Below are 72089 nucleotides of genomic sequence, written 5' to 3' on the forward strand. Positions count from 1 at the left end.
AGCCTTACCACCCCTCACTGAACCATAACGTGTCACCTGATATATCTAGATCACCTTTAACTAATCCACTGGCGAATCAGGTGTGTCTGCAGAGCTTCAGTGTTTATGATGTTTCTTTTTCAGGTAGCTAACTGTGTTCAGTAGTGATTTCTGACCACCAAGGGTGGTCACTGGAGGGGTGACCACCATCTCTGTAGGGGTCATACTACCATCTGCTACTGTCATACTTACAGTGGATGGAAGTCTCTCAGCTGAGTTTCACTCTTCCTCATGACGAAGAGAAGCTAAATATACCATGTTCTGCCACAACAGGAGGCGGCAGTGATTTAGGCTGTGAGGTGTTATAGATCCAGCACCCCAGTGAACATGAATAATCCCTCAACCAGCTGGCACTGCCCACCATGCCTGTTTCCTTCATGACCAGCCTTTTAGCTGTACACACAGGAAAATAAAGGCCCCAATAGGAACCTTTTACACATGGATGCTGTGGAAGAACTCTTTTCTTCCACAGCCTGTTCAGGAAAGTCCTGTATGAACCAAACTAGTTCAATAAAGACTCCTGTAAAAACAGTCTGTTCTCACTCTCGACGGTTAACATACCGACGATTTGTCATGTCCCGAGGTGTTCCATGGGAACACGAAAGGTGACCTTCCACGTTCCTATGCTACACACCAGATTGTGGATGAAATCGAATAGACGCTCCTGCAGTAACACACGTTCCAGCCGTATATTCCAGCCCTAACCATAGCCTTATCCCTACTCTTAACCACCACGTTAATCGGGTTAGATAGTGTTTTCCAAAACAATTTCAGTAAAATAAACGTACATGTGTAGATTCATTCCAAACTCGTAATATAGGGACGTGTTGGGTGGCCGAAAGCGTTATTTTATATTTGTCACCTAGCGTAAAATGTTACGCTTTCAGAATGAGAACGTGTTGGTAAAAATGTTTCTTTAGGACTTTTAGAATAAATAGTTCTATATCTATCAAATAAGGTCATCAGGGGTATCTTGAGGTTCTATCCAGAACCAAATGTGGTTCTTTTAACTGTTTCAATAACAAAACCATTTTTCCCACATAAAACCTTGTTTGCACAGCTCTTTTAAAGAACCAATTTAAAGAACTGTTTCCTTAAAGAAGCTCCTAAGGTAGCCTAAACTATTTTTTTTAGAATAAACTATTGTTCAAGTATTTCAAATAACATTAAAATCACTAAAAAGGCATATTTAAAGAACAAATATCTAGACAGGTTCTATGTGAAACTGACTGGTTCTGTAAAAAAATATTTAAATAGGTTCTTTAGGAATTTTTCCTTCAAATGTTTTTACAGAAAACCTTTAGACCAATGCCATAAAAGAAAGAAACACAATGTTTACAGCCCGAGTTTGCAAACCAATGGCAAGTTCTTTGTCCATCATTTATATACAGTGTATGCATCACCTTCCACTCGTACTAATGTGACCATAATAGACTAAGAAAAACACAGAAAGTCCAAAAAATAACGTGACTGTTATTAATTTATTATTATTTATTATTATGCACAACTTCAGAGTTGTACATTTGAACAGACAGCATCTCTGTTTCCCCACAAATCTCCACCTAATAATCAATAACAACACAAACAAACTGTGTTTACTGCTATGATGGATTGTCATCTTTAGGAAAGGCAGTGACAGGCGAACAGCTGTATTTATCCTGCAGAGATTTAATGAAGGAATCCCCACATTTGAAGCAGCGTTGTCCACAGAGCTGCCTCTACATTAAGTCTCTTTATTGATTTCCTCTGTGGAATTTTTTTCCTGCAAGATCATCAACACTGTGACTTTGGGCTGCTCTAAGGGATGGAGGGGAAGTGAGAAAAGAGACGAAGAAAAAGGGGACGAGGAAGCAGAAACTGAAGGTAAAAGATTAAGAGACAAAGGAGAAATGGCGAGGAAGAGTCACGGGATGACAGATGATGCAAGCGGGAGGGATTTGTGGGTAATGAGGGCGAGGAGCAGAGGAGGAGCTGATCGATAGACAGAGGGATCAATCTGTTGCCCAGAGAGGAAGACCGATCAGGATAAAGGGCGCGTTCATCATCAGTACAGGTACAGACACACGCGTGACTTCAGAGGCTTGTTTTAACACAACCCTCAAGCTTCATCAGCAGCTGCAGGTTTCCTCCTGTAAACTCCTGTTTTCACGACCTGGCCGTGACCTCACAAACAATTAACCTGCCAAATATACGAGATAAACCCCTAATCACAACAGGCCTGCTTGTGTGACCTGACTGAACACACACACACACACACACACAGTGATATGGTGTCGCGTCGCTGTGCTCTGTCACAACACTGGATGCTCCTGAGATAACAGGGCAGCTCCTCCTTCTCCTCAGCAGCTGTTCTTCACCCAGCTGGGTGGTCACTCACGCAGGCTCGTGGACTTTTAATCTTTTGAGTCGATGTTTGTTTTTAAAATTAGACGATGAATCTTTTATTTTCTGCAGTTCCTGTAAGGTCCACTAGAGGCTCCAGCAGTGAGTCAGTCCCCATAGACTCCAATGTTAAACTAGCCATCCCTGCCTTAACAGCTGCGTGGGGGAGAACGTTTGAATAACTCACCTTTTTGAATTGTGTTAAAGCTTACAGTTTGCATTATTAGGGGCGTGGCCTCTTTGAGTGACTACAGGAAGAAGCTTGTTTACTGAAAAATTCCCAATCATTATTTATTTGAGTTTCATATCATAAAAGTGTGATTTTAATTTGTCTTCGTGGGTCTTATTTTTATTCTTGAAATTTGCTTTAGCTGTTTTTCACTTTTTTTCTATATTTTTCCTGTAAATATGAGGCTTTTTTGTCTATAAATTGTATTCGGCTTTCTTTCTTGTAAATTTTTAAATTAAAAACACATTTAAAATGGACTCTAAGGATATTTCACTAAGGAGTCCACTCTTTCTGCCAGCTTTCCTCTCTAAAGCATTTTTATTTCACTGTAGGTTAAAATGAGCCTCTGCAAATTCCTGACAGTGATTCCAGAGGACGACGCCTCTGGCTGTGCTTGGCAGCTTCTCCGTATTCATGTTTATTACCGTCTGACATCATTTCCTCCCAGTGGTCCCAGCCGACGGCTAATTATAGCAGCAGTATCCGATCTCACCTTTGATTATGAACACTTAAAAAAGCTCTGCAGCCTCTGCAGCTTTTTTTTTGTTTGTCTAGAGTTCATTATTTGAATTTCAACAACTTTATCCAGATGTTGCTACTGCGCTGTGAAATGAAGCCGTTAAAAAATATTTTCTGCTGATTCTTTCTTTTAAATATCGGATGTGAAACATAAAGCATTGACACTGAGAGTATTTAAAGATGTTGTTTGAAGAGTAAAAGCCTGTTTAAGGACCAGTTTTAAATGCTTGACATTAGTGGTGCAATGGATCAAAAACCCAGTAGCTTTTGTAATAGCTTTAGCCCGGTCGGACTGGGCAGCAAAGGGCTGCTTAAATACCGCAAACTCCTCTGCTCCTCATTTGGACCGCTAGCGCTGGCCATAACTATCACTTGACAGACCCACCACGCGCACCACACACATAATTTTTTTTCTTCTTTTTCGAATCTTCGGATCACGTGCATGCCGAAGCGAGGAGTGGGATCGGTTCGGATTACGGCTCAACCGTGATCCGTTGCACCACTACTTGATATTGTATAAAAATAAATATATTCTGCAGCAGATTTAGCTGATACCTCTAGTTGCATTTTACTAACACTTCTTTAATATTTTTTAATTTTCTCAAGTCATTAACATAAAGAAACTCCGGGTAAATTGAATGTGATGTCTTAATATAGTAGCAGATGTTTTGGGGGTTCTTTTGTGCAATTTTTCCTAAAATATATAATAAAAACTATCAAGTAAAGATCAAACATGTCGAAATTTTATAATACAAATAATTCATGAATCATCTTGTTGCACTGAAGTTAACTTATTTTAAAGGTGGTGGCTCAGGGGGGCCCCAACAACAACTCTTTGCCCCTGGGGCCTCTCAGAAATTGAATCCTGCCCTGTCTGGAAGAGCAGTTAATCAGCACATTACTGTAAACTCAGTAGGGAGGCACAGTGACTCACATTGAGCTGTGCTGAGCACCTGAAACTTTCTCAAGGTGTAAAGGTGGGGAAAAGTCTGAGCCCTGCTGACACTGGAGGTCACGATGCTGCTGAACAGTTGGCACATTTTTTCGCCTTTATCTTCATGTTGTCACTCCAGCTCCGCAGGGTTCCTCACCTTTGGAAGGAGTCCATCATTATACCTCTGCCAAGAAAACCAAACTCCAAAGGCACTTAAAGACTACAGGCCTGTGTGAGTCAGTTGTTAGGGATGGGAACTTTGGGTGTGGACCCACTGTTACAACAGAAGTGTGCAAAGATTTTAGTATGACTAGTTTGTGTTGGGTTCTTCCCATTTACATGAGCCTCTCAACTTTCACAACACTGCTGGTGACTTACTGACTTATCTGCACTGAGGTAACCAGTGTTACCTACACACTCACCTTCACGCTTTAAACCCAGACAAAAACTGCAGTTCCTCTAATGTCCACTTGAGGAGTGTAGGAAAATAAAAGCGCTTACTGGAACTTTCTTCAAAAGGATTTCATGCAAATTTTAGTTCCACAAAGAAATGTTCTCCTTCAAATAACCTTAAGGAAACACCTCAAATAGGTTCTTTGAGACACCGTAAATAGTGTGAAACTCACACCGAGCACTTTCACTTTGGAACACTGGACGCTGATACTTTGAAATGAAATGCCGGCTTTTGTGTGGCCTCTCATTTAAGAATGGCAGCATGTACTGACATCTTCATAAAAGCACGCACGTGCAGCCTCCTGCATGCATCTTTCCCAGCCATTGTTGTGTTTATGGCTGTATTCAGATGCTCCTGCGGTGGGAATCTCACAGTCAAGAAAACAAAAGACACAGAAAGAAAGTCGCCGCTGTCATCCTTCGAGCTCTGTGGTCACCCTCTGGTCAACGTGTTATTTTCATTACTGGACGGTGGCCAGCTGGCCGCCAACAGACAATAACACGCACAGACAGTGGACACACGAGGAGAGACAAGTTGGAGCTCCGTCTCCAAAACAATAGACATAAATATAGCAGCCTCTGGGAAAAAGAATACAAACGCTGTGTCCATCCCTGCATCAAGGAGCGACGCCCAGTCCTGCGTTTCCTGTTCCCCAGCCCCCCATGCAGAGAGGTGAATGCTGGGAGAGCCTTCCTCCTCCAGCACCAGCCCCTCCAAACCTGAGAAAACTACTTCAGATTCACAGGCCACACTCTCTTTACTTAGATCACTTCAACTTATTGTTTTGTTGCAAAGATATTCCCAGGCACAGAGAGCCAGTGGACGACCCTAATTAGTGTTTCCTTAGTTATTTGTTTGGGTCCACAACCAATAAGAAGTCCTTCCAACCTCCAAAGAGGCTCCACATCTTCCTGCAATAGCTGCACTGTGAGTCAGTACAACAGTGATTACTGTGGCTGAACTTCGTTACTTCAAAACTGTTGTTTATGACTTCAAAGACTTTGTTAGGGTGCCAAGTTAAAGGCTGTGATTGGGGATGAAAGTTTTCCTGTGATGTCAAAGTTACCACCTTTGTGGAAAACTGAAATTTTAATGTATCAGGTTCAATTTTACTAAATGACACGTTAAATGGTGTTCTTTACCATATTCAAGATGCCCAAATTAGCATCTTTGTTTTTTTTGGGATATGCTAAAAAACAACCAACTATGTGCGTTTAAAATGCTTCCTGCACCCCCTGAAAAAACTCAAAATACAAAACAAAACCCCAATTTCTTGAGGTCTGTTCGGACCCATTCATGAGGAGGTGATGAGTCGCTCTGTGATGTAGTGGTTAACACATTCACGGATCCTCAGTTGGTGTTCCAAGTTTAGGTAAATGGGAACGTTGCATGAGTAATGGCGTCTGGCGTTAAATCAGTCTGCTGCGGTGACCTCTGAACAGCTGAAAAGGCCATTTAGAACAAATTTGATTAAAAAAGGATGGATAATTTCATTAAAAAAGAAAAAATCTAAATGAGCAGGTAGCAAAAACAATGACAGATGTTTAATCAGTTATCTAAGCGTTGGGTAAAACCAACCAGCTTAAAAAAAATAAACAGCTAACATAACAAATAGCTAAAACTAGGCTAGCTAAGGGATTTAGTCACATCTTCACGATAAAAGTGAACTAGCTAAAATTTTACCATAAAAATTTAATAATTCAGTTTTAATTCGGATACTTGTGTTAAACACTTTTACCAACTTGTGTAGTATGTGATATTTGATAGCTTATTTTTCGCTCAGATAAAATGTGATGTGTTGCTCACACATCATGTGAAAAATAAAGTTTTGAGTCAGGTGACTAAAGACTAAAACACCACATGATTCAGGAGCAGGTAGAACCTCTTTTAGCAGTAATGACTTGCAGTAGTGGTTTTCTGTATGAGTCACTCACATAACAGTGGAGGAATTTTTTCCCACATTTCTTTAAAATGTTCCTTAAGTTTTTTGAAGGTTGCAAGACCTTGTCTATGCAAAGCTCCCTAAAGGTCCCCTGCAGCATTTCAGTCATGGGGAGCACTGGAATCTACCCATGAGAAACTCAGAGGATGATGGGAAAGCTGGTTAACTCATCTTCTGGTGGCGGGGTAACATCAGCTGTGCTTCATGAAGGATAAACTTGCTGTTTTACATCAGAATAGTCACAATGTTACACACCAAGTCCCATTAACCTGAAATGTTCCACCCGGCACTGTGTCATGCACTAAAACCTTCCAAGATCCATCTTTTTGAGCACTCATCAAGTGGGCGAGAGGGTCTGGTTTGCCCGGGACGGGTCGCATCCAATTAAAACATCATCAGTGAACCAGTTAACCACCATTTGGACTGAGAGAGCCGTAATGGCTTGCAGTAGTGGTTTTCTGTATTAGTCTCTCACATAACAGTGGAGAAATTTTGTCCCGCACTTCTTTAAAACGTTCCTTAAGTTCTTTGAAGTTTGAAGGAATTTGTCTGTGCAAAGTTCCCTAAAGGTCCCCCTGCAGCGTTTCAGTAATGTGGATCTCTGGAATTTGAACGGGCCGTTTCAACACGTTGATTATTTTCTGTTTCAGTCATTCTGTTGTAGATTTGCTGCTGTGCTTGGCATCACACAACATCACACTGGAACGTCCACTCCGGGGAAGATTGTAGCACTGTGATAATACATATGAATGCTCCAGACTGGCAAACTGTCAGAACTTCTGCTTTTATAGATAATCAGTGAGTGTATTTGACTGATTGACCTGAAAACTACTTACCATTAATCCTCTGCAAGCAGAAACAGCCGACTTTCTTCCAGTGAAGAACTTTTTTTCACACGACTCAATTTGTTATATGTTCATTGCATTTATTTTTAGCTGCTGCAGTAAAATAATCTCTGAGCTTTGGGACACATAAAGACCATCTTATGTTGGGTAATGGATTTGGTCATGCGGCTAGCTAAATTAAAACTGGTAAAGCAATCGATGTCGTTGCACCTGGCAGTGAGTACAAGCATGGAAAAATGTGATTTGAGACATAAAGCATTTGACTTGAATAAAAAATATTATGACAACACTGAATTTTATGTAACTATTGGTGCTGGTTTGCAGTTTCAAATCCAATCAGATGAGCACATAATAATAAGCATGTGTGAATAAAAAAGGCTGCGAAATACGACCAGGGAAACATTGGGAACGGTCGATTCCAAAGATTTTATTATGTAAACAGAGACTTAAAGTGTCAGCTTTCTGGAAAAGTTCGTTTTGGTTTGAATCCCTGCGAAGTCGAGCTCGGGACTGAACCCTAGCGCTGATGTTTTTCTCATTGTGCAGCACTCAGAGGCTATTTTGCTGTTTTTCCAGAAGCTGTTTGATCGCCAGCGTGGTGAGGTCAGGAGCTGGCGAAGCTGTTTTAATTCCCATGGTTAGATCATTGGATCACAGCAGTGACTCTGTGGGCCGCTGCTTTCCCCAAACACACTCACACACAATGCAATAACACACCCCGAGCTGTGTGCACATCACTGCAAGGGGAAACACAGTCAACACGGCCTCTGGAAATCAGAAGAAACTGAAAGTCCGGCAGCAGGAGGAGGAGGGGGTGGGTGACGGCGGATCTCCAGAGGCCGTTTGCTGTGGCCTTTGCATCTCTGGGTCACAGGTTCAAGGCCCAGGTGAGGCTAAAAGAAGCAAAAAGCCACAAGACGGACACATCCGACATCCAGAGTACCATCAGCAGACGGCTCAGATTTGTTTGGAAGTCGTTCTGTTTATGGTACAAACTGAGGCACATCCCCAAACAACAATCTTGGCTTCCTGTCACATTGTTGTGTCTCATTTTAAACCGCTCGGCCAAACTCATCTGACTGCAGAGGCATGTTCTGAGCTTTGACACATCGACAAATGGCTTTAATACATCGATATGTGCCTTAACAGGATTACCACCAGATCTAGCACTTGTTTACATCCTTTCACACACACTTTTGCATATTGTTATTTATCTTTAAATTAGGATCACATAAAAACAGCACCTTTCAGCAGGTAACAAAAGTATGAAGCTACTTTAATCACTCATCGATCGCTCACGTAGTAGAGGTGGGCAGATCAATACTTTTTTCCTCCATCTCCAAGTTTAGTATGAAGATCACTATTTTTTTTATTTATTTAATGAAACAGTATAACTCAAACTATGAGAAACATCTGAACCTTTTTTTGTTTGACTGTCACGCATTTTATTTCCAGTCTATTAAACATTTAAACAATAGAAGTTGACCCAAAGTGTTTACGAGACAGGCACATCAAAACACACTGATCTCCCCTATACAAGCCGCCTTTATAGGTTAAAAGTAGGGGTGGGTTTCGATAATGGATTTTCCGATTAAAATCGAATTTAGCTTGAATAAAGCGATATCAATTCATTAAATCCTGAATTGATTTTTAAATATAAATGTATTTTGCCAGAAACGCAAGAATCTCACGTTAAACCTCTTAAAACTATTTCAACAACCACCAAACAGCTAAAACAGTAAATGAGAGCAGGTAAACTTCCACACAAAGACATAAACACAAAGCACAGACCCGCCGAGGTATCAGAATCAGTGAGTTGTTGGCTTTCTCACCAGACGGCACGGACACGATCACGCCGTTGGGACTGAAAGCAGAACCTCACAGATTCTGAAGCCGCAGGTTTTGTCTCTCTCCAACCAAAATTGACTGAACCAGCAGCAAAAGAAGATCAAAACTACGGTTTGATGAACTTCATCATGAATTCCCTCTTAGCTGTGCTGTTTTGCTGCAACCACAATAAAATCACACTTCCTGCACAGCTCTCTCTTTCTCTCAGTGTACTTCAATAACAGTTTCCCATCTCAAATCTCTGTTTTCTGCATTATTCGCTTGCTTATTGCTACCATTGTTTACAGCGCTGTCAGACGCTATTTTTTTAAATGACTTAGCCTAATTTCTGCTGCTCAATATCGAAGAAATATCAACCTTTTAAAATTATGCATAATTGCAAAACGCTGTGTCTCTAATCAAACCTCTGCAACTTTGCTCTGCTTCACTGCAGCAGCATCAGGTAATGTTTATATGTTGTTTCATGGTTTTCTTCTGTTTTTGTTCTACTGCAGAATATTTTTAAGGTTACTTTGACACAAAGGCATCTGTTGTGATGCTTACACCTCTGATGAAGTCTCACAAGTGTCATTACTGATAAATGATCAGAATTACAATATTTCTGACTGTCTGTGTCAAAATTGAATTGAATCAATTCGAATCGTGGATCGAATCAAATCGATTCTAGAAATCAATGACGATGCCCCGCCCTAGTTAAAAGTATCGGTAATACCTAAATTTGCAGTATTGCACAGCCTATCGTGGAGTCTCTGCATAGCATCAGGCTCTATGATGACTTCTCCACATTAGTTTCTAACATCTTTGGTAAATGAGGGATTTCAGTTTGCTGCTTTGATCAGCTGAGTGTAAAAATACAGATGTGAACCTTTTAAAATTAAACCTGCAGCAGGGTGAAGTCTGCATGATGTGAATGGCTCTGACTACTTCCTGAATCTGTGTATTTACACAGTATGTGCTCTGCTGATTTGCTGTTTTTAGTGACGGATAAAGCTGCTGCTGATATTGGTGCAGCGCTTCCTGCATGTGTTTCATAATTAATGTGATTTAATGTGAAGGCAGTGTCTCAGTGGTGGCCTTCACCGGGTAAACAGCTCCAGGATATGATGACAACACTTTCTCTCAAAAATCAATTCAGAGGCTTTTTTTTTTTTTAATTTGTCAGGAAAACTGAAAAATCTCTGGGATAAAAATGTTTTTTTATCTCCTCTCAGAGGTCACAAAACAACTTTTTTAGTTTTTGTTATTTTAGTCACCAAAGCAGAAAAAACAACTGAGATTTAAAGCCAACCTCAAAGTGTTTCAGTACCTTTATGATTTTCCGCTATCAACCAATCAACTCATAAAAAAAATCGGTTTCCAGCTCTATTTTGGATCTTGTTTACTTATTGTCCGATCATGTTTACGTGGATGGGAACCTGAGGAGACTCCTCTCTCTGCTCGAATCTCTCGGTCGCTCTCCGTCTCTGTCAGAGGAAGATCATTGTGGTCCAAAATAGTCCTTTTGTTGCCCGTGGAGGAAGTGATGTGGTGGTGGAAGTGGAGGGGGGAGTGCTGAGAAAGGAGTGAGGTCATGAGAAGGAGAAGTGACCTTGGAGGCCATCGCACACTCAGGTTCCCACAAACACACAGAAACACACAATCCAGGTCACATCAGAGAGAGAATAAAACTTTTTTATTCTTCGAATAAAACAGGAAATTCGGCGAAGGAAACTTTAGATTCAAGACTTTTAATGCAGACGGTTCAAACAGCGACATTAGTAAATAAAGAATGATTCTTTGCTTTTGTAAAACATCATCTGACTGGTTGCATTGTGTCTAATGTAGGCACCCACAATCTTAAACACTATTATTTACTATGTATATATCGTTGTGTATTCAGCGTGTTTTGAGCTACAGTGCACTGATTGCAAGATTTCCTTCCTTCATACCGACTCTTGGAGTCATTTGTGTTATATTTAGCGCTAATGATTATGCCTTGAAATGTGGAATACAATCCTTTGCCATCAGACTCTGGTCTTTGGCATCAGTGAGTAAAAGCTCATCTCAGATTGGATATCAAGTTCACGATTTCAGTGAGTTCAGCGTGCCACGTTACTCTGAAAGTCGAATAATCACAAAACTTCCCCCAGAAGTGCTGCCGGATCCCCTCAGGTGTGAGCTGAGGGTGTATCTGTCTCCTGCACGGACGGCCCTGTCACCGCTCCCTCTCATTGACGCCGCCTCCCTCGTCACATCACCGGCTTTGTAGAGCCGCCACCTGCTGTGATGTCACCATCTGCAGCTCATTTACCTGTCAGGACACTCCCTCACAGAAATAAACGGATACCAGCGCATTAATTACAGACGGGGAGCGGCTTGACTTAAAATGACTTTACTGCTTCTTATCGGTGGAACAACAAAAGAACTGGAAAGATGACAACCTCAATCTCACACACACACAGGCACACACACACACACACCTTGTAATTAGTGACATAGAGGTGATGATGAGGGGAGGAAGGATTCACATGGAGATGGTCTGACAGCTTCATCAGTTCCACCACAGTGAGGACAGATGGCTCGACAACCACCACACACACACACACACACACGCTGGGCTTGGCGAGGCTGACAGCACACACACACCCCTTTCGGAGGAAACTGTTTATTCTGCCCATGAGAAGCTCAGAGGATGATGGGAAAGCTGGTTAACTCATCTTCTGGTGGCGGTGTAACGTCAGCTGCGCTTCATGAAGGATAAACTTGCTGTTTTACATCAGATTAGTTACAATGTTACACACCAAGTCCCATTAACCTGACATGTTCCACCCGGCACTGTGTCATGCACTAAAAGCTTCCATGATCCATCTTTTTGACCTCTCATCGAGTGGGCGAGAGACTCTGGTTTGCCTTATTTTTATTGGAAATGAAAAAATACACCTGAAACATGCTGTAACATTTGATTTTTTACTGTGTTAACTCCTTATTGCGTAAAGTAAAAATATCAGCCTGGTACCTAAATGGAGGTAAAAAAGAGCTGTCATTGGCCACCTGCTGATATGAGCCTTGAAAGTTTCCCAGAATGCACTTTTTTAGGTTTTCTCCAGCACATTATCAGTAAACATTGAGTCTACTAAATCTTGCCTCTGCTCAAAATCATAGACATTAAACTGCTGGAGTAAACTAAGATATATTCCTGATACTGATGCTCAGAGCTGGTTGGAGGAAGAAAAAGAAAAGTCATGTGGAACAAAAGCCAGATTGTGTCTACATGGTTATAAATATCTTTGCGATCGTGGTTGAACTGTTTCCAACGGTCCTTATCGCAGTGAGAATTTAATCTCACCAGAAACGTGATCTTGGCCCGCAGAGGAGAGCGCGCCGGTAATCGCTGCTTCTCCTGAGCGTGCAGAGCGACGTGGGCCGGGCGGCCCTTTCCCTGACTCTGCCGTGTGGACATCAGGAAATAAATCACCATCAAAGGCCGCTCGGCACAATCAGCCCCAGATGGTCTGTGAGCCTCTCAGCTGTTTGAGAAATGTTGAAGTAATTAACAATTAGCAGTTCAAAGAGAGGCCGATGGGCCGAAGCAGACCAACCAGAACGAGTGTGCTCGGAGAGGGTGACGGGGTGAGCTGGTGTGTGTTTTCACACCCTCTGAATGATGAGCGTCGGTCCACATGCCGCTCTGCGGATTTTATTAGGACAACGAAGAAAAAGACACATTAGTGTAACAAACATTAGGGCATGTTAAACTTAACTTCATGTGCCTGTTACACTGAGGCACTTTAAAGCCACCTCACATCTGCTGTGTTTGTTTTTTTTACTTTTTAATGAGCCATTTTTAATCCTTTATTGTTTTTCACTGAGTTTATTCAGCTGTTATTATATAGAGACGTTACATTCAGCTGCAATATGTGCATTTTATTGCTTTTTATTGACATTTTTAGTATTCTTTACTTTGTTTTAATAAAGGGGCTGGTGCTTGTGTTCTAGTTATAGAGGGCTCATGCTTCTCAGCACCCCCTTTCCCGGGAAGGTCATTGTAAAGTTGCAGGAGAGTCCCTCTATTCGTCGAACCTCAGGTCCTACAGGACTGATGGAAACAAGAAAAAAACTAAATAAAAATGATGAACTATTGACAACCTCTCATCAACAAAAAAAAAACGAGATGATGTTCCAAAGAGAGGAGCTCCAATCAGAACTAATTAAGTTGTGTAGAAAGGCTGGACAAGTTTGGAAATTATCCAATCAGAAGTAATTAAATGGTACGAGGAAGCGGTACAAGTAGCTCCTCTCCTCCCTCGAGGAAGACAAGAGTAGACATGTGGACACATTTAATGTCAAGAAAAATAAGACGCTTTGTAAACAGATACAGATTTTACCGCTACCTGTCAGTGAAAGAGGCCACACCCCTAATAATCCAGACCCCACCCTTCGTTACTGCACAGTTGTTGTGAAGGAAGGAAGTTAGTCGTAGAGACCAGAAGAGGCTGTAACCATGTTTATTTCTTGGACATTTTAACATCGGGGCCTGACTCACTGCTGGAGCCTCTGGTAGGCTGCAGGTTTTGGTGCTTTGGTTCATTGTTTTAGCTCCATAGGTTGGTGTTTGGTTTAATTTTATTCATGCTTGCAGAGGTTAAGCTTCATCCCTCCCTGTGCATACCTAAAGCTCCTAAATGAGATGATCTGCACGCCACAGCGACCCTTACAATTCCCCTCCTGTTCTTGCAGACGTTCACATCAACAATTGGAGACATTTGACTTTTAATTTGATATCTTAGAAACTCCTATTGTTTCTGCTTTAATCCCATTTCCTCCTTTTAACTTATTACTGGCAATTTCCCTTTCCTCCTCCCCTCCTCCCGATGCTGATGACTTAATTGTTTTCTCGCTGCCCAACACGAACTGCCCCTGGGAACCCGCCACGTCCTCCGTTACATCCTGAGGCCACGGGATCCGGTGACACAGCGTGTGCGAGTGTGTGAAAGTCGGCCAGTAAATGTGTGTTTTCATGTGCGGCGGTACAAATGTGTGTACGCGCCTTTCCCAACATGAGCGGCAGGCGTGTTTAAGCCCACTCTGCAGCGAGACGTGTGGGAAGCCAGATGAGAGGGCTTCCTCGCCGTTTTCCCAACACCAGTGATTACCAGTCGCGGAAATGCTAATGGCTGTTTTGATAGCCACGGGCCGAGGCTTAAGCATTTGTTTTACTACGTAAATCCATGTCTGGCCCACGCTGCCCCCACGCCTGTTGATTTTAAATTATGAGGATATTGCTGCTGATCATGTTCACTCTTCAAATTTCACAGTTGCAGCTCACTTCCAGTTCAATCCAGGCAGTGAGCCAGAATCCCATCCTCAATATTTAAGTATGCCAGAAAGATGTTTCTACAAAAAAACCACAAAAAACTGCTGTATCCAGTCTATGCCATTGAAGTCAAGATATTTCACCACAAAGTTTGGGCTGTGGCCTTTTATCTTTATGGGAATATTTGACCCCTTTACCAAAGAATCTGTTTGTGCTCTAGAAATAACCTCAAACATAAAAAACTATTGTGTGGCTAGAGATTCCAGTGTGACCCTTAACTGTGAGTTTGTCCTTGAATCTGAGAACCTGGCATATACGGAGATAGAGTGGCACATTGTGCCTTCAGATAAACAGCAGGGCGACGAGATAATTATCTGGTATACTGGAGGTGTGATATATAACAATCTCTATGAGCCATTAAAGAACAGGGTCCACTTTGAATCTTGTCTGATGCAAAAGCACTGAGTCTGTTGACTCAGTGCTTTTGTTTTGCTTAGAGTGTCTTATGTTTCAGTTTAATTCTTGTTAGGATTTGCTAGTTCTTAGGTTTTGGTTTCTGTGTCTCTGTGCCTGCCCCGGTCCCATGTCTCCTGTCTAAGTCCTGTCCTATGTTCTCTCTGTACTGTGTCAGAATCGGGTCTCTGAGTCTGTGTCTGTAAGTTCAGTTGGTGTGCTTCCTGTTTTACTTTGAAGGTCCGTGTCTTATGTCAATCTATCCTGTTGCTTCCCTTGTCTCGTCCAGCCCAATTATTCCCAGCTGTGTTTCCCTTCTGCCTCCCATTTCCTGATAACCCTGCTGTGTATTTTAGTCTGTAGTGTATTTTTATCCCGTTTGTTGTCGCGTCGTGCCCTCACCGTGCTGTCGTTTCCGCCGTCTTCCTGGTTTAAAGTATAATTAGTAGTGCTGTCAGCGTTAATCTCGTTAAAATGATGTTAACGCCATAACCACATTAACATGGCAAATCTCTGTTAGCGAGTTAGCGCGGCTGGATGGCGTCAACTCGTTAGCTTGGTTAGCTCATTAATGCGTTAGCGCCGTGCAGCCCCATGCAGGGGGCGATCCGCGCTAACTCGCTAACGGAGATTTGCTGCTTTAATGCAGTTATGCCGTTAACGTCATTTTAATGAGATTAATGCTGACAGCACTAATAATTGGTGAAACTCTTCATCTATTGCCCCTTAGTTCTCTGTATCCAAGTTTATCCAAAGCAAGGTGAAAAATTTACTGGAGTTTTGAAAAACTTTAACTTGTTCGTAACGGAGAGGCTAAGTATGCCAGTGTGCTACGTAGATGGTGAAGCTGTGGAAGGAAACAATCTGAGGATGAGATGTAGTTCCTCACAAGGTACTCCTGCTCTGGATTACACTGTAAACCCGAATGTTCAAAGTAATTAAACAGATTAAGTAGTGTATACTCAAAGTCTTTAAAAAGTTCTGTTAACTTAAATATGTCAAGTTCGTATAACATGTTCTTCTTTTTGACTAAATGAAACTAATAATATTTGATTGAATTTAACTATTTCTATATTAAGTAAGCATCACTTAAAATAATAACTTAAGCACAACGTAACACAGTTAAGTTAGGACATATAAGAATGGTAAAGTCCTGTTATTTTTGTTGTTTCAAGTAGGTAGGATTTAATAATAAACTTAATTTATGTAGCACATGCTAAAATACAATAAAATCTCAAAGTGTTTCACCAAATAAGTAAAATCAAATTGTCTTAAATGCATTAGTGGAAGACGAAATGTATTTATTTTAATATTCATTGTTTTATCACTGTGTCCTACATATATATTTTTAATTTTTTCCGTAAGTGTTGAGCAGCTGCAGGAATAAATTTTTATTCCGAGTTAATCTCTGATTCACCCTCCGAAGCGGAAGGCGGCGCTAATGAGCATTAATACGAAACACAGAAGAAGTAAAGGTATATGGGCGGGAACAGCACCAAAGAGGCAACACGGACGACTGGAGAAAGTTGGACCTAAAGGCAGCAACTAGCATCACTGGACTTACAGTAAGTTTTCAATGTTGATATTAGTTTATTGTTAAAATACGAATATTTAGTTGTATTTTGGGTGCGTGTCGAAAAGAATAGCAGAAATGTCGGTCCGTGTTTTTTATGTGCTTTGCTGCTCTCCCTGAAGGAAACTTTGCGCTTGCAGAGCTAGCATTAAGTTGTTGTAATGAGGGTCGCAGGCTGTTTAAAAAGTTAGATACTACTTGCTCTAGAGGTGGCGCCTGGTCGCCTAGTATGAAACAAAGTATTTTAATCTCTCTAAATTTTTAAACCCCCTCTCATGACTCAGAATAGTTGGGTCCAAACAAGCCCGTTGTCCCTGCAGTTACACAACGGAGATGCCTGTCTGCAGTGAGAGTGCTTTCAAGCAGTTTTCTTGTTAGAAACGCTATATTTTAAACTATATGTGCAGGGTTAGGGTTGTGAAGGAGCTCTTGGACCTCTGGCCTGCTCTAAAAATGGAGTCTGAGGTAATATGGATCAGCTCTGTTTAAAATGAAAATTGTAATTCTTACTCATGTGGCAGCTTTTTGCTGCTTTATAAAGATGTGCGAGATTCTTCAAATTGAACTGTATTGTCCTTCTGCTGTAGTTGTATGCAGAGTTTCAGCGGATTACAAATCAGAACCTGCCCAATACATTCTACGCTGAACTTGACCGCCATCTTCCTCGACTGATGACCTTATTCAGCCAGGGCATCAAAAACTGGGAAGACAGCAGATGCCCTGGTTGAAATTCTAAGAATTCACAATGAACAGGTAATAATAGATTGTTACACATTTCATAGGTTGAACCAGTGGAACATTGGACAGGTTCAATGATTTAAATGAGCTTTTTGAATTTTGCTATTACTCCACTTTGTGTTTGCTATTTGTCTGACTGTATTAAAGATGTGAACAGGTTATTTGTGGACATATGTTCTGATTTGACTGTTGTTTTTGTTGTTGTTCAGTAAACTCACCAGTATATAAAATTCTGTTTTTATCTGGAAATAGGAAATCCATGATATCCACACCAAGTGCACTACCGTTCTCCACGCCCTTCCTGTCTATCTGCATGAGGATGTCTCTGGATTTTTCAGAACCTGCACTGTGAGTGTCCTTAAGTATCTAACAGATACTACTGTGTATATAAACAGTGCATCAAAGTACAAACATGTATTTTGATGCACTGTTTGGACTTACCTTTGTTTAGTCTACTCCTGTGTATTTCCTTTAGCTTAGTTTCAGTCTATCTCACACCACTTGATTCTCTGGTGAATTAGCTGATTTATGTGTGCAGAACATGGATCTTCTGTTTTTCACCTCTTACAGTGAGACTCAGGTCTCCCTTGTAAAAGAGGTATTGGATCTCAGTGGGAGTTGGTAAAATGAGAAATTATATGTCGTCTGTTGTATTTCTTGGGTTAGATTGTGATTAGTATCTCTTTTTCATTAATTCAGGACGAATCTGATGAGTTGGAGCTTGATGGTGTTGAAGTGGCCCTCTTCACTGTCATCAGTGACCATCACACAACAAGTCCAGTTCACTACCAACCTGTGAAAATCTCTGTCGTCATTGAAAGTGATGCCGTGTTCAGTCTCCCCAGATTTGGTGAAGCCTTCCTAGTAATGTTTGGACTGATCTATGCACTTCACCACAGCTACCCCAAAGCCCTGACCAACACTTTAGAATTTACTCAAAAGATTTTATTTGGTCTAGAAAGTGGTAAACTGTCACCCAGGTTACAGACCCTCAAGAATGACTTGGTTATGTAGGAACTCATCTGAAAGAAGGATGCAGGGTGAAGCATTATAAAAGGCTAGTTCAAAGTTCTCTCCTTTCATCTAAATAATGCCTCAAAACATTATTAGATTACTCTACAGGTGTTCAGCCAATAGGTCCAAACTATACAACGTGCCTTTGTTCTCATTAACATAATGCAAAGCAACACTAATGTTTTGTATGTTTTAATGTTTTTCGTAATACTATTTCCAAAACATTGTGGGCTGCGCAAGATGACCTAAATTTCACTGTTTGATACTGGTTAATGTAAAACAAATAGCATTGTAATTCACTCAAATTGCTGCCTTGTTGTCTTATTCAGATATTAGCCAGAGAGCCAAAAGCACATTTTGATATTATTAATTATTATTTTTCATTACTCTGACAGTTTTCCTGACTAAACAATTTTTGGTCTACTTATTTTAATTTATAAATGTTTTTGTTAATTATTTTTAATTTATGTAATTTTTTTTTTTAAATGTATTTAATTTCAACATAGTGCTAAAAGGGAGCAGGCAAGATACTGTTCAATGGCAGATGTTTATGACTTTTGCATATTAAGTTACCGATACTCAGTGTAATTGAGGCAATCAATTGCCTCAAAAATTTTAAGTTTTGGGTCACATGTTTTTAAGTATCAAGTAGTCAACATATTTGACTAACGTGTACTTAAAATAATGACAACACAAACTAATAAACATTTGAGTTTTGTTAACATAAAAATGTTGTAGTTGTGTACTTATTTTTTATAAGTTCTGTGAACTTATTTCTTTGAATTTGTAAACTTGAAACTTTAAGTCATATTAACTGCAAATATTTGAGTTGACCGTTCTCAAAAGATACAAGTACCATGTAATCCAAACTTTTATGTTCTGGAAAAATTTGGCTTTTGAGTTGATCAACTCAAAAAAATTGAGGCAATCGATTGCCTCAATTTTTTTGAGTTCTGGTAACTTATTCGGGTTTACAGTGTACAGCTGGTCAAAGGCAAGCGGAAACCAGATGTTGCCTCTAAGTGCCTTTGTTGACACTACAGCTGGTGACTTGTATTTACGCAAGATCACAGAGAGTGATACTGAATCTACAGGTGCATGCTCGTAAGTCTTGTTGGTATGGAAGAGTGGGAGGTTATACTCTGTTCCCCCTTACAGCTTACATCACCACAGACTATGAACAATGAATCTGGAACTACAGCAGCAATTGAAACCAATATGATTGTGATGATCATCCTTGTCCTCAAGTCATTATCTGCTACTGTAGAAAAAAGAATGACGAAGTATTTGGAAATTAAATACTGACGGAAGAACTCCCTCCTCATAAATGGCAATCAATTAAGAGTCATAACCTTGGGCCTGGATCTTTGGAAAGCATCCAGGATCTTACGGGAGCGTATGAAAACATGAATGGAGAGTTCATGTGTCAGTTCACGTTCACCAAGGCGAATGATTTTCCAAAAAAGATGGATGACTCAGTCACAGTGAATGGCCAAGACATCCAACTTCCACAACCTTGAGGACAAGCAAATTGTTCATGCTGCTTTTGAGGAAGAAATATGTTTCTTTTTCTACTCTTTTTCACTTTTTGGGTGACCAGGACATCCCACATCCTCTGCAGCTGCTGACTGAAACATACCGGAGAGCACCTGATATACGTTGGAGGCGATACTGTTTCAGAGCACTTTATGAGAACTTAAGCGAGCTTGTCTGCTTTTGCCATTGATAATAAACGATCCCCGTTATGGTCAGGACTTTAAATGGAAACACGCCAGGGTCATGCACTGCTTCACATCCTGAGCACGCTCACATACGCTGGGACTCGTTCTCTTCAGTGTAATTTGTATCCTTTTTTAAATTGTTTTTGTGCCTTTGTTGTTGTTATTTTAAATATTTGGTAATATTTTCTGCCTCTCTGTCATTATTTTGAGTTTCTTTAACACTTTAAAAGTCTTTTGATTCATTTTGTGTTTCTTTTGGGCTCTTGGGTGTATTTTTATGTACTTGTTTTATGTCTCTCTGACATCATTTTTAATCTCTTGGGTATTGTTATTTTCTCTTTGGTGAGATTATATTGACTCATTGGTGTATTTTATGTCTCTTTTGATTTCTTTTGACTCTTCAGTGTGATTTTTGTCTCTTTGGTGCCAGTTTGTGCCTCTGAAGTGAGCCACGCTAAGTTCAGAACTTTAAATGGAAAACATGCCAGCTTCACACCCCGAGCATGCTCACTTACGCCGGGGCACTTTTTTTTTGAGTCTTTGTTGTATTTTTATTATCTCTTTGGTTACGCTTTCTCTCTCCATTTTTTGGCACCATTTTTTTATCTCTTGGGTATTGTTTTTGTGTCAGTTCAGTGTTATTTTAAGTTTCTTTGTTACTATTTTCTATCTTTTGCTTATGCTTTGAGTCTCTCTGGCATCGTTCTGCGTTTCTTGGGTATATTTTTTTTATCTCTATGGAGATATCGTTTTGACTCTTTGGTGTATTTTGTGTCTCCTTGGCACCGATTTGTTTCTCTCTGTTTACATTTTGCGTCTTCTTTTGATTCATTTTGCGTGTCTTTGGTGCAGTTTTGTGCCTCCTAAGTGAGCTCATCTGTTTATTCCATCGGTTATAAATGAGCCACGTTATGTTCAGGACTTTAAGTGGAACACATGCTTGCTTCATGGACTGTTTCACACCCTCAGCGTGCTGATATAAATTCCTTTTTTAGGGGCCAGAAGTCAAGTTCAGCGACGAAAAGCTAAATGTGGGGACTTTCTGTGAAGAAAGCATCCTGTCTGTTTTTTAATTAGACTTCCAGACTGGTTACTGTTTGACCAGCAGCCAGTGTTTGGAAGGCTGCACAGCCCACCGTTACAAAGATGCTTGTTTTGGACCATCATATTGTTTGCATTATTTGAACAGCGTGGTAGTGTGAATGCTGCAGTGACATCGCGGTAGTTCTGGTAGTTGCCAGCAGCAACATACAATGTAGGTTTAATTGCAAAAATGAGAGCAGCGTGTGAATGCTAATACACCAGCCTCTTTGAATCCACTGCCAGGCCTACCATCAAATTTGGTCTCATTTTGATCTTCGTTGGCCTGGTTTGTGTGTGTGAGCGCGTGCACTGTCCGTAACTAGGCTCAACCTTTTCTGGACTCCAAGAGTCGATCTGGTCTTTTACCTTTCAAAGGGCTAAAAAATGTTGCCCGTATGTTTGTACTTGCTGGTCCAGCTTTTGCGGTTAACAGCCAATAATGAAGCACCTTGAACCTGCATTCCTTCTAATGACCAATAGGGGGCCTTCAATTGCAAACAAGTCTGATCTTACACATCTGTGACCTTAGATTACATTTTCCTGATGAGATTATGGTTTCAATCTGCAGTTTCAGCTCTAATTGAGCAACATGACAGGGCTCTAGACTAACTTTTTTTAACGGAACTTCTTCCTTTGCAATATTGTAGGCGATGTTAAACTTAATGATCATCTCAGCCTCCTCCGATGACCTGTTTACTCCTGCCTGCCGCTGAAAGGCAGTGGGGAGCAGGGACATTTTGGCAGAGCATTTATCGCGGCATATAATGTGTCTTCTCGATGCTGTATGCTTTTTCAGCGTTTCAATTCGAAACGTATTAGCACCAGTGACAAATGCAGTGTTGCCGGCCATGGTCTTTCCACATTCGCGACAATAAATGCAGTGCATCATATTGTCAGCTTGGCTGTATCTTAGCCAGAGAAACTGGTCAAGCCACTCGATTCGAAATTTATACATTTTCTCACTTTTACTTTCAGTGGACTCCGGCTGGGAGTCGATCGTATGTGGCTCATTTTCTGATGCCGTCTCTGGACCAGTGTTTGACAAAAACAGAGAGGTTGATGGCTCCGTGTCAGAGCGCTGGCTCAGAATTTTGGACTGATCAGGCCTTAACTTAACGAAAAAGTTATCAATTGTTCTTTTCATATTTTCTCAATACCAACTTCATACACTTCTGACCTGGGCTACTCACCCTTCTCTATCTGCCCGCACTTTCAAACGTAAACATAAGTAGGTCTGCAGGAATATCTGGACCACGGCCAATCACAGAGGTCCCCACCTCTGAGTATCTCTGATTGGTTTAGAACACGACATGGGCATAATGTGTGTCTGTTGTTGAACACACGGAGACTTTCAGGGTTGCTGAAACTTTTTTTTCCGCGAAAATACTTGGTTGCACCGGTGCGACCAAGTATTTTTTTTTACTTGGTCGCACCGGTGCAACCAAGTATTTTTTATTAGTCGCACCATGGAGAAATTTGGTCGCATTTGCGACCAAATTAGTCGCACTCTAGAGCCCTGCATGATACTAACTTTGGATACAAGTGATAAAACACACCTGTATCAACACACACTACGGCTCCTCCACCTCTGGTTTTAGGGAAGGCTATAAGTTGTGGTGGCATCTTTCCAAAATAAAAAACAGCTTTTCCACCTTAAATCCCAAGCCATTCCCAGAATCTATTAGATCCCACAGCATAAGCTCTGTCCCTCCTTTGACTGTTTAAGTGCTGGTTTTAAGAACTAAATCTTCAGATTTTTTTCTGTGTTTCTGTAGGTGGAAACTGTGCAAGCTGCTTCAGCTCTATATGTTAAAACAAAAAAGTTAGATAAGCCAGATCCAGGTTTGACCTTTTCCAGATCACATTTCTTAAATATTTTGTCTGTACGAAGCCTAGACTGTAGAAACCTAATTGAATCCACTCTTAGTGGACAAAATGCTAAATTAACAGTGCAAACAAACCTGTTGATTAAGTCAACAGTTTATAAGCTGCAGCTTGTTCACACTGCATTCTTACAACGCTGCGTCACCTGATTAGAAGTCAGATAAAGCAGAGATTTCCTGGACTTTATGCAAGTAAATCGGCTCTATTTATTACACCGTAAGGGAGTGATTCGGTCGTTACAAGCAGGCCTTCAGATGGCTTTCTAATGGGCTGTAGTTGGGGTATCGGTAATGATACGTCAGTCTGCCTGCTGAAAGGTCACAGCGCTAACACTACTCTGTGATGAGTGACAAAATGGAGTTAATGTGGCGTTCGGGGTACACGGCTCGAGCTAAGTAAACATACGACGGAGCACATGTGAGTGTGGAGGGAGATGACGTGGGGCAGGGAAAGGGAGTGAACCAAAGCTGGGAGATTAAAAGAAAACAACTTTCAGCTGAGCTCCACAGTTAGTCACTGTAGATCAGTGTGGAGGACTTTTTAGGTCATGATGGTTAAGTAAGCATCCACAAACATCTCTGATTTTACAGAGGTGGGACCAAGTCATTGTTTTGCAAGTCTCAAGTAAGTCTCAAGTCTTTATCCTCAAGTCAAGTCTCAAGTAATGTCAGGCAAGTCAGAGTCGAGTCTCAAGTCACTGGTGTAAAAGTCCGAGTCAAGTCACAAGTCTGAAACTTTGAATTTCAAGTCCTTTCGAGTCTTTAAAAAAAAAAAAACAACGAAAAAAGCATGTTGCAGTTATGCTAAATGTAAATATTAGACCATGTAATTTTAAAATCTGTGTTTTTCTCAACACATGACAAAATAGTGAACTTAGAAAATATACACAAATTGTGAAATTGCACCTCTATAAAATGCAGCTCAATTAAACCTAGCTCCAAGAATAATTTTCACCGACAGTTCTGAGATAAGATGCATGTTATTCTTGGATGCGGTTGTAGGACCGGCTTTAAAATCGCATGACAAAAATATCATACATATTAAAAAAAACTGCATCACCAACGTAGCCTGGACAACATTTGCTAGTTAGATGAAGTCAGCTATCTCATTGTAGCATATTTATATGCATATTTATAATCATACGGTTCTTGGAGTGAGTGCATACACTCATGAAGTTTAGTAACTTCAGGTCACTGCAACAAGCCCAGGTACAGTTTACCGACGGATGGGTACAGGGCCTTGAAATGCACCGTGTAGAACGAAAGACCATCGTACGTATCATAAGTTTACCAGTCTCACAAATTGTCTTCATAAATACACATTCCTTAACCGTTTATTAATAGACCTTTGAGCTCAACGGTAATTAATTAGTAGTGGAAATAATTTCTGGTATGCGTTACAGAAATGTAGCAGTGACAATAATACTGTATGCTGTAATCGTACTGGGCAATTAGTGATACAAAAAACCTGTTTTATCCTGTGAATAAAAGTATATGTTTTTGTCAATGTACCATAATAACAGAGGCGAAACGCAATATTGTGTCAGGACAATTCACTATTTATGCACAATAAATAAAGGAGCATAGCGCGACAATTTCTGTTCAGCGCCAGACGTGCTTGTAACCTATATCACCAATTATGTTAAGAAAAATGACGTATTAACTACTAAAAAACACTGACCTTCGTGTAAATGCTTGGAGCAGACTAACCTGTGAGCTGGAGTGTTCTGGGACGTTATATTTGATCTTTGAATGGCTGCAATCCAGGTCATCCGTCGCGTCTTTGTTACTTCGGAAACATGGCTCGAACAATTTCTCTTCAACGACGTAATCCGATAACAACCGATCTCTTTACCCGTCGGCTTCCCGTGGCTGTCATGCGACCGGCTATTGCAGTTAATAATACAACAGCTTCTTGCCATTTTTGTGTTTCTTTTTATCACTGTGTGACTGATTTCAAGCCTGCGTGCGCTAGTACCTCTTGCCACGAGTTCCCAGAATCCTTTGCAGTTCTACCCGTGAATGACGTCACATTTTCAATCTCTATATAATATGTATGTTAAATTTTATATTTGGGGTGAAATATCAAGTCTTTTCAAGTAAACCGGTTCAAGTCCAATTCAAGTCCCAGGTCATTGGTGTAAAAGTCCAAGTCAAGTCACAAGTCTTAGAACATTTTTTCAAGTCAAGTCTAAAGTCATAAAATTAATGACTCGAGTCTGACTCGAGTCCAAGTCATGTGACTCGAGTCCACACCTCTGTGATTTTAACAAAAAAATGAACCACTTTCTCAGACTTTTTGTTGTGTCCTTGATTACATCTGTGAATCTTCTCCAAGGTCTTTCTCTTTTCCTCCTGCCTGGCAGATCCATCTTCAACATCCTTTCTTCAACATATCCACTATCCCTCGTCTGCACACATCCAAACCATCCCAGTCTTAGCAATTAATCTTTGTCTCCATTTTCTGTCCACCCCGGTCACTCCCATCGAAGGACTTAGCTCTGCCACCTTTAGCTAATTATTTTTGGCTAAACCTAACCTCATTGTTTTATTTAAAAGAAATGCAAATGAAGAATAAGATTTCGTCGTCACCCTCATGCAAGATTCTGTTGGTTTTTATCACCGTTTCGATGAGACATCAGTGCATGAGTTCAGAGACACTCAAATTACAGAGAGGGAGAATCTGTAGTAGCTGGAAAAGATGAAACTTTCTGGAGAAAATGACCGAAGCTCTTTACTATTTCCAACATGTCCGGTTAGAGGGTCTAACAAAGGGAGGTTTTTCCTGAATGGCAATTCAGACACATGCCACAAACACCACTATTGCGTCTTTGCAGACATGTGCAGACTAACCGTGCGACTCAATTTATTCGCCATTTTGGACTTTGGAAAAACACGTCTTCAAAGCTCTTTGTGATTGCTGCGGATGGACAACGAGGATGCGATGCCAAACATCTGTTTCCCTAGCAACTCTCGAGATGTGTCCACCATGATGTAAGGTTGGAAACCTACATAAACAGGAACAGTTGATGCCCAACACAACTAAGGCAGTGACCTTACACTAGGCTCTAACGTAGACGTATTCTGCTTGTAAAAGTGAAAAATATTCAATTTGGTAGATCAGAGGTTGTGACAGTTTCAGGTGAGGTCGTGTTGACCTGTCAAGCTGCTGGAGACATCCCATGATGCACTGCTCCTCCATTCCACATGTGTTTAAAAGTCACTACTGCATGTCACCGTCTTTCCTGTCCTTCTTTTTTGCCCTATTATCCTGGTTATGCTGGTGAACTTTTCCGTTGAAAAGAGTTCTTCCTCCTCACTGTCACCAATCGTTGCTCACATGGGAACATCAGATTGCTGGGTTTTCCTCTCATATAAAGAGCCTTGAGGCAACTGCTGTGTGAATTGTTGCTATATAAATAAAATTACAGTCAGCATTTTTTCTAGCTTGTTTTCTTCTCTGTTTTCCATCTACAGTTTCGTGAAGCAGACTTTCCACTGAGCAGCTGACCGTTATCATTACGTCAGTGTAACGGATCTGCTCACACACCCCGTTAGCTCACTGATTGTTTTTCATTAACATTTATTAACATTTAAAAACAGTTTCTGTCACGCTGTCCTGTTGAAAAAGTAAGACGGGGGAGGTCGCAGGCTGTTCTACTAACTGAGCATGTGCTGCTTTTAATGTGTTTTCTGTGTGGTAGACTTTAACAATCACCCTCCTCCTCCTCCTCCACTTGAGCCTGACCACCATTCAGGTGCAAATAGCGGCCGAGGCATGCATCAAATTTACAGCCTGGCTTTACAGCGTATGGTTGTCTGGACACTCTTTCTCCTTTCTCCTGTGGCTGCAGCTCTTTGGGTGGCTCGGGGAAACATCTGGAGGGGACAATGAATCCCGGGGTCGCTCAGCGGCGCTCTTTCAGCGACACATGCCGGCGACGAATGCAAATCAAACGCGCCCATACACATAATACCGCTCGGGCTCTCTATCAAATTGCCGTCAGACATTTTTATGGTCAAGTCACACACAACAACACAGATTCAACTTGTGGAATCATCACACTTCTAATACGATTAAGAATCTGCCAAAATATAGGGTGGGACGGTGACATCAACACTTATTTCTGCATGCATAGACAGTACGTCAGGGAAGGAAGTCAAAGGAGGTCTTTGAGATGTTTTAACCATTTGAAAGTTGAGTGGTTTAAGAGAAAGTGATGCTAGCAACACCGTTCAGAAGTCAAAGCTGTGACGCCACCTCCAGAGGTCCCATATCCATTGGTCAGAGCAATTTTGGTTTCACAACAGGGTCCAAATGTTGAAGGTGATCAACATTTCTGTCTCAACCAGATCACTGAGATAATTCTATTCCAACAATTCACAATTAGAAATGTGAAAATCTTTTGAGGTCCATCCAAAAACTTTCACCACAGCTCTGATCACACATATGGATGTATTTTCTTTTGAGTTTTCATTTTGATCCATCTGACCATTTAATGGCTGAACTAGATTTCCCACCAACATTTTTACTTTCAAAAATTACGTTCCAACTAACAATAAGATATCAAACAAAGTACACAGTATGGTGTCAAAAATGGTGCACATCTTTGACAGCGTTTTTCAGTGGTCTGAAACACCATTTATCTGCAGATGAAAGGCCAAAACATGTAGGGAAAGCTACGCTTATCAAAATACCCGTGTACGTGTGGTCGTAGCCTTCATTTTTAACAAACTTAAAAATGTAAATAGAGCTGATAAAAATCTGCAGAGGGTTGGGGATGATGACTAACCAAAGAATTGCAGCATATTAGAAAGACGAGATCGTCATCCAGAAATATTGACAAGAAACATCTTGACGGGCTGAACGGTTTTCCTGACGTGACTCACGAGCACGTGTTGCATCTATCAAAGTAAAGACAGGACCTATTTAATTCATTTATACTCTTACAAGCGGGCACAACACGGTCATCAGTCATTTTGCTGACACAGTGAGCGTACATGTTGCACCAGGACGATAACCCCACATCAGGCGCTCCATACCATATTGATGGTGGTTCTCCTCCAACACATTAACTCTCATTACTGCTCCACTGAACCGCCTGGCATTTACAATGACAAATTCCTCCTGGCATGGGCCCACCAGGACCTGATTTACAGACCTCTGCAGCCCCCTCAGCACCCTGCACATATTGCAGGAGTTTAACACGGTAGATCCAATTTTAGACAGGAAAAAAAAATAAATTTCTCAAATGTCACTAATCTGCAAACTGGGGAATAAAACTGCTGTTTCTCCAATCTGTGGAAGGCATTTTCCAATCCAGCAATTAGATTATTAGCCTGGGAGTCAGATTTTTCATACGTTTAACGGCTTTTAATGGAACGCTTCTGTAACGTTAACATGTTTTTTATTGCCCCAGCCATGCAGCAAGATATTGCGGCTTGACTCACGTTAACATGTAATGAAAGAAAGTTTTTCCTCGTCATGACTCTCTTTGTGTTTCGAGTCCCTCTTCAGCCGCAGAGCGTGGACAAATCAAATTGTCCTCCCAGAGAAAAAAGCTCCAGAAACTACTTCACGTTGATTGATGCTCCTCGAGTTGGTGAAGGAGGAAGAGCTCAATTAGTATGTGTGAGAGGGGGGTTGAGTGTAATTGAGTTAAAGGCTCCCCAGGCCTGAACTGAATTAAGAGCAGATTAAAGGTAAAGTGCTGAGTGTGTGAGAGTGTGTTTTATCCTGTTTCTTAAGCATTATAAAAATAAAAATATAAATCATATTAAACGTGCTTTGAGTTTTAGCTGTGGTCAACCTTTAGTATCAAATCACACATTTTTCATCTCCCCCCCATAAAAAAAAAAAAAGAATTCTGTGTATATGAGCCTCATAGTGAAGATGATGCAGCCTGCTAGGTAAAATTAGCCTGTTAATGTCATGGCTACTTTCAAAAAAACAAATAAGATAAGATAAGATAACTTTTATTAGTCCCACACGTGGGAAATTTGTTTTGTCACAGCAGGAAGTGGACAGTGCAAAAGTTATGAGGCAAAAATTAGAATACAATAAGAATAAATACAGTACACAACTGTACAGAATAGAATAAAATACTATATACAGTAGAATAAAATAAAATAAATATACAATAAGATAAAAATAGAATACAAATACAAATACTATATACAACTGAGTAAAAATACAACGATGACAGAAAGGATTATTGCACTTAGTATTATTGCATATGTATGGATGTGTGTGCTTGATCAGTTAAAGTCTTTATTATGGAGTCTGACAGCAGTGGGGAGGAAAGACCTGCGAAATCTCTCCGTCCCACACCGTGGGTGCCGCAGTCTCCCACTGAAGGAGCTGCTCAGTGCTGTCACAGTCTGCTGCATGGGGTGGGAGATGTTGTCCAACAGGGATGACAGCTTAGCCGCCGTTCTCCTGTCACTCACCAAATGCAAAGCTATTTATGATTATTTGGTACTTCAATTTGTTTACTTTTTTTAAATTATATAATTCAAATAATGAAAGTTACTATACTTACAAAAGGGACTGTGCGATATGACGAAAACCTCATAACCTGATATAAAACATCTATCGTCCGATAGAGATATAAATCACAAAAATGTAACATTTTCTGTAAATTCTGTGAATCTCGGCTAGCTGAAGTGTTTCCAGCTGGGCGTTGTGTACCTGGAGTTGAGTGTTTTACTGATGCATGAAAGGATACATTTTTAGACATAGGTTGTAACGGCCGCCGTTTTCTTTGCGGCATGCTGCAGGGAAAAGCCTGTTCTAACGTTCGAGTCTAAGGTTTATTTTTTAGTACCTACGGCTCTTTTTTGCTTCTCATCGGTAAATACTCTGCATACTATTTCACGTAATTCAGTTTATTTTGAAAAGTCTCAACAGGATCTTGAGCTTTATTGTGAAAGGTTTATGTGGAAAATAAACAAGCGGACACGTGATGGTTTTACCATTGTTGTTGCTAACAACAATGCATAAAAGCAGGCGCTTGTCCGTCCATAGTGTGGTTATATTAAATATAAGAGAAAGAGAGAACTTTAAGAAATTAATATAGCCACAACAGTGACCATCAAAACGATGACAAAATATTGCCGTAAACAGTTTATTTTGCGACACCACGAAACAAACGATAGCTTAAAATGAAACGATAGACGTTTTTAATATCGTCATCCAATATATATCATTATATCAAACAGCCCTACTTACAAGGCAGAACAATTATGAAATGAAGGAAATAATAATGTATTAACATGTAACAAGCAGTTTCTTGCTTTGTCAAACGCCAACAAAAAAATAACTTAAAATTTTGACTTACCTCTGCCCGATGCATAAACAAGCTTCTATAATGGAGAACTTAAAGATGGCAATAATGGCCGCACCTTTTTACACATTAAAAAATAATTACTTAAGCTCTGAAAGGCATCAATGGCACAAACATTGTCAACTTTGCTAACTAAGCTAGCTAGCTGATAATTTAGCACTCCCGCTCATCCAAAAATGGTCATTTTGCGTCCAAATAACAACATGGCGGCAGGCAAAATGTCTATCAGATTTTACTGTTATTGAATATGATACGGTATTTCTAACTGCCGTGATGCTGAGATCACGAACTGGCACATTTTGCTAAAATTTGGTAGAAATATCGCAGCTACTAGATATTTCCATTCTGTGCAGCTAAAAAGTGTTTACAGTTTGGATTTTTAATAAACTTATTACTAAGTTCTCCTTCTGTTCGCTATATTGTTGTTTCTCTACCACAGATCTTCAGTTACATTCCAGTGCTACTTAGCTCTGCTGTTAGAAAGGCCTGTGTCTGCTTTGAAGTACGACCCAGCTGCCCCATTCATGCCTTAAGTGCACACCAGGTGCCTCGGACCACAAAAAGCTGGAGAAGAAAAGCTCTTTGCTCCTCAAAAAAGCCCAACGTCACAAATCTCCCAGCTACCCCCCACGTCTGCAGCCGCCATGGAGGTCAAGTGGAGCTTTTTGTGAGCAAATGGTGGATTAAAGTCTAAATAAAAGAGGAGATTTATAGAGTAACGCGCTGTTGTTTTAGTACAAGTTTATGATAACGTAACTCAGACAGCCCCTCTCTAGGCAGTGCCTACACTAATAGCTGGGGATAAAACTCACGTCAGCTACATAAACATCTGAGCTGCAGGTTAAAGAAGCAGCAGGTTTCACACACACAGCAATAAACTGGAGATTTTAATAGTTAATGAATGCCACATACCACCTGCCTTATTCCAGCCTGAAGCCCTAAAAGGAAAACAAAACAACCCCAAAAACCATTAGAGGCAGCCCTCAGCGAGTCTGAGCTGATTTAAGTGACGTCCACCCAAATATGTTCAATTCTCGGACATGATCACGGCACATTTAATCTATTCATTTATTTTTCAGATTTTTTTTAATTACTGGACTAATTTTATATTATAGTAAAATACCTTCATGTGAGTATTAGGGACATCACAGCACTGTTTCTATAACATCATGTTCTTATGGAAACAGGTGCCGTCGAGGGAAGACGCTGAACAGTTATGATGCTCCATTTTTGAAAACTAACGTTAATGTTTCAGCCTTTTTTTTCCTAGAGCGCCCTCTAGTGCAGGCAATATTTGTACAATTCCATTAACAGGAAGTGAAACAACTAGAATGTGCATCTTTTATATACAGTGCATGACGGACACGTGACTATTCTCTGATATGTAATTGTAAACCCTTTGTGATGCTGAGGGGAAGTCCTTCCTTAGAACATCTTCCTTCATTCTTCCTGCTGTAAATAAATCTGTGCTCAGATTCTTCTTTGTGTTAATAATCTCGGAGTAAACTCGAGCAAAGCTGCAGGGCATAGCTGAAGATTTATCCTCTAAATAAAACATTTATTTATCTTTATTTATTTACTTACCTGTACTCAGCGAGATTTGCTCCGAGGCTCTCGTGCTTTAGCATCGGTGCTAAGGAAGACAGACGGGAGTAATTAGCCTCACCTGGAACTAGCAGTGAATTATCCTTGCCACGGGCAGACATGAACAACCCACTCCACTATCTCCCACTTTCTCCCTCCAAAACTTTGTTTCCGCAACATTATTCTCCCTTAGGTCTTGAGTTGTAGGATCTCTGGTAAGCTTTCTTTATCACCTCCTGGTTTTTGTCCTTTTTCAGGGGTTTTCCTGCCTCGTAACCGATTTCTTTTATTTCTCTTACTACCTTTATGTTAATTTCTATCTCAGGCTCTTTTAGTGCACATCCTCTCTATCAAACTAAACCTTCCTCCTGTCCATGTTTGCACATGTGTTTAATCTAATCTGTTTTTATTTCCTGAAGCGTTTTCAGTGGTTTGTCTGTTTGATCATTATTCATTTTTTAATATATGTTTTTGTTCTGGATCATTTGTCTTTTATTTTTTGTCTTTTTCTTTCCTTTTAGGATGATTTGCCAAAACAAAATGCTGCAGTTTCTTTTTTTAGTAAGTATATAAAACAGTTATTCTCTCATTAATTCACATTACCGTCGCACAAATGCCTTTGTCTTTTATGATACTCTCCGTTCCCCTAAATTTGGGCTTGCAGGTCATTATGCTTTTCAGTGAATCTGATGATGGCGAACTTCAATTATGTAGATGTTACTGTACCGGCTTCCACAAACCATTTCCCTATATTCGTTTTTGCATTTTAGTATCGTAGTAAAAAAAAAAAGAACAACTGTTATTATCGTAGCATTTTTAACACAATATTTATGTCTCTGTAGTTAAAACAATAGTTTTAATCGGTCTGTGGATAACTTATCAGCTTCATTTTGTTAATGTAAGTTGCATTGTTTCCTTTTCTTGCACACAGCAGTCAGAAGTCTTAGTAGATGATTTTGGATCTCATATTCTTCTTTAACAGCCTACTCATTGCTTGAGATGCCCGTCAAAGAACAGAAGTCTTTAGAACAGGGGTGCTCAATACGTCGATCGCGATCGACCAGTCGATCGCAAAGGTAGTATTGGTAGATCGCATGGCATTAAAAAAATAGATGCCAGCCTATCATCCATCCCGTCACTTGATTGATACAGGGAAGCCAGTCAGATGACAGCAGATTTTTTCTGACGCTTAGGTCGCTGCGCATGCGCAAACAGCGGCGCGAAGTGTAGTAAAACTGACAAGCTAGTCAGCGAGTTAACTCCAATTTTTAGCTCTCGGTTTTTTCTCTTAAACCTGGCCGTCAGCAGCTACTGTCCGGACTATGCATCCCTGGCTGATTCAATTCAGTGCAAGTCATCAGAGTAAACTCAGGTAATGACAAAAAATTTACATAGTTAATTGTGTTGTGAAATATTGGATATTGCGGTTATGCATGTATATACATTGTAGATATAAAGAATCCTCAATATATTTATAAATAAGTATATGTTTTGGATTTTTGTAGTGGGTAGATCATTTTGACTTGGTCATTTTATAAGTAGCTCACATGCGGAAAAAGTGTGAGCACCCCTGCTTTAGAATAACCGTTAAAGGCTGAACCACTGCCCTACAAACATGTCATGAATCGCTGTGCGGCAGGCAGGAGTTGGACCCAAAATGCAGGACTCACAGACTCGGGGAGGTGAACTCAAAACACAGCTTTATTTGCTGGTAGAACAAACATACAAACTAGACTAAACTGGGAAACCATAAACTAAGAACTCACAGGGAGACACAGGGAGATCCACACACAGCATGAGGGACGACGTCACGCCGAACAGAGGGAGACGCAGACAGAAATACACAGAGGGTTAACGAGGAAAGTGGGAACACACGGGGAACACAGGTGACACTGATAATCATAACGAGACAGGGCGGGGTGAACTGAACATGACATGTACAGGCGTGAGAGTCACAAAGTAAACAGGAAGTGCACAGAGGTTCAGACAGGAGGAGAGAGAGCACGGGGAAAACACAGACATAACGGGCTGGGGAAACATGAAACAACCACAAAGGGAGACGAGGGCTCACAGATACACAGAGGGGCACACAGGGGGTAAAAGCCATGAAGGGAAAACACTTAGGGAACAACACAACAGGGCAACTCAGAAAACATGGCCTAAAATAAGGAACAAAATACAAACATACAAGAAAACTAAGAACACTGGGCCAACATGGCCCAGGACCATGACAGTTAATGCCTTGTCACGGACATCGAGGTAACTTTCTTTCATAGACTTTCTGACAAGATAATTTTTGTGTTTATGAACTTTTTTCTACTCTATTTATCATTTAGAATAAAGCTAAATAAAAATTCTTCATATAAAGAATGAGGAGAAACCAGAAACAGTGGTGAACTGATCTAAACAGTCCTGTCCCAGGTTTACGATGCTGACTTTGGGAGAGTGGGGCTCTAAAGTGTTTTTTCATTTCCCGAACAAGCAGGCTGTCCGCTCACAAACAGGTAGGAACCAGGCGGGCGGCTATGGCCGAACTACTCCAGTCTGGGTGCTCTCGTACACTGTTAGAAAACACATCTTAAAAAAACAGTAATATTCCGGCAGCTGGGGCCCCATAAAAATACCGTAAAATTTAAAATACAATTTGTACAATTTTTAAAATACAATTTGTTGCTCCTAATTTTACATGGAATTTTGCCTTTTTCAAGTGTTTTTAAACATTAAATTAGGAACAATTTAATGTGATTAAACAATGAAATTACCTATAAACAAGGTCAATGAATGCTGCAATATGAATAATAATACTTAAATGTACAGAAATATACAGTTAACAGTTGGTTTAAATAATATTGGATTGCATTCATATCATGCTTTTTGAGACCCTCAAAGCGCTTTACAATTCCTTCTGGCCATCACCAGTAAGGTGGTAGGTAAAGTGTCTTGCCCAAGGACACAACGACCAAGAGTGTCCGAGTCGGGGCTCGAACCGGCAACCTTCTGATTACAAGGCGAACTGCCAACTCTTGAGCCACGATTGCCCTAAATAACAATAATAATAATAATAAAAAAGTGAAAAAAATAGTAAAAAAGTTTATAAGAATCATTTTATATATTTTTCCTTAGCATTACATTTGAATTTAACAGTTCAATCTTTCAAATAACGGACAAATATTTGTGAAATCATGATACATTTGTGAATGTATTTTAACAATCTAAATATGCATATGTACAGACAGATACATTTAAAAAACAATTACATTACAGTGATTTTACGTTAATTTACATTTGAAATGTGAAATCACAGTCTATTGATGTAAATTTAATGATATTCTAGAAGAACAGTACAAAACTGTAAAATACACAGTAAAATACTTTTTTATTAGGATTTTTTTTTATAGTGTATCCTTGGGCAAGATACTAAACCCTGAGTCTGTGAGTGTGTGAATGTTTGACAAGGTGCTAAGGTGTAGAAACAAGAACATGGGATAGTGAAGCTGGTACCTCCGAGTGCTCAGAGTAGTCAAGTTTATTCACTTATATAGTAACAGCCCATTTCTTTGTCTTTAAAAGAAAAAAAGATTTTACTGATAATTACTGATCAATATTTCTCACTTATTGTGCTCGTACCCAACCTGTATTCTACATAGAAACAACGTAAACATCTGTTCCTACGTGGTTTGGTTTTTGTAGCCGTACTGTGACCAGTTTCTATCCGCCAAGTTTCCACCATGTTTGCGGAGTATATATTTCAGTGTTGAATAATTCTCTTGATCGTCTTCTCAATTCAATTAATTTTTAATTATAAATCACAACAACCGTGCTTTTTCCTCATTAAAGATTAGACAGCTTAGCCAACAAACACAACTGAAGCACTTTAGAGTGTCTCTCCGGTCACCTTGTGGATTTTGAAATATGTTACTTACAAATTTGTGATGAAGAAATGTGAAATTTGCCTGTAAACACAAACAAATTTAATGTTTTTCCTAATATTTCACATTTTGCTGTGAGCCTGGCCATATTTCTATGGGCATATTGCTTTTAATAATAAAATACTGTTGAATTTCTACAAAAAAAAATATTTTTTCAAAAAGTTTATGACTAATTATTCTATGAAAAAAGGAATATCTCGTTTGAGGTGAAAAGAGGTCAAAGGTCAAGACGGAATACAAGTAAGTATCAATTTACACGAACCTTTAAAAGTAAGTGTCCAAAATATCTTTTAATTTAATCTTTACAACATAACAGAAAAGATAAGACAAAAGTGCTGAATTCATTGTGCCAGTTTTAAGGATGCAACGTTTAAGATGGACGGTTTCCTTGCAGGATCATTGTAATATAACCACAGCAGACTCGACGACATGAATGTGCTTTCCAGCTTACTTTTTTCAACACTTACTTTACGGTTGTTGTACATGCACAGTCAGCTGCAGCTCCGCGGCTCACAGCCTGACACATACCAACAACAACGACCATTCGGGAGCTGGCTAGCGAGGCGTGATTGCAGATCCCGCCCAGGTGCGTCTGCCTCCTCTGCAGCTCTTTAATTGTTCAGTTGATCTTTATTGGTTCCCTTGCATAAAAAACACGTTAATGATGTTTGAATTTCAGCAAAAAAAAAATTTTTAAAAACTTAATAAAACAAAAAAATTATTTCCTCATCTTGACAATAAAGTAGCTGAGCATCCCTCAGGTGTGCTCAAGCACATGAAACCCTTTAATACCTCTCTCCACTAAAAGTCAGTTCAGTATAAAGTTAAGGGCACTGCTTGCATGATCAGTGCTCCGTCGGTCTTTAACCACGGTTTATGTTGCCAGTTAAGAAGCAGGAGACGGCCTCGCCAGTCTAGCAATCACAGGGTGACACAGAGATTATCTGATTTCCAGGAAAGGAGGCAGAGAAAGGAGAGAGAGAAGCAGCACAGACATGTCTTTTCCATCCTCTTGTTTGCTTTCCGTTTGCACTCTCAGCTTCTAATCGTCTCTGTGGCTGCGGCTCAGTCAGAAGACGGGGTGTTAGGAGGACCGAGAAGGTTTGGACTGACAGGAGTGCCAGTTAGAGGCCGACCTCACAGCCTCACGTCCAAAAACCACTGTTTTCACCAGCAGAGAAAGCACTTAACATAAATGCAGGATCGCAGTTAAATCTGTGAGCGTCCAGGCAACAAGAGACGAGCGAGATCCAGCAACCTCAAATCGTTTCCCTACTGCCATTAAAACCTTCAAATTAGATTAAAGGAGAGAGGAAGAAAAGAGGAGGAGGAGGAGGGAGCGTTTTCCCGATTCGGGGCAGAAAATCCTATTTCATGGTGGTGTGGAAGTCCTTTTCCAAAAAACTTTTTATCGACTCCCTCATCTGACTTTCTGAGGGCTTTTTCCCCCCTGATCTGTCTCTCTGCTTCCTCTCTCTGTGCTGGAGACAGCGCTAGATTCCCAGGCATTTGTTTCTGATTTGCAGGCCCTGAAGGCTTGCCATCGTGCCTTTGCGGCCTGATTGTATTACCAGGAGATACAGAGTAATTGGAGAGATTAAAACCTCCCTCTCCTCTCATTTGATATTCTTGCAGAAACCGAGGAATGTCCATTAGGCCTCTGAATGTTGATTAGAGACAAATCTGATGTCCAGATAGCTGATGATAGGCGAAGTGGATTTTCTTGGTTAAGTGTTTCACGATGTCACGCAGGATTCATTTAAAAAAAATGGGGGAAAAGGCAGGGATTTGATTTGGATGTCGTGATTATAACGTCATGTGGAGCCATCAGACTTCTGGAAGAGCATCACAGGAAGGACGGTCACGGCTGTAAGTTGGAGTGGAAGTAACAGTTTTGTTTGATGCGTGGCTCGGTCGGGTGGGGTGGGCGGGCATGTCAAATGCATGTCAGAGATGTTGTGGAGAGCATGAGGGTGGGAATGGATGTTTGTGTCTGTGTGTGCCTGTATGTCTGTGTCTATATGTCAGGTTGGGTATCAGACGCCACCTCTCTGGGGACACCTCAGGCCCTCCAAGGTTTGGAGGCCTATCTCCACCCACCACCACTTCCCCTGCCGGTGGCGGACTCCCTCAGGTGTCGGTGTGTTGGTGGTTCTTTGTGTCTGGGGGTGGGCGTCCGGGTACACACCGGCTCACTCCTTGGCGGCCGCTTGTCGGGGCCTGGGGCCTGGGGCTCGCTCGGGCCCCTTTGGAGGTGGGGTGCCCCCGGCCTCTCGGCCTGGGGCTCGGTCACTCAGGCACAGCTGGGGGCCGGCGGAGCTCACGGGCGCGTCACTGCAACTCCCCCTGACTTCTGCTCCGCGGCTGCTGGGCGAGCCCTCATCTGGGACTCTCCTCAGCTCTTACTGGAACAGTGGCGCGGCTGCCCCTCTGTTGGTCTTCCATGGTCTCTTGTGTTCTGGGGGCCTCTGGATGTCTGGAGTTTTGATCTCCTCCATACCCGCTTCACACCCTGGAGGACGGGGCTGTGGCCCCCCCACACTCCCTAGCAGATCATTACATGGAGAAACCTTTGGAATGCAAGCATGCTGATCCACACAGGTATGCACACATGGGTATTCACAGACGCGGACTAAAGCTTTCTTGGCTGCTGCCTCAAAGCACACTGTGCGCTGTCTATCTTGCGTGCTGCACAATATCGTTTATTATTTAGTAAATATTGATATCTATGACTAGCTAGTTTATTGTGATGGTGCTTTGTTTTCTCTATTATTATGTTACTCTTTGTTGTTTGCTGTCTCCTCTGTTTGTTTTTTTTGTTTGTTTTTTCTTTTTTCTCCATACAGGTGACCCAGGAGTTCTTTTTTTTTTTTCTCTCTCTTCCCCCCCCTTCTCACCGTCTCTTCTCCCCTTTGGTTTTCTTTCTTTCTCTCCCCCTCTTTCTCTCATTCATTCCCCCTGTCCTATTTATTAAAAAAAAAAAAAAAAAAAAAATGACAAAGGATGAACTGAAGCTCTGCCATCACGTAATGTCGCATACTGCTGTTTCTGATGTCATTTAAAAAAAAAAAGAGAGATGTTGTGGAGGACACGTTGTCTTCACATCCCAACAGAGTCTTCAAAATAGTTTGATTAGGTGAATTCAAGGCCTCAAAACTTGTTGGACACACCTGTCATAGAGGGCTTCCAGCTGTTTGTCAACCAGAAGAAGAAACATCTGTGGGTAAATGTGAATGGACCATTTCCCCTTTCATAACAACTTTAAATATATGTGTATATATGTGTGTGTGTGTGTGTGTGTGTGTGTGTGTGTGTGTGTGTGTGTGTGTGTGTATAAGTCACCTGTTCATCAAGACTAAAAGTTTGCATTATTAGGGCGTGGCTTCTTTGACTGACAGGTGGACGGCGACATAGGTGGCTATAGCTGCTAGCTGTCTGTTAGGATTCGTCTCAGCTCGTCGGAGTCTCTGAACTGGACCTCTGGGATTGTAACCAGATGGGGAACTTAGGGAAGGGAGCCAAAGGGGACAGGAGCAGAGGTGAGTGGGCAGGTTAGAGAATTTCCTTCCAGGTGGAGAGTGGGCAGGCAGTTGGGATTCTTTCGGTGAGTTCCTTATCCAGAGGAATTTTCCAGCATACTGCCTCTTTTCCCTGCGAGAAGCTGCAACGCAAGGAGTAGATGATTGAACTTCCTGAAATATGCATGTGGGTGATGACCTGATGGGAAGCAGGTGTATGGAAGGCCACATGATTGAAAAACTTGACGACCAAAGCAAGACGCTTCTCATCCAGCCGGACTTGGCACATGAAGAACTGTGCATACTTTACTGTTCAGTCATATCGTACAATCCAGCGCGAGAGCACACAGCTATCCAAATGAGAAATAGCTGGTCTTTTATTTTGAAGGACACTGCATTTCCCCTTGGCAGCAACTCTACCTGATTTATCTGTTAGTGAAATGAGTGAGACCTGATCAGATATTTTAAGTTCATCTTATTCTTTACATGTTGGTAAATTACAGAAGAGAGACATCAGATAATATAAAATATAGATGACCCAGTCCTGTAGTACTGCCAACACTGCTACACATCGATGTTTAATGGACACCGAAGCAAAATCATGGAAGATAGCACCGTCTTCTGAGGATAGTATCTGATATTTCAACCTCTTATTTGACTTTAACTTTAAACCTGTGTTAGTTGAAAATTTGCAGGGCAATAATCTTAAGCATATACATCATCACTGAGCTAATGAATGCTGTGCAGTAAACATAAATGCAAAATAATAGCCACCCCAGTCCCACTGAAATTTTATATGAATAAAAGAGTGAGTAAGAATTCTCAAACTAAGTCTTTGAGATTTATTCCACATTACCATCTACAGCAGCGGTCCCCAACCTTTTTTGCGTCACGGACCGGTTTATGCCCGACAATATTTTCATGGACCGGTCTTTAAGGTGTCGCGGATAAATACAACAAAACAAAACTAGTACCGGTACCGAAAAAAAGAACATTTATTCATAACACACGTGAAAAGACCAAGGAAAACCGAGTAAATGATAAAAACGATAACAAATAACGCTGAAAACCGATAAAAACCCTGAAAACTTTTCACACCTGAGCCTCAACTCTCGTGGCCCGGTACCAAACGACTCACGGACCGGTACAGGTCCGAGGCCCAGGGGTTGGGGACCGCTGATCTACAGCATGTGTAAAGCTGCATCCACACTGTAAGTGATTCGCTCATCACTTGGAAGCTGACGGCTGGATTCTTGTGGACATTCCAGGCTTTGGTTGCCTAGGTAACCCTCTAAAGTATTTACTACCAGGTCATATGTCAATCAGTGCTATCATTTGCTCTCATTGGTAGTTACTTCAGTTGCTCACCTTGAATTCAAGGAGTTTGTCTCTGGTCCTGCCCACTTCCTATGTCCAGTCGCTCAAAGTCGCAGATTGCCATTCACTTCCTGTGATCTCTGGTTGCCACATTGCTTTTAAACGGCTTCCAGTGTGTATGCAGCTCCACTCATGCAGCAGCCTGAGTCACCATGCTGTTAACACCTGGACACCTAGCGTGTCTTCTGGCCGGGTGGTGTCTTGTTTTGGTCAAGCACTTGAAATGTTGGTACCATCACACATTTCCTTCCCACTGTTGCTAAGTTCTTGCTCATAGGGGATTATTTGATTGTTGGGAATTTCTCTGTATTATTGTAGATTCTTGAATTGATTTGAATTGTTATAAGTTTTCCATTTTGTTATGCCAAACAGGGGACAGTTACATGTTAAAGTATGAATGTGAACCTCATCATTCCCCAACGCTGAGCAACCTCCTGGCAACATGACTGTTACAAGGTTAAGTCACTGCACTGGTTGGCGTCTCCTCAGCTGTCAGATCTCTAATATTTGGAGCACAGGATCACTGAGGTCTGCTGAGCAGATGCTCCTGGTTGTCCCTTGATCCAGATTAAAACATAGAGGAGGTTGGGTCTTTGTAGTTTCTGCTGTTTGTCATTTCAGAACCTCGCCAACATTTTATAAACCTGTTTTTATTTTATTTTATTATTTTTTTAAATCAGGGGAGCTTTGTTGTTTTTAAAAGTGCTTCTGAACAAACTGACTTGGCTTCATAAACCTAACTGAGCGACGTTTGTGTAACCAGTGTTGGGGAGTAACGGAATACATGTACCACCGTTTCGTATTTAACATACAAAATATGAGTAACTGTATTCCGTTACAGTTACCGTTTAAAAAGGTGGTATTTAGAATACAGTTACTTTGTTGAAATAAATGGATTACACAGCGGTACTTTCCTGTTTCATGTTGTTGTGGGTCAGGACTGTTTGGGTTTTGTTTGACAGCTATGTACTGTTGTTCCAGGCGGCAGCGTTACGGTTGCCATGGTTACAGGGTGATGCGATCTCTCTGCGACTGTGTGTTTCATGGGCAGTGTAGTCCGTGCTGCAGGGAGAATGGACTGCCGTACCCGTTATGTGTCTGTGAGTGTGAGGAGGGAGAAAAAAAGAGAGTGGAAAACTACGAGTTGTCATCGAACAGAAACGGGAGCTGGAAGCATGCAAATATAATAATAACCACTGCAGCCAAGAAGAGTGTCTGACGAGCCCAGTTGTAAGTACGTTATTAAGACTCGACTGTACACCGTGTTCGTGTTTTCCGAAACATTAAGTTCTGTTGGAGCAGCCTTTCAACGCCTCTCTCTGTCTCTCGCTAGCAAACTTGACCCACACAACAAAGTAAGGCTATTTTTCGGCTACGAGCACGACACGGAACCCGACATATTAGCCAGAGGTCCCTTTACTATGGTTCGGAGCCGCGGACCTTCAGTAATAGTAATAAATCACATTCATATAGTTGTAAACAGCATGATAATATATTAAGTAATCCAAAGTATTCCGAATACGTTATTCTCATTGAGTCACGTAACGGAATACGTTACAAAATACATTTTGGGACATGTATTCTGTAATCTGTAGTGGAATACATTTTAAAAGTAACCTTCCCAACACTGTGTGTAACTGGTCCTTAAACACAAATTTTCTGTGATGCAAACAAAAAGCTGGTAAATTGGACGACTCTGTCTTTTAGGCAGATACTTAAAGCAGTGTTTGTACATCCTGATACCATCAAGCTGAATAAAGACAGATGAGTATAAAGCACCATCATCCTCCTCCTCCGCCCTTCAGCTGTCCTGCCACTGCTGCATGACCTTTGACCCTGACTTTCGAGGCCCATGTTGACCAGTAATCCTCTCAGTCTCGCTCTGAGCTCGTTCTCTCATGCCTGGTCATGCACAGAAACACAAGCCAACTGACACTCTTGCCAATATGCAGCCCCCAGTGCTCCGTCCTTATTACCTCGATACACAAAGAGCAGGGACACTGTGGGCGCCGTCGTGCTCAGGAACCATCAAAACAATTTTAAAAATGTTTTATTTGTGAAACAAGAAAGAAGATATGATTTCACGCTGCATAACATTTCTGTTCTGATAAAAATTAATCGATGCCTTCAAAATGAAGCTTTAAAACATTCAGGTGTATAACACCTCATATTTTCACGCTTCCTTTGATTTCAGATCCACTCAGACCCCCCGCCTGATCGTCTTTTATTCTCTAAAACTAAAAGTGTTGCATCAGAGCCTCGGTTCCTACATCTCTGTCTCCGTTTACACTTCACTCTCTACCTCGCTCGATTTCTCCTCCCTCGGGGTTAATCATTGCTCTCTTTTCTGGTTGATGTTCATTGAACTGAAACAGAAAAGAGAGGCGCACCAGAGGATAAAGGCAGAAGAGAGAGGAGCTGCAAAATATGAAGATAGTACTGGAGATCAATACATGTATTTTCATGGGAGTTGAGATAGAGGGAGGTCGATCAATGAGGGCAGATTTCTGAAAACACGTGTCCTCCATGACCGCAGCAGTGACCGCTGTGACCTCGCACATCATGGTTTCTATCATAATGAGATCAAAAATCCTGCCACTGACTTTCCAGATTTTAGGAACATCAGCCTGACAAATATGGCCTCATCAGCTCACAACAACACATCCTCAATGTGCTGCTATATGAAAAACTTGAACGCCACTTGGTGACAGTGAGGAGGAAGAACTCTCTCTTAGAACGAAGAGACCCCCAACAGAACCAGGCTCAAGGAGCTCCTGCTTTTTCATTCAATTCAATTCCAATTCAGTTTTATTTACATAGAAAAAAAAATCACAACAACAGTTGCCTTAAGGTTCTTTATACTGATAGGGTAAACACTCTACAACAATACAGAGAAAACCCCACAAATCAGATGACCCCCTATGAGCAAGTACTGGACAACAGTGGCAAGGAAAACAAGGAGAAATCCCTTTTAGGAGGAAGAAACCTACGGCAGAACCAGGCTCAGGGAGGGTCCGCCATCTGCTGTGACTAGCTCAGGGTGAGGGTAGGGAGACAGGACAGGACTGCCCATGCAAAAAACTACCTCAAAGACCACTTTCTTCCAACGATCCAGGAGCAGTTTGGTGACAATCTGTGCATTTTACAATATCATGAAGCTCTTTGACACACGGTAAAAGGGGCAGCTTAGTAGTTCAGATCATCAAGTTAACATTTTGGATCCATGGCCACAGAACTACCCAGATGTCTGGTCAGCAGTCCTTAAAAAGCATTTGGATAAGAAATACCTATCTACATTCTACCAAGAATTGCTGGTGAATATTTCTGAAGATGTATGGTTGGATATATGGAGAACATCTACTGGTTCTGTCCAGGTATTGTTTAGGTGGGCTGCAGAAGTTATGAAGATCTAGTCCCAGTTAACACTAAACACTGACTAATAAAGATGAAAGTCACCATGACACATAAATGATCGCTTTCCGTTTTATTGCACTTTGACTGCACATGTTTGTAATCCTAATGATTTTGATCTTAAAAAGTAGAGACAGTTAATAAAACCACAAAATTATCATTCTCTCCACCAGTGAAAGGTCTTAACAAGCAGATAATTTTGGCTGTATCAAGTAAATGGGAGTTGGGTTTGCAAAACATAATTGGTTATTTTCTCAGATTTATCTGAAATTATCAAAGCTAATAAAGAGCTATCCATTAAGAATAAACATGGTGTATTTTTTAAGGTGCTGACTGTTGGATTTGGTACCAAATTTGTGTCTTGGCTACTTGTAGAGAATGCCATCTTTTAAAGAATTTTTTTAAGAGCTTTTCCATTTGTATGGTCCTAACTGAAATCACTGGAGACCAAGGTTAGATGGAAAAACTGGTTTTGGTTAAGATGCCAGTTTTAGTTGATTCAGCTCTCTCCTTGATCGAGGTGTTGTCAAACATGTCGTTTGATATACCCACCTGTATGTGGGAGCAGTAAGTGTCCTTTTCCCTTTATAGCAACAGAAAGTGTGAGCGCAGAGGAAGAAGCTGAGCTGGATTAGCTCTGCTGTAAACACAAACTCACCGGTATCAGATGGATGAGAGGAGAAAGAGAATACAGGAAGATAAGAGTCGATTCATGGGGCAGAGGTAATCCTCTTATCTCATTCAAGATTCCCATCATGCTCTGCTTTATGCTGTTTGCAACAAGTGAATCTTAATGAGTTAAAGGGGCAGAGTCAGCCGCATGATATTTTAGCACAGGATGCCAGAAACTATGTGAGCAGCGAGCTTTATCTCCAGAACAAATGCACCAACAAACATGTAACTTCCACTGCCAACTAACCTTAAAGGAGAACGGTGAACGTCGTCTTTAAGGCCAAACTAAATAAACTGGTGCAACTCAGGCTGCAAAGAAAAGAGAGAGAAAAGTGATGGAGCACACAAACAACAGCCAGAGAGAGAGAGAACAATGGGGCAAAGGTTCCCGTCACGGAAGGCTTGAAGGGGAGGAAGAGGCCGGCTGGTCAGGTCAGGTCGGCTCTGTTATCATAACAGCAGCTAAAGCAGTGCTAATGTGGGAAACAAAACAGAGATGTGAGTGGAAACACGGAGGATCCCAGCAGCTCCAAACGAAGAAAAAAACCCAGAATTTAACACAAGAAACTGCTTCAAAACGAGCAGCCTCCAGCTCTGGTACTTCTAGAAGCATGTTTTAGTCATAAGCATGGTGCCTATGCAATAATGCAAACAACACAAATGAATGCAGGGTGATGTGAATAGAGGCAAATCTGCACTGGTGCGAATTCACTTATGCTTTGTTGCAAGAGACCGCGAGGGTCTCCCGACACCATCTGAGGGCAGCTGGAGCTTAAAGTGAACTTAGCTTTAATATACAGAGGTAGGAAAAAAGGAGAGGTGGGAGGAAAGTGAGCAAAGGTGTAGGACTTTGATTCAATGAAGATTAATTTTTGTAACACCTGCACACGAGAACAGTTGTCTGAAGGTGTTTCATATCGTAAATGGAAGCTCCTACAGTATGAGCAGTACTTGGAGAAACTGGTAAGGAAGAACTGCCTTAACCCCATGTGCAATTTGCCTCGTAGAAAGCCCGATCACACACATAAAATTTTATAACTTCATTCCAGCCACTGTTGAACTCCTCATTCGAAGTCAAAACTTTGCCTCGTGTTACCCTTGAGCCCTGCCCACCCATCAAAAAATCCATGCAAAGTTAAAGGACCAACCTTCAAATATCCTCCATGTCACTGGTAAACCACTTCGGGTTAGGGTGCACTAAACAAACAGTTTCCGAAACTGTTTTACTACCTCGTAAAACTTCCATCTGGGAATGACAGATGGTTTAAAAATCCTAAATAAAGTGTTAACCCTCACCAAACCTTCCCATGTCATTGAACAGACAGTCTACTCAAAGACGTTCCTTTATGAGATTATTTGGCTGACACTTGACAGGACATCGTCCGAGCTCCTGAAACAGCCCACACATTTTATTAGGGGCACATAATACAGCACCTGCTGCATTGGTTGCTTTGTGCACTTCCAATGACATCATCACACAGCCACAACCATTTATGTTGTTGTGGCACAGGTAGCTGCTGCAGTATTCTGCTAAGTGATGGGTGTCGCCACAAATCAGCGATGGTATAGGAGTTATAAAGAATTCAAATGGTTTTTCTTAATAATCTCTGAATATCTGTGCTTCTGTACTGATATATCATTAAAATAAAAACCAACATGATTGTGCTCTCATGTCTTCAACCTGGCTGTGGCAGCAGTGGCAGATTAAGAGAAATCAAGAGGTGCACGATAGGCAGGAATGGCAGCTTGTGAAAGTGGATGTCAATTTGATGTCAGCTTTGTCATATGGTGCCATTTCCCAGGCACTGGGTGGCAGGTATAATGGGCCCAAACCCGTCTTACTTTGAGGAACAATACGTTTTGACTTTCAGAACCAAGTTCACCAAAAAACACATAAAGAGAATGAAAGTTTACCTGGACATAGATGAAATGCATGTTTTTATATTAAAAAAGAAAAAGACTGATTGACCTTCCATTTAACTGAAACGTTTACAATCAAAGACACATTTGTATCATCAAAACAATACGCAGTGTGATAGACCCTTGGTAAAAGCTATTACTAGCTCAACCAGCAACAGAGTATTTAGAAAGTATAGATTTCAAGGTTATGAGGTCACTTCCTTCCCCTCCTCTCCCTGGGTCTTTACTTTCCGCTTGATGGGAACCTTCATGAGCTGAAAGAAGGGTGTAAAAGAAATTTCATAAGGATTGCACGGGAGAATCGACTTCACTTACAGACTACTGAACTAGCACAACCACAGACTGGCTGGTTTTGATTTAACGCGCTGTATCCTCTTTCTTTTTAACAACAAAATCCTAAAACGAATGACTGAAGAACAAAAATTCAGGTCAGACCAACAACATATTTGGCATTTGTGCAGAGAACTAGATGAGAAGTGGACCAAACCAACATGGACTCTCCGTCCAAGTTTATGCAATGCAGTGAAAAACAACAAAGACCACTTGACAACAGGCGTTATTAGCTGTTATTGATCATCGCAGCAGCGAATGTTAATCCCCATAACCGATGCTGCTACATGCACTCAAGCTATCCTTCACAGCATATCAATAAGTCTACCTGTTGCCTGATCATGAGCTTGTAGGGAATAATTCATGATCTAAAGCTGCTTAAATTGATGCACAGCAAGGGTTTAAAGCAGATCAGAGCCAGCAGTAAAGGAGGTGCATCCACCTTCAGAAGCTGCCTGATAACTTTATTCTGCAATATTTCTACACAGCAGTGAAAATCAGCTGTAGTCACTGAGTTAAACACAACTGTAAGAAATGTGAGGCTCTATAACAACCAAAGACCTGCAGCAGGATCTCTGCAGAGGTTTTTATATATTAGTAGAACAAAAAGACATTTTTGCAGGATCGGGTTAGCAGAACACAAATGCACCATATGAACAGGCAGCAGCAATTACCCAAATCCTAGACACTCGTCTTCTTTCTGTAGGCTAGTGTTTCTTAAATTAATGATAAGTTTCCCCAAAAGGTCAGTTCACCAGCAAATCCACTTGCTGCAGCTGTAGACTGTTTTAGTTGCTTTCGTAGAAATCCGTTTGGTTTATCTGCCCAGTGTAGCTGACAGATTCATGCTTTACTGGAATCAGACGCCCAAAGTTCTTTTTTCTCCAGCCTCAGTGGTCGAGGCCCTGATCTGGTTTGGATTCAGAGTCCACCCCACACATCCCACATCTTCAGCACCCTTCTGATTTCTGTCTTTACAGCGGTTAAAATGGATTCTTTTCTCTTCTATTGCTGTACTTTTCCTTCAATTGGGAGCAATCCGTTCGTCATTTTACATTCCGACCATGAGTATATAGTGCAGATGCAACCTTTTAGTCATGCTTTATAACTACAGAGCTGTAGTCTGCCCATGTCTCACTGATTGAAAGCCTGCATTTGACATGTCTTCTTTATTTCACCAGAGTCTGTCTTTCAAAATCCATGGATATATTTACACCTACAATTATTTTTCCATTTCATTCTGTTCCAGTGTAACTTATACTTACCATACATCAATCCCTCTAATGTCTATTGTAAGAGTAAGTAGCTGTGAGTCTTATAAGCCCACCTAGAAATAACCGGGGAGAAAGACAAACCTGCCAAGAACCATCAGAGTTTAAGTAATCCTTTGATTGAGCTCCTTTTGTTCAAAGGCTCAGCACTAACAGGAGCTGGTAGCGGATAATTCAGGATACTTTTACTGGTGCTAATTTGCCATATGTAAACAAATAAAGGCCTACACTCAATTTGTAGCAAATTCAGTCACAGCACTTTGAAACTCCTACATGAACGTCTGGTCCAAAGTGAGAGCAGAATTATCTCCAAGCAGAACACTGTTGGGTTTAATTAAAGGAGATTAACTAATGCTAATTACCACTAACAAACAGCTGTTGAAGACCGCATTATTGAACATGTGCAATGAACTTCAAAAATAACCACTTACAGTCAGTTACTATCTTTAAAGCAGCTTTGGTGCATCAAAACATCAATATGACAGAATCAGTCTGCTGTCAGTTTGTGACTGATTGGGGTCAGGTTGGCAAGTATAGTGCAGGCGCTCAGCAACTTTGCTTTAATGCAGGAATATAACCAGAATGCAACCAGTTAATATAAATCGACAGGTGCATAGATATGTATTTAGACAAGTTGTGCTGATTGCTGCAGATTGAGTCAAACTGACTGCAACTTGTTGACTTTACAGATTATTAGTTATTTGCAAATGTTTGCTAATCTGTCTGAGAGTGATTGCAGTTAATCTGAGTTGGTCTGCAATTGTTTGGAGACAGGTTGCCTCCCGCCAGGTGACCTGTGTAATCATCTTGCAATCGAATATAGTTGCCCAGGTGTTGAGGGCAACCAGCTGGTTTCTGCAACTACTTGCAATTCAGCAACAAATGTGAAAAAATTCAGTGCAATTGTCAGCCAATCAGCAATTTTTTCTAGGTTATTTTTAAAATTGATTTATATTTTAGCTATTTTATTGTTATTTGTTGTTTACACAGTTTTTTTTAAGTAGGTAAAATAATAAAAAAATGTTCATAATCACATTTTTATCATACACCTTGGACAACAATAAAGTGACCACAGTGATGAAGTAATAACAGCAGCTGTATTCAGATGCATTTCAGAATCATAAACAGGTTAAAGCACAAATGTTACTAGACTGTCACATCCTATCTCAGCGATGGGTGTAAGGACTGATCCACCAAAGTGCCCCCAAAGAACTTGCACTTTGTGGTCCAGAACGAGTTGGTCCCTGTGGAGCTACAGCTCTGGTCCCGGGAAGATGTCCTCTCCTACATCCTTAACCAGCCAAATCAGCATGTATTGGAATAATTTGCTGTTGTGAAACTAAAATAAAATGCCTTCTTTAACTCTACCTACAAAGCGTAACTATAGAAAGTCTGTACTCTTCTGCTTTGCATTATATTTTAAAAGGCTTGGATGTGCTAAACAATGATAAGGTGAATACGTTTATGTGGTTTATGAGGCACGAGGCACTGTCGGCATGGAAAAATACCCCCGGCATTAACAAATGACTGACGATTGTTCTCTTTAAATACAGGGTGACTCTACCAAGCTGACCATAAGCGTCCACAGTCCACATCACTCTAAATGTACGGCTAATTAGTATTTAATGAGCTCATGTTGTTTTGAAGCAACTTCCATTTGTTATTTTCTCCTTTTCACCAAAATGTCGTAACCATGCGCCTCATCAGGGATTCTTTATTAAAACTCAGTGAATCATGGCAGATTGATCCATTTTATCACCATAATCAGCTCAGTGAGCCTGGATCCAATCAATTCAATCCAACCCCACCAATAACTAACAACACACACTCCCCTTTAATAAAGACTAAGTTAAAACAGAGCTATCCCCAAATGTAAATTCACCACGGTGGAATATAAACATGTTCTGCTGGTTTTGGAGGGAGGGGAGGAATTGAAACGCTAGTGGAAGTGTTTGCTTCTGCTCACGTTGCGGGGGCATAAAGGCTCCGTCTGAAAACAAGCTCCTTTATTTAAATCATTAAACTTCTGTATGGAGACCACTGTGAGAATTTTGGATTGCCCTGATAGCATGAAACAGGATGCGTTTTTTTTTTTTAAGGTTCTTAGATGCTTGAAAAGCTATGAACCCTTCGTGTTAGTCCGGGTAATAACTTTCATATTGTATCTTGCATGTGTGGCAAAATAGCTCTGGGGCGCAATTTACACATTTTCAAATATGCAGCCTCTGTGTTAAGACATCCAGGCGTGCAGCGCTCCTCGTTATGCACATTAAACTTAAATAATTACATTTCTGGGTAATCACTAGTAAGTGAAAATATGTGAATATTATGTTCTCTTTAGTGAGGGAAACATAACTGCATGTGTTTCTGTTTGTAATAAAAAAATAAGGATTATTATTTGATAGAGGATCTCAGATTTAGCATTTGCAGAGTCTCTGCAAACCTTTTACATATGTGCACACTGATAAATATCTACTAAACAGCACAGACTGAATAAATCAGCATGTTTGCTTTGTTTGTACACACACAGCCTTAATGTCCCCTCACATATTTGGACCTGCTTTTTTTTTTTACTCAGTGGAGCGTTTCAAGGGGATACATGCTCATAAATCTACGTCTGTAACCTGCAGCTGGCACTAATCTGTCTAAAGGAGGGTATATAGTGTTTAAAGGAGGTGATGGAAGTGTGCTTCAACACTCTTTTTGCATGTTTGTGTGTACAAAGGAACTTGTGTATACTGTGTGTGTGTCCACGCACCGTGTGGTTTACTCCATGATTGTGTTTTATGCTTTCCATAGGGTTGTTTAAAATGAGGTCAGCCAGCAGTGCATTATTTCCATTCATCCATCATCTATGCCCATGTATCGTTAGCAGAGTGTAGCAGACTCAATCAGATTTTATTCATCAGCTTTCTTGAGATCAAGCAGTTTGGTGTGCAACTGACAGAAAGAGAATAATCACATTTTAAGCTTTATAGTGATGGCAGTTGCTGCGCCATTGACACATTGTAAACAGGAAGAACTAATGGTTAATTTTGTGGAGAAAAGAAGTAAAACAGACTGAAATATAACAGTCACATACCAAAGCAGCGCCAGCGCCCTGAAATCGAAAACCAGAGTTTGGTAGCATTTATGCATGAGCAGCTAACAACAACAACTAAAAAATGATATGTTAGGTTCAGGCCAGGAGTGGCAAACATAAGGCCCCGAGGGATCTTTAACTGTATTTTTACAAGTTTTACAACTTTTCCTGCTGATAAAACCTTCCTCCTCACCATCCATAGTACAATAAACTAAATTAGTAATATATAAACAATTCTATAATAAAATGTGCCTGTTTTGATCTAATTTTATCTAAAAAAAAGTTGTGATTTTTACAGAAGATTCACAGTAAAAAAAAAAAAAAGACATTCTATTAATTAATGAACATTTTCCACGAGAGTGCAGGATGAGCTAAAACTTTTTTCTTTACTTTTAAGCATTTATCTCTTACATTTTAGCCCAAAGCAGCACTTCTTCGTCATGTGGAAAAACTGATATGTTTTCTTAAATTGCTCGTCTTTTTCTTATATTAAAATATCTTTTAAATGTGTAGTTAAACCTTTTTACAGTGACAGAAACAGTTGTCTCACTGGTCCTTCCTACTTAAGATCAAAGTGGGTTGTACATGGCCCACAGTTTAAAAATGAGTGTGACATCACCGGTTTATGCACTAACCCAGCGATGCCCAACCCCCGGGCCACGGACAGGTACTGGTCCGCAAGTCGTTTGGTACCGGGCTGCGAGAGTTGAGGTTGGGGTGTGAAATTTATGGTTTTCAGGGTTTTTATCAGTTTTATTTTTTAGCACCTGACGACTCTTTTTTGCTTCTCATTGGTAAACACTCTGCATACTGTTTCACGTGATTCATTTTATTTTCAACAATCTCAACAGGATCTTCAGCTTTATTGTGAAAGGTTTATGTGGAAAATAAGCAGAAGGCAGAGCCACACAATCGTTGCTGCTAACAACAGCGCATAAAAGCAGTTGCTTGTCTGTCTGTAGTGTGGTTATATTAAATATAAGAGAAAGAGAGAACTTTAAGAAATTAAATCTACAGTGACCATCAAAACGATGAAAAAATATTGCCATAAACAGTTTCTTTTGCAACACCACAAAACAAACGATAGACATTTTATATCGTCATCCGATATATATCGTTACATCGACCCTACTTAAGTGTATAATGAAGTACCAGAATCGCGTGCATATTTGTATGTTGGGGTTTCTGTGCATTTCTGCGGACGCACCAGCAGCAAACATTAAGGTAACGTGCACACAGGTACACGCATGCTAGATCTGCACACCTTTATTTGAACGTCTCTCCACACACCTTCCTCTTCATAGTGTTTGTTCAGAGATGAAGCTCACAAAGCGTCTGAAGAGCAGGATTAAGGACCTTCACACCTTCACCACACACAGCCAGCTATGAGCTAAAAGGAAAGCAAACATATGGACTGCAGGCTGAGCACATGAACACACAGAATGAGCGAGGACACAAACACAGAGGCTGTCAGATCACCATATCACTAATGAAGTCCACCTTTAATCTGGCCTTTTGGCTTCGGAGGTGACCTGGAGAGAAGTTTGCTCTTTGAATTAGGAAATCACTCAGAGGGGTTCCTTCTTTTCCCAACTTTGTTTTGAACTTTGAAGTAGCACATTGTTACTGGCAGATACATCCTCACAGCCTGACCTGAAGTCCTCTCATGTCTCCTCGCTGTTGGAAACTTGATGCAGGCCTTTCAGAAGAGTATGGTGTTGTTTTTCCCTCTTTCTGCCACTTATTGAGTGGTTTCTCTTTCTTGTGTTCTTGGCTTTTTTGTATTTTGCTGCTGCAGCAGTTTGTGTGTTTGTGCATTCATCTCTTTTCCATTTAAAAATGTACTCTGCTAGGTTTAGGCATTTGAATAAAACTACTCTATTCATTTTAGCCTGAATCTGCAAAGGTTTCTTCCTGTTAAAAGGGAGTTTTTCCTTCCCTCGTGCAGTTTTTGGCACTTGGCTTAATTAAGATCCTGAAGTTGATGCCCATATGATTCTTGGTTGTTCCTATAATTAACAAACTCCTCTTCATACTTTAGACTACTGGTGTTAAAATGAACTCTTCCCATTATTCAACCCTGTGATCCCTACTTTTATTCCACTTTTCACGTTGTGCTGTGTATATCTGCTCCTTCCCTCCAGCAGGTGATGAGCTCACACATCTGTTTTCTGATTTGGGGTCTCCTGGGACACCCTGCAGGGGTTAATGGTCCAGTGACGCTGCTGATGGTCTGATAGCTAAAACGCAACCTGAACTGACCTTAAAGAGGAAAAAAGCCCTTCGCCATTAGCTTCCATTGATTTTTATTGATCCTCCATTGATTGTTATCAGTTGCTCCTAACAGGCTGGACCCTAACCAGGCAGTGTTTTAGCTCAGCCAAGCCTGAATCCTGTGTCTCTCTAAGCTCCCGTTAGCACTAATGCTGCCGGCTGTCACCGCTGCAGGGGAGCCGAGGCTGGAAGCGTGTTTCTGCTCGGCGTAACACGAGACCGAGCGGGCGAATGTCCAGAATCAAAGGCGAAGTTAGATGTGCTGTGATAAAGCTGATTCGGAGTGTTGTTAGTGTAGCTGCTGCTGACCTCAGATTCCTCAGACGGAGAACACGATACTGAGATTACGTGATGGCCGTCAGTTGTGTTTAGCTGGAAATGGATAGAAATACAGAAAGGGGGATAAAAACCGATTCCCTCAGGAGGTCAGATGACTGATAAGAGGTTTGAGGCAAAAAGCAGATATCAGTGTACTCAGATATACAAGAGCAGCTTGGTATGTCCGTCATGTTGTATGCAGGGTTAATCCTCTTCTACATTCTGCTGTCACTTTATCCAGAAAAGGTGAAATGCCAGAAAAACATAAAACTGATTACCTCAGCGCCCCACGAGACAGACCTTTCCAAAGTACTTTAGAGACTGAAATTTTTATAAGGGTATATATTTTTTAATTCCGCTGTTTTTCATACCTGATGTTTCATTTATGACACATATTCTAAGATTTTGTAATGTCACTAATTGCAATTTTAATTGCAAAAAGAACTAAATATTTAAAAACTATAAACAAAATGGGTTTTTTCGTAGTTCTTTAATACCACGACCAACAATGATAATTGTCGGTTTCTGCACTCTTGCTCTGTTAGCCATGTTTTACTGTAAAGGATCACAATATATTGATGAGAAGTGAAAAATTACACTCAAAACGAAGCTTATAATGTTCACAAAATCCAATTTATTAGACCACAAAAGCAGTCCTAACTTGATAATTGCCAAAATAACATTTTATGTTTCTGGAATGTATGCACCAGCTCTTTAATTATTTTTAAATATGTGCCTCACCCAAACCCCCCCCCCCCCCCCCAAAAAAACCAGTTAAACATAATGAAACATTACTAATTTATTTTATTCATATGTTTTTTGCTTTCCTGAACATAAAAATGAGTTTTAATGATTAAATATTATGTTTGATTCATTTCCAACTTCTCTGTTGACTCAATAAAAATGTTATGAACACTTGAATTCAATCATTTTCAGTTAGAATTTTTGTTTTCTTGTTTTTGTTACAGATGATCTAATAAACAATTTTTTTTTACAAAACACAACGTTATTCTTGCCACGCAAATCGACCAGTCACTGTAAAAAGAATCAAAAATATGAAAATATGGAGGAGAAGCAGAAAAAAAACAGGTTACTCAAATATTTTTAGGTCAGTTCTGCCGCTTGCTTCTAGGCGAAGGGAGTTTTCAACAGTTTATCCCACTGTTGTTCTGAACGGGCCCTATATAAATAAAATGAAACTGATTTCTGTGGAAGAGTGGCAGCAGATTAGTTAGATTTATATTAAATTCACCACGTGACCAAGCACCCCGTCTTTGTCCGCAATGACTAAGATAAACCTGATTTTATGCAGGCATGAGACGCCGCTTGTTTGAAAGGCCTTTGTAAACCTCTGTTTAGTTTCAAATGAGTATTTATTTCAATCCAAAACACAACGACACACTTTCCCTCCTGCTCATATAGAAAGGAGAAAGAGGCCAACGCAAACACAAGATGTCGGGGAGTGGGAAAATGAAAAATGAAATCGCTTTTGGAAAGCAGAAAGTAAATATTTGAAAACAACATAAAAGGGTCACGGGGCATTCAAGCATTTTTCCGACTGACTCAACAGGCGGCGTTTTTCGGCATTAGACCTTGTCTCTTTTGCTTTATGCCAGAGATAAAGGTTCAGGTCTCTGAGTCTCCCAGGCTCTGCTCACCTTGTGTATACTAAACTATCACATGGGCAGGATTTGCACCTTGTCATCCGCATATGAGAAAATATGTGCGAACAAATCAGAGGCGTATTAACAGAGACAGTCTCTGAGAATAATTGAAAACAAGTCTGAGTGCCAGAAAAGATGTTTATGGAGGCGAGCGGAGAGGTGAAGGCGCTGGGCAACACAGACAGACAGAGGGAATAAAATAAACAAGGCAGAGAGCCTCCATCTCCCTCTCTGAAAAGTCAGATATCTAATGTTTATGAAACTTTTACACCTTCCTCTCCATCTTAATTCTATTTATTCTCTCCTTCCATTTCCAAATTCGGCAACGTGATGGAATAGGAGCAAGAGAACGGCATCAAGTGTTGGAATGGAAGAGGGAAGAAACGCCATCTTCCCCTTCCGTGCAAGACTAGATGTTCAATTAAAAGACTGGAAAGAGGTGGAGGGTGGCGGTGGTGGTGGAGGAGAGTTAAAGGAGAAAGAAAAACAGTATTGATTGACACTTGGGGAGTTAATCCCCTAGAAACGTCTGAGAAAGAGTGGAAGGAGCCTCACAAAAGGCAGAGATCAGTGACAGGAGAGAGGAGGAGTGAGGGTGGAGAAGATGCAGAGACAGAGGAGGAGGAGGTGGAGGAGCTTTTCTTTGGGAGAACAGCTGTTGTGTTAGAGACACAGCCCAAACCCATACTGTGAGGATTAGCAGAATATATTTCACTTTCTGAGGACGTCTGTCATTGATAGGTCAGACTAAAAATGTTTATGATGGGAATTTTCTTTCCAACTTATTGTTCCAGGAGACACTGTAGTGGGAAGTCAGGAGAATTTTCCAAAGGAGGAAGGTGGATGTTCTTGTCATGTTTAACTCCTCCTTGTGGACCGATTTCCTGTTGTTAACATACTGTAATTCCAGCTGCTTGCTTAGGTTGATGTTTCTGTTACCTCGCTGACAAACCACTTACAGTTAGGTTGCATCTGATCCACAGGCTAAACAGGCCTATTTTCGGAAAACAGAAGAAATCAGCTTCCATTTAAATGGGTGGATGTGAACCGAACCTTAACTCTAAGCAGGTCACCAGTGACCAGATGGGTATAGAAGGTTTAATACTGCCTTTATCTTAGGCTAAAGCGCTGACTTTGAGGAGCTTTTAAGCTAAACAAGCCTTTTTAGCTTCTTTTACTGTAACTTCATTCTGATTGGCTGCCCCTCATAAAAAGAAGGTAGGTAGGTGGGGCTCCAAAAAACCCATCCACCATTAAGGACTGGAAGCTGAGCTTTTGGCTCACTTGTAATACTCAGACTTTACTGTTTGAAACTTTGGCCATAATTAATATGCACAGTGTTAACTTTAAATATGTATAGCAGAAAATAAACAGGAGCACAATAGGCCCACTTTACTCCAAACGTCCCCATCCAGAACATACACATGCACACATTTCGCCATGCTGACGCACAAAGCACTAGAACCCCCCGTCGACTCTATAGACGCCATTTCGTAGAGCATCCCCTGCTATGCTGCAGGTCGATCTTAAGCCAACATGCACCATTAACGATGCCATACTGGCCTTTGTGAAGGCTCGGGGAGGGGGCCGCATCCTGCTGGTGCTTTAGCCCGTCGAGCATCACGGCTGGGAGGCCAGGGGTTGGACTGCGGTTTATACTGCCACCTCACAGAAGGGTTTTACTACTGAGAGAGCCTTAATGAGGTGGAGCAAATTAATATTTTAACACGTGTGGCTATTGTTAAGCCATATGCCAGAGAGGTCCTGTCTGTGACACCTTATTCTGAAGAGGGAGGTAGATTAAAAACAGTAACGTAGAGAGAAACAGGGGTAGCAACATTTTTAATCTTTCAATGGTGAAGTAAAACTGATAGTCGGCTGTCCAGCCTTCATATATAAATACAGGAATTAATGATTGTTTGACTAATAGGTTGATATTTAGTGGGAACAAGTTAATATTTTATGGAAACAAGTTAATGTGTGAACAGGTTAATATATTGAGGGAACACGTTAATATTTAGTAGGAATAAATTATTGTGGGAACAGATTCATATTTTGTGGGAACAAGTCAATGTGTTACAAAACAAGTTATCGTGGGAACAGGTTAATATGTTGTGGGAATACGTTAATATTTAGTAGGAATAAATTATTTTGGGAACAGGTTAATATTTAGTAGGAACAAATTTGTTAGAACAAGTTCTCCAGCTAAAATGGGAATAGGCATTGGGGAAAAATGTTAATTTGTGGGGTAAGTTATTGTGTCTGAAGAATAGTAAACAGTAATATAATCTGACTTTATTGGTGTTCAGAGGTTCTGTAGCGGATTGATGAAACTGATTTTATGGAGCTACCAAAATTACTACCAGATTTTGAAAAACATTAATTATAATGTAATAAAACCTTATAATTACTACTTGAACTATTAATGTAGTATTCATGATCTAGTTTTTTAATGCTTTTGTTTGGCGTGTTTCAAGTTTTTTAATGGAAAAAAATATGAAATGATGAATTAAAAAAAAATGTGTGGAGAAGGCAAAAACAGTGAGTGAAAGTCAGAAAAGCCTTTGCTGGACTCTCAACGTAAGCTTTGATGTTCTGGGACAGACACAAAAACTCAAGGAGAGGGAAAGAGAAGAAAGACAGCGAAAGAATAGGGGGGGAGACCCTTTACATCTGGAAAAGACTCTGACAGGAAGCCACCCATCTGTGGCCAAACAGCTGGGGGCCAGATAGAGTGGACCCTGTCGGCAGTGCGCGTCGGCTCGCTGTGAGGAGGTGGGGGTGGAAGAGAAAGTCAGCGGCGTGGAACACTGGATGTCACAAGATGTCTTCACGGCACCGAGCACTCCTACACGGGACGTTTTGGGGGAGGGGGCAGACAATTAACCTGTAGGAACAACTGTCCTCGCGGCTGTGCACAATGAGTGCAGCTCTGACAGGTCCCACAACCCCCGCTAATGCACCAGTGTTTTCATTTTCCCCGCTGCATCTGTCACAGATTACTCCTCACTGCACCTCAGGTATGTGTGCAAGATGAAAAGTGCATGGATGCACAGCTCGCTGAATCAGGCTTAAAGTGAAATTATGACAGTGAGTTTTAAGACATTTATTCCACCCATTTTCATGCCAGAACCCATTCAGGATCAAACTGCTTTATTCTAGAAACATCAACAACAATAAGAAGTACCTACCAATCTATCTCTCAGCAACAAGCAGTTATCTTGTGCAAATTATCTCCAGACAAGTTATAACTCCTGTGAAACTAGTTATGTGGCAACATGTCTTACAAATAATTTGTAAAAAAAAATGGAAACATGTTAATATCTCATGCACGCTTGCAAAAAATTATAATCTCATGCCAACAAGTTATCTCATGTAAGTAGGTCATCTGCAAAAAAAAGTTATCTCCTTGGAACAAGTTGTTATGACATATATATAATGTCATCTTATTAATTTCCAGAAGTTCGAATAGTGTGTAAAGGGTAACAACAGAATGTAATGATTTAAAAGTCAACATAGAGAAAATGTTATGTTAGCTCATCTTGAAATCAATGTCATATGACTCAGAAAAAGTTGGGCTGGGGAGAGATTCATCAATCTGGAAAAAGATCTACGTCTACACACTGTAAGATAATTTCAGAATAAAGTTCTTCAACTTAAAATTGTGCTGACTTTGAATGCTTTGTCATCTACAGTGCATAATATCATCAAAAGCTTCAGAGAATCTGGAGAAATCTCTGTGTGCAAGGGACAAGGCTGATGTTGGAAAATCAGCAACGGATGTTTCTGATATTCAGGTCCCCAGACACCATTGATTCTGTTATGGAAATCACTGTCTGTGAACCGTGACGTCCACAAATAAGGTTAAAGCTGTGTCACGGGAAAAAGTATATATATAGGTTTTAGATTATCATATGCGCCCATCCAGATGAGGAAGGGAAGGTCTTCCATATTTCAGCAAGACGATGCTAAACTGTGCACTTCATCTAATCCACCAGCATGGCTCCATAGTAGACAAGTAATATTTATGTTTTACAAAACGCCCTCCAAAAACATTTTAATTGTCATTTAAGACACTTTTGGCCTATTTAAAATTGTATAAATATATATAAAATATATGTACATATTGTTCTTATTATGTTAATAATTAATTCATAGAAAAAAGACTTCAGAAAAAAAGAGAATTATGAGCAATGCCATTGTCCATGTTCAGTGATATATTAGGACCAGTGTTGATAAGAAAATTTAAATAATGTGAAACACATGAGGGGGTCATATTCGGAGCAAAAAAATCCTACATTTCTAACTTTATTGGAAATTTGGACAAAATAAAATATACTTGAAAATTCTCACTCTCCTTTTTTCTTGGTGACAAAGAGCTTTACACTCCTGAATCTAAGGTGGCCTAATCTAAAGTGTTTTAGAGAATTCCTGTGAAGACAACAGAAAAATAATCTGTGAAGAAATAAGACGATAATAACGAGTCATTATTTAAGAATTTATATAACAAATGAACTCTGTGGAGAATCTAAATTCATCTAATCCTGTGTGTGTTACAGAAAGGAGACTGCTGAATTAAAATGTCTCCTATATCTGTTTATTCTGCATTTTGCAGACCAGCACAGCAACAATCATCATGAATTAGTGTGTAATATTTAACTGGATAAAACCCCCCGCTTAATGAAGTATAAATGAAGTGTTTACAGGCGGTCACGCTGACGAATTCCTTAGTGAACAAGTTCATTTTCTTAAGAGGTTAATAAGTGTGACGTATTTCATTTGACTTGCTTCACTTGGAATGAATTAAAGCTCAGTTTTTATTATCAATATCTTATAATCACTCAGCCACATAATGAGAAAGGCCATAATTGATCTTTAACAAGCAGTAAATATGTCAGAAAAGCTGCAGAGTGGCATTAAAAACACTCTCTCTGAAGATTTTGAGCATCTTTAAGAAGCTGTGAAATAAGAAACTCCTCACAGCACAAAACACAGCAAACTAAAGAACAAACTCCCCACTCATGCAGAGGTTATGGGAAAGTCTGAAGAGATAATAAAATTATTAAAGAAGCTGGGAATGATTCAGCTTCGGCCGCGTAAAACGTGTGTGAGAGAGAGCAGCTAGAGGGAGGTGAAAACTCAGGGCTTCAGAGATGAAATTAATCTCTGTGGCTGCAGAGGCGCTCTCGCTTTAAAGGGCTTTTTTTCCACTCAGATTCCCCCCCGTGGCAAAAAAACACTCCAGTCACTCAAAGACCAACATCTGCAGCTTCAGACGGTGCTCCGCTGCTGCCATCTGGATTCTACACGCGTTCAAGTGTCCTGTTATTTCTACTAATGTACGCTTAAAATACACGTCTTAATAAATTGAATGTTGCTATTACTGACTGTCTCTGCTTCAGGCAGCCTGAAGGGGTTCATTCCTCACGCTGCCCCACTTTCTGCCAGGATGTTTAAAAAAGAAGACGCCGTAATCACAGTTTGGTTAGTGAAGTCTTAAATACTCGCACTGACTTTTCAGTCATCCCCTGCTTTATCGCCCTTTTTGTCAATTTAATTTATATCCAGGAGGACATGAAAATAGAGAATATAAAGAAGCACGCTCCTTAACCCGAGGTTTTCACCCACGGGATGAGTAAGTGTCACTTAGCAGTAATTTCCTATGGTCAAAAAATTTTGTAGTCTTTTTTTCCTCTCACATAATGCACTTTCAAAGAATCTATCCTAAAGTTGTCAGAGTGATGCAGGAAGACTGCGTCCTCACTGGACAAGCCTCACATTTCCCAGGAATTGTTTGGACTGGACAACCATTTCTTTCTTTGTTCCATTTTTTAAATTAGTTTCATTAACGATTCAAAACTTTTAGAGTCCAATACTTTATCGTTTTTGATGCGATATATTTAATTTGAGTATATTATAGTGGGTAAAATATACCCAGCATAAGTGAAAGTGATACAAAACTAGGGTTACAAGAAGACCATTATCTCCAAACATTCAAAGGTGCACCAACGCACTAAAAAATAAGGAATTCCATTTAAAATGCTGGAATCTGGTACAACATGCCTGATACACACCTGAGGTACAGCCACTCCATGGTGCTGTAATTTATATACATATAGCATTAATGGTGCTTAAACATAGTTGAAAAATGCCCATTATGCGAAATTCATCACAACCCTTAAAGCCCTTACACACCATTGTAAGTTATATAATTCGATTGTATCGTCTGCTTTGCCCTTCCTGGGGCTCTATTGGTTTAATATTCTTATTAAACGCGTTACTATAAGAATTAATATTCTTATAGTAAAGCGCTATACAAATACAGACCATTTACCATTTATTTATAAGTCTGTTCTCAGTATGCTCTGATCTTACTAACTACGTCCCTTGAAATGGTACTTATAGTACAGAGCACCTTTTTACTCAAATTTGAGTACTTAAAGGGTTTCCAACTGTAAGTCTAAAGGCATTCACACATCAGGTGCGTTGCAAAAATAGCATGAAATTCAGAAATTTTCATATACAGATTTGTCGTGTAACGTGTACACACAGTGATGCAATGATGAGAGGGTCCTGATGCTTCTAAACAAGAAAAGGAAGAAACTGGAGATTCTGGGTTCATCCAATTCTCAGGAGAAGACAGCAGCAGGGAGAATTGAATGGTTTGATCTGAGAGTTGAAGCTGAATCACGACGCTTTTGTCCGTATTTCAGGAGGAGGTCAGTTTATATATATATATATATATATATATATATATATATATATGTTTACATGCAAAGTTATAGGAGAGCTGTAAATTTTAGATTTTTAGAAATACTTCAGCCAGAGCGTGGAACATCATTTTAAGATGGCTAACTTCATGCTAACTCCTGGATATTAACTTTATCAGTGCCTCAGTATTTGACTGATTTGTGGAACTAAAGGAGCGTTTGGAAACTGTTAATGATGCCAGAGATTAGTCGGTCAGCAAACAAACTAAATTAAAATTAACCCCAACTGTCTGATGCTTTAAACACATTACTGTCTGAACATTGCAGGAATTCCTACCTTCATTTCAACCGCGTGAGTTTTACTGTCAGTCGAACTGAAATGTCAGTGTGATGCATTCACTGTGGCGAAATATGAAAACAAGATAACCCACAGAAGGAGAAGAAGAACAAGAAGAAGCAGCAATCGCTCTGGTATGTTATTCATGACTGTCACAAGCAATCTGCACCTATTCTGTATCTCGGTGTGTGAGCGTGAAGCAGCGACGAGGCCTTTTGTCCTCACATGTCATAACATTTCTTACAGCCAGCCGGGGTGAAGAAGGGGCACATCTCAGGACTTGGGTTTCCTTCTGGTTAAAAGCTTTTTTTTACGAGTGTGTGTGTGTGTGGTTTCCGGCTGTGTCGGCTTCAAACGGAGAGCAGTTTACCTCCGGCAGGTTTTTAAGTTCTGACACTTTTTGATGCCCTTGAAGTCACTGGAATAAATGTGTTTTGGATGGCTCTGGGTGTGTGTGTGCGTTCGTGAGAGAGAGAGTTTGTTCAAAGTGACTGATGAAGACTTGGAGCTGCAGCTGAAATTTGATCACACTGCTCTTTCTGTCCCTTTTAACGCGTTTTGCAGGTATAAAAACACACAGCCATTTAAACCCTCCCAGAAACAATAAGTGAAACACGCACACTCTCTCACACACACATTGTTGCAGGTCGTTGTATAGCAGGAAAGGACTGTTAAGCTTTCCCAGGGGAAGCAGCCGCACAGCCCTTCAATGCACATTGTTATTAGGCTGTTTTTCTTTTAAGTGATCCTCCCACCGATCCGTTCTCTCTCCCTCCTCTCAGCTGATGGTGATTAATGGATCGCTGCGACTGCTTGCTAATCAGCCCAAAAGCACTTTGCTTAAGTGAGGAAAGTCGTCCAAATGGTGCTGCTGTGTAAAAACTTTCAGTGTGAGGTCAGCATCTCTTCATCCACCCGAGTTCAGCCTGAATAAAAAGCATCTGTTTACCAGCCAAAGATGCTAGCAGCTAGCTAGCTAGCGAAGTAACGACTGTTCCTCTTTGTTGTACGAAGCCAAAGTTTATTTGTTTTTTTGCTTCAGTTCTGCGTTCGTCCATACAGATTTTTGCCAGCAGTGATGATATGCAGTATGTTTTTACGTTTTTAAAAACTGTCAGTGTAACAAATGCCCATGGACTCACGGTGTCATAGACACAACATGTTTTAAAACTCAAACTATCTGATTGTTAAGGAATGATGTATCAACCGTGCTTCTAGGTCCGAGCTCCTACTGCGTTCATTAAGCCTGTCATCTTACTAACATGTTGTAATGCTTTGTATTTTGTTTTATTTCATATAAACAAATACCCTTAAAAATGATCATGGTCATAGTCGTCCTCTCTGGTTTTTTATTAACACTATTCATGTGCAGCACGTCTTTAAGTTAAGTTTTTAAAACCTGACAACGTAACTACAGCCCATGGGTCAGTTTGCCAATCGTCAGTTATTTGAACACTCCTGAAAAGAATCACTCTGAGGCTAACTAGGATTTCAATGGGTTCATAGCGAGTATTTCCAACTGCAGATGGGTGATCTCAGACATTCTCTGGGACACGTTTGTCCATTTTTAGCATCATCTCCCTGCCATATGATTGTATTTGTCTCTGTCCATCCTGCACCCTCACTAACTTTTATTGAGAGTAAAATAGTTAACTCTCATCCTCCATATTTACCTTATTGTGTTTATATTAGCCTCACCATAGCTCTGTGGCTGCCCACCAAGTAGAATGTCATTATATGTCAACTAGACTGATGGTAAACTTTTATTGGATCATTTTTTAAGTCTCAGTGATGCCTCAGAGTTTGATTTGGAACTCAAGGAGCCTGAGCATATTTGAAGCTTGACGTGACCATTTTTGGATGAGAGGGTGGTGTGATAAGTTATCAGCTAACTGTGTATGGATGCATCACATAAAAAATAATTTAAAAGAACTTCTTGGACGGTTGTGAGTACAGTTAACTGCTGAGCAGCCATATTATTGGCCAAATAATTGCATTGCAAAATGTTCCAAAAGGCAAAAACAGTTCAATCAGTCAAAGGAGCAACGTACCTAATAATGCAAATTTTCAGCATCCATAAAAATCAAACATTTGAGTTTTAAAAAGATTGACCTGCTACACAGGTATTATGTAGCAGAAAATTTGGTATAGCGACTAAAACAGTTCTCAGGCTGTAAACTTGTTTATAGGGAATGACCTGCTGCCTCAAGTGGACATTAGAGGAACTACAGCTGTCAGATAATGATTTGCTCTTGCAAAAACACAAAAATTTTGTGGAAATATTTCATAAATATTCATGACGTTTATTTATTCAGCATACTGTACTGCAGCAAATACTGTGATGCACATAATGGAAATGAACAGCAGTAAAGTCAAAGGAGCTTCAAGTTTGAGGCTTTTGTTCAGTTTGTGCCCAACATGTGAAAGTGTACCTCTCTCTGGTCTTACTGACAGACACACAGTGTGCTAATGAGAGTGTTTCTCAGCCTGCGGTTGCTGGATTAGCTCTCAGATGAGCAGAATGGATCTGATTGAGAGAGGAAACCAGCAGAGGGGTGAAAAGGGAGCAAACAGAGGGGAAAGAGGGAGAGTAAATAGGGCTGACCCATGGGGGGTTGACCCCCATTCAGCAGCTCTCTCCCTGGGAATCCACTCTGACTCTTTCAGGCCTGTTCCCCGCTCTACGCACCACTATCTCCCAGCTCCTTTGGGATTCAAATGATATCTCATTAGCTCTTATTGGATTGTAACTTTCACGGGATGCATAGTGTTTCAGTTTTTCTCTTTTAGCGATCGATAAAAGGACACTGGCGTCCGGGATAAAGGACTCTTTTCTGTTTTCCTCTCTTCATCGACCGTCTCGCCTAATTTCCGCTTCTCTTCTTTCCCTAATTTATTCTCTCTCTCTCGATTCAACACGCTGCATCTCTCCACACTGTTTCCAGCTCTCTTCAATACAGTCGGGAATCATCCTGCACTTCTTCGGCCTCTGCATCCACAGGGCGTCTTTGTCTGTTTCTAATGTGCCATTAACTCTGCGCTAGTCAATGGTCCTGAACCCCAAAGGCCAACGAATTAACAGAGAGGAAGAAGAACTGGAGCCGGATGATTTTTTTTTTGAATTAACAGAGTTCGGCAAAACTTACAGTAAACTATTGTTAATAATGACACCCGTGTTGGTTACGTGAACTACAGTCTAATTCCGTTGCTTGTCTTTATGCACTGTTACATTTCAGAGTTTTAGAATCCGTTTAAAGATTTAAAAGTGAAATAACAGCAGAGGATTGGAAATGAGCTTGTGCTGTAACTCATGGTGACTGCATGTGTCAGACTAACACACTGTGGCTGGTTCACGTGAACATCTGGAACTCTGCAACGTTAAATGAATGTAATAAAAATCAACCGTTCAAACCACTGTACTAAATGCACACAGTGGCCGGAAAAGTACTTTTGAGTACAGGTCCAAAAATTATATTGCTGACATTATGTCTGTGTTACATTACGAGCAAATTCGTGACATTACATCTACGTTAAATGTACATTGTTGACATAACATGTACGACACGTGTTCGTGAACGTTGTCTACATTCAATTCAATTTTATTTATATAGCGCCAAATCACAACAAAAGTCACCTCAAGGCGCTTCATAGGTCTACATATATGCACATTATTGGCATGTAAGTTAAGTGTACATTTTCCTTTGTAAATACTTTTTGCCGAGCAATTTTTAGTCCAGTGTAACGTTGGGATGACCAGAGAATGTGTTATACATATTGTAAAATAAGTGTTCATCAAACAGGCTTATAGTGCCTGTAATTGATTACTTTGTCTTATATAATGAATGTCTAGCTTGCAAAGAAGAAGAACAATAAATATGTGTTTTCATGTGATATGATATTTGCATTCATTGTTTTGGTGTTTATGAACAGCCATCCAGCAATACTGTGATATAATGCGGATGAAAAGAATAATATGATAAATTAACAAACATGTCTGTGTTTTCATTCATGAGGGAAGCAAACAACCGAAGCAAGACTAGCAAAACCAGCCTAATGTACATATAACAAATATATAATACATATAAGCAAACGTTTATATCCAAAAAAAATTTGGGGTCCCACAAAATTTGAAATGCTTGATTAAAAGAAAGACATCAAACCTCCCCCTAAAATTAATAATATATTTTCAGAAATGCACAGAAAGCACATATAAATCTATAAAACAACATTTTCCTGTGTTTCTGCCTGCTGTCTGCTTTGTTTTTATAATTATATTATCTCTGTCCTTGTGTGGAATACGTTTAGTGTTGGAGACGACTGTTTGGTGATGTTGGTGATTAGTGAATTCCATTTCTAATTAAGAAGCAAAAAGTAAGCATCAGCGCCACACCGCGAGACCTGCTCCTACTGATGTACTTCTTTGATAGTTTCTGTTATCAGACGGTTGAGTCAGTGTAAAAACGGACAAAGAATACTGACAAAGAGGTCCTGAGCTAATTTTCTGGCACACAGCACTTTAGAACTGCTGGCCTGGCTAATGTAATGGTGTTATAAAAGTTTGAAATGTAAACACTTTGCCAACTGCTGTACTTTGTGGGAATGAAACTACAGTTTCAGTCTGGATGAAGGGCTTAAACTGGGGGCAAGAACATACATTTTTTAATTTAACGGCTTAATGCTGTTAAAGCTGGTCTTCTGTTTGCTGTGAGATATTTAATCCAGTAAAAGTCCAAATGGAGTAGAATTAATAAGAGGAAAGTTTTTGCCACTATGAAGCGTCTGAGAAGCTCATTTCATGTCTTTAAATTAAATTTCTGCTGCTGAATTTAAAAGAGGATTCAGACATCATGAACTGTTCATGACCTGTTCCCAGAAGCTGCTTCACCAGGTGAGCTCAAATCAAGTTTTCAAGTAGCCTGTGACAGATAGAAAGAAAACTTATTGATTGCCATTTATTGATTTTATGTAATGTGGAATGGGCGTAAACTGTGAAAGATAAGCGATAAAATCTGTATATTCATTCATTCATTCTGGGTGAGAGCTTGTAAAAGACATTTGCTTAAAGGTACTTTTTGTAATGACCCTCACCAGGTCAGGTGACATTGTTTTACCAGTGGGTGGTCTTTGTTTAACTTATGATAATTGTTTTACTCCTATTATCTGCTTGTTTTTGCATTATAAGCACATCCGTAATGACTTACCTGGTTAAATAAAGTTCCTATCGAGCCCATTTGCCATTTTGTGTTCCAAACTAGTTTTACATTAAAGTACAACCTGCTTGTAGTTTAACTTCAGTCAGAGATGTTTCCACAGATGTTTTGTGTTAAAATCATAGCAGGTCTTTCTTCATATTCTGTGTAGCGTTAGTTAATTTTGGGATGTTTTAAGATATTGTAAATCATCAAGTGACAATATCATTTAATCAAGTAAAATGTTTGACTGGGGTCATTAATTTTGCACATTTTTAAAAAGGTTTTATTCACGTTTACCATCCCTGAACAGTTTTCCCACAATAGATGCTCTAAAATATTCATTTTGGTTTTCAGTCGTTTTTATGCAAAAACACAAATATTTGAGCTGTATCTGCCTCCAGGCTGAACTGAAAAACATCACAAACTGAACTAAAAACATTAGAAATTGAAAATGACCTATGATAGCCTATAATGCAAACAAACGGGTGGCTGTACCTCAGGAGGTAGAGGAGGTCACCTAAAATCGGAAGGTTCAATCCCTGGCTCCTCCAGTCTGCATCTCAAGTATCCTTGAGCAAGACACTAACCCCAAGTTGCTCTCTGATGCATCAGAGTGTGAATGTTGTTAGAAAAATACTCAGTTTAGAGACAGTACTTGTGAAAATGGGTGTGATTGGGTGAATGTGGCATGTTGTGTACAGTGCTTTGAGTACTCCGGGAGAGTAGAAAAGCGCTATAAGATTCAGTCCAAATATATATATATTTTAACACAATTTTCCACCATCCCTCCTACACAAGTGTTGCTCTTCGTGAAGTTTGTGAAGTCTTTGAATCAACTAACTTGCCTAATCCAATCCAATCATCACGTCTTAGCTATATGTTGGAGACAACTGTGAGTTACGGTTTCATTATAATGCATTTATGTGTGTTCATAATTAGCTTTTTAAAATTACTTTCTCCTTGTTTTAGTCACTTACATTGAGCTTTGCAGCACCAGACATGTAAAATCAGTGTTGGGCAATGTGTGAATGAGAAAAACCAGCAGAGGACAGGCTCCTGGTTTCTCCCCATACTATGAACTTATGTACAGCATAATGTACAGTATTTGGCAATATATCAATTAGCAAAATTATTGTACTAGAGTTGTTAGACAATTTCGAAAGTGTAAGGTGGGAACTTGAATTGAACAAAAATTGGATGACCTTATACAAAACTATTTTGCACACGCACAGGATTTTTGAAACACAGAATCAGAAAAAATTGAGATGAGAACACGCTGGCATGAATCAAGTGAGGAAAAAGAAAGTAAAGCATAAGTCTTTGGCATCGAAAACTTTTCTTGTGGATGTTTAAATTCCTCTCATGTGACATATTTTAGCTCACAAAATACTGTTGTCAGCTCGTTTGCACCCTAGCCTTCACTGCTGTGCAGAAACAAACTCGTTGGTCTGACTTCTTCTTCTCTCTGCAGGGCTTCTGTAGGCTTTAACAGATGGATTAACCCTTTCTTCCTCTCTTCCCTGCGGGGCTGTGCTTTGTCTTTCTGGATGACATGAGATCATCTGGGATCAACGCCGTGCTCACCGCCTCTTCCTCCTCGTGTTAAATCCATTCGTTTTTTTGTGTCCTCTCTTGACCTTTTCCATGGAAAGTGGCTGCTTCTGTTTTTTTTATAAGAGTGAAGATTAGAGCTCCCTAACCAGATACATGCACACATCAGCTAATTGCCTCTGTTGGCTGAATAACTTTAAAGAACTTGTTCATTATGCATTTCAATCCACAGAAAGCCTCCTGAGATGATGTAATCCTGCAGAGAGGAGCATGAGGATGGTAAGGTCACCTGGCAGGAACCATGAAACCCGCAGCTTCTTTTTGCATTAATGTGCACCTTAATGCTAATTTTCTTACCAACAATCAAGTGTTTCCTGTAATCAGCCATATTTATGTGTCTCCTGAAGGCATCAATGCGAAGTTTCCAGGTTGGAAACTAATTTCCTGATTAGTTTTTAAACTTCAGGCAAACCATCATGAATGTAAAGGTAAGCAGAACCATCATTTATATCCCAAATATAGTTGGGAGAAGCCATATCTGTGCAACTATGCTTGCATTGTTTGTCCAGGTGGCAAGAAAACAAACTACAGTGCCTCTGATGTCCAACTCTAGGATTTTATTTTGATGTCACATGTTTGGATATGGACACTTCTGGCTCGAAAAAACCAACATGGCTAGTGCGCTAACACCAAGGCTTCAAAGTGTTGAGTAGAGAATGAGTAGGCGATATTACATTTTCAGGTCCATCTTACATATACAGTCTGTGAGTTTAGCAGGTAGCTGCAGGTCAAAATGTCTATCAACACATCCTGTAACTGTGCTGCAGACTGGAGCGGAAACATGTGAGTGGTGTGTGTGCAAAGTGGACCACACAAGCCAGAAGTGGATAAGTGTTCATCTACCTGAGTATAAACATGTCTGTGTGTGTGTGTTTGTGTTTGTGTGTGTGGTTCTGGCCAGCCTTTCCTCAGGGTCTGCCTGGCATTGTGCTGCTTCCTGACCAGGCCTACGTTATCAGTGTGGGATCAGTGAAGGGACAAAAGGCCTACGAACACACACATAGAGTTACTAACTTCTTTTTTTTTTCTCAGGCCTCTTGGAGCCGCTGATGGCTTCCTGTCTGTATGAGTAAATATCTATCTTTGTATCTCAGGGTGTCAGATTCATTTTCTCTGAGGGCCTCACTGGGAAACGAGAATCCCATTGAGGGCCAGGCGCCTGTCACTTACTGCCATGGTTTAATTAATTGGAAATGTAGCTCTTGTTGAGCCTGTTGATATGCAGATTAGGCCACATAAACCAGTAAGCAAAATAATAATAATAATTATGAAACTCTTTCTGATTACTGGTACAGACTAGTGCTTTTCTTAACAAAGTGGCTGATAACACAGCAGCAGTGAAAATGACGTTGGTGTTCATGGTGGAGCCGCAGTGAGCAGCAAATGTCACACGTGTGACTGTAAACCCTGGTGGACGTGAAGCTGAAAGCTCATATGCACATGTACAGAGTCATAAGAGTATTCGCTTGCCAGCCTTCATGCGTATATGAACTTGAGTTAAATCTCATTCTTGATACTCTTTTCTGACAAAGTTGTATTTTTACTTAGTTGTATTGCTATATAACTTTTGCACTGTCCACTTCCTGCTGTGACAAAACAAATTCCCCACGTGTGGGACTAATAAAGGTTATCTTATCTTATCTTGATCCATTGCATTCAGTATGATGGTAAATGGTCTGTATTTGTATAGCGCTTTACTTAGTTCCTAAGGACCCCAAAGTGCTTTACACTACATTCAGTCATCCACCCATTCACACACACATTCACACACTGGTGATGGCAAGCTACATTGTAGCCACAGCTGCCCTGGGGCGCACTGACAGAGGCGAGGCTACCGGACACTGGCACCACCGGGCCCTCTGGCCACCACCAGTAGGCAACGGGTAAAGTGACCGAGACTGTCCGAGCCGGGGCTCGAACCGGCAACCTTCCAATTACAAGATGAACTCCCAACTCTTGAGCCACGATCACCCCCATGATGTCAGCTTTGACAGTTTCAGCTCTTCCAGGAAGGGTTTCCAAAGTTTTTATGAAAGTTTTCCAGAAATTTTTGATCATTCTCCCAGAAGAACAAGAAAAAGTTCCCCACACCATAACCCCCTCTCAACCAAACTTTACACTGGCACAGTGCAGTCAGACAAGTATGTTTCTCCTGACAACCACCAAACGCAGACTCATTGATCAGATTGCCAGACGAAGAAGCGGGATTTGTCAGAGAACACGTCTCCTTCTCTAGAGCACAGTGGCGACACGCTTTACACCACTGCATTTGACGCTCTGCTTTGCACTTGGTGATATAAGGCTTGGATGGAGCTGCTTGGCCATTGAAACCTATTAAATGAAGCTCTCTGCTAATCTGAAGGCCATGTGAAATTTGGAGGTCTGTAGCAACTGACTCTTCAGGTAGTTGGCGACTCGCTCTTTGATTTTACAACTTCATGTTGAATTGCTGTTGTTCCCAATCATTTCCACTTTGCTATAATACCACTAACATCTGACTGAATATTTTGTAGCGAGGAAATTTCACAACTGGACTTGTTGCATGGGCCACAGTACCTCATTGGAATTCACTGAGCTCCTGAGACCCATTGTT

The 72089-nt window shown here is 40.5% G+C and overlaps 1 long non-coding RNA gene across 1 annotated transcript; it reads left to right on the plus strand.

Moving 5' to 3' along the window:
* The first annotated feature begins 16337 nt into the window (after positions 1–16337).
* LOC146651442 (uncharacterized) lies at positions 16338–18993 on the plus strand. The gene is made up of 4 exons (XR_014907926.1): positions 16338–16503; positions 17099–17264; positions 17502–17597; positions 17949–18993. It is a non-coding gene; the product is annotated as an uncharacterized LOC146651442 (long non-coding RNA).
* The last annotated feature ends 53096 nt before the right edge of the window (positions 18994–72089 follow it).

The sequence above is a fragment of the Rhamphochromis longiceps genome, linkage group LG16, assembly GCF_057381845.1.
Source record: "Rhamphochromis longiceps isolate RC_006_pf linkage group LG16, R_longiceps_female_GT1.1, whole genome shotgun sequence".
NCBI classification, from domain to species: domain Eukaryota; kingdom Metazoa; phylum Chordata; class Actinopteri; order Cichliformes; family Cichlidae; genus Rhamphochromis; species Rhamphochromis longiceps.